Genomic DNA, 60,948 nt, shown 5'->3' with positions numbered 1-60,948 from the left:
TTTTTCATAAAAATCAATAATAAGCGAGATATTTCGATTTATTTAATTCGGGCCCCCTTATAACCCCCCTTTTAAATAATGTATTTTGAATGCCATATAGCCTAAAATCTAAGTCACAACGAACTCAATTTATATTCCAATTTTCATCGAAATCCGTTCAGCCATTATCGCGTGAAAAGGTAACAAACATACAGACAGACAGACAGACAGACAAACAAAAATTTCAAAAAAGCGATTTTCGGTTTCAGGGTGGTTAATTATATATGTTAGGACCAATTATTTTTGGAAAATCGAAAATTACCAGAAAAATTTCGGCTACAGATTTATTATTAGTATATATTTATTTATTTATTTATTATTCAAAGGGGGGAAAATATGAAAAAGTAATATTTTTCTCTTGACTTAAAGGGGGCACAAAAAAACAAATACCGGAGTTTATGGAGCTCATTATTGGATACAGTTCGACCATAAGGACATTGAAATATCTTACAAACTGAATGAATGCAACGGGTAGCAGTGCCGTATCAATTTTTTTTTTAATTTTATAGTCATGGGGAAAATTGGGATAACACTTATTTAAATGCTAGCAATGGAATTAACGTAGTGAAAAATTGGCTTGACTCTAATCTCCTGTCCTTAAATACTAATAAAACTATCTATATTCCATTTTCTTTAACAACGAAAGGTTTACCTTCACCTAGGAATCATTATCACTTAGTAATACATAATATTTCATATAATAAATTAACAAATAATTACTCGTATTGTAATTGCCCGCACTTCCACACAAGTAAAATATTTAGGAATTATTATAGGTCAGCATTTACGTTGGGTTAAACAAATTGATTTTATGTGTACAAGTATAAGAAAGACAATTTATAAATTCATACTTCGAATTTTTATCACTAAGGAGGCATTGAGAATAATATTTTTAGCTTTAGTACAATCATTAATACTGTACAATATACAGTAGTATAATAAATTGGGGTGGAGTAGCATCATCTGTACTTAATCCATTAATTTTATTGCACAGACCATTAATAAAAATTTGTCTAACCAGAAATATGGATTACCCAATAAATTTAATTTATACAGATTTTAAGGTATTAACTATTGAAGAAATTTATAAATATAGTTTACTAATTTACTACCACAGAAATCAAATAAAACATAAATCTAATCGACATGAATATCGTACTCGAAGATAAAAGTCTACTTTCCTATTAATTGAGCATAAATGTGATACAAGTGCAGCTCTTAAACATGGTACTAGTTTCGGCCCAAGACTTTATAATAAAATTACAAACCATTTTTCAAATTTTAAATATTTTAAAATTGAACCTTTTAAAAAAGAAATTTATAAAATTATTCATGATATATAATATTAACAAATGTGTGTATTTTTTACCTTTTATTTCTGCCGACTATATTCATCTTTTTATTGAATGTTACTGGCTTCTGTCTGATTGTCAATTTATATTAAATGTGTTTTTCTCCTTTTTTCTCTTTCTCTTTTTTGTGTTGACTTCCCTATCTTAAATAGACATGCTGGAATGTTTCAGCCTTTCATTTGCATATCACATTTGCAAATTTTTAATAAAATACAAGAAAATAAAATGTGTCATAAATTCTATAAAAACTCTTACATTTGTGTAATAAGTGTAACAAAATTGAAAATAAACGGCATTTCCAAAGAAATTAATTTACTTTCTTGTACATCTCTTATTCTTGAGCCCATTTTACATTGAAATACTTGTGTTGAGGATGAGTGACGTTTAAGATCCCGCTATCACACCATCTAGCACAGTGCTCCACAATCTTTTTTCCATCCTTGGCACACCAACTTAATCTCGGATTCATCCTAATACACCGACAAGATTTCTGATACTTTGTTATACATCAGTCGAGGCGATCTACGTAAAAGGAACACTTAGGCGCCAAAAATCATATTCTATTGTAGTTAATATGATATTTTTACTTAGAATATCTGTTTTATTAGTTTTTTATTTATATTTACTAATTTACTTTTTTATTATTAACTTATTTCCTTATTTATCTATCTGTCTTTTTACTTTCTTATATTTTTTATTATCCATCTATCTATCCATCCCTATCTATATCTATATCTCTATCTATATCTCTATCACTATCTCTATATATATATATATATATATATATATATATATATCTATATTTATCTGTATCTATATCTTTATATATATATATATGTATATATATATATACCTATTTATATCTCTACCTATCTAAATATCTACCTACCTATACATCTACCTACATACCTACCTATATATCTACCTACATATCTATCTCTCTATCTACTTATGTTCATATTTATTTATTTATTTATTTATTCTGTCTGAATTAAGACTATAAAACCTTTTATGCTCGACCATGCCGAAATGTAGTAATTACACATCTTGTAGCAGTCTTTTAATGCATGTCATTAAAGTACACCTACTCATTAAAGTACAGGTGTTCAGCCAATGACAAGTCAGCTTTGTACCGTTATAAAACCGCAAGTATCGATTATTCTCGGATATGCAATCGAAAGAGAATTAGCGAAAAGTCACGGAGGCTGGAAATCCAATACTGTCGCAGAAGGTTATGTTCTGTTACTATAATAATTAGCGTTAATTGTAAATAATATTCAAATAAATTCAATTTGTCATCTCGTTTTTTAATGTCGAATTCAATAATCAAGGTTATACCAAGTATAACGGGATTACAAAGGTCAATGACATTATTGTTCCTCGGATAAAATCAATACTTTCGCGTCTGCGCACATCTCACAATTCACGACCTAGAACAAGGTTACTTCCGATCTTGTCAGATACAAATAAAATGTATACATCTGAATAATTTCAAGTTAGAAATATGGTCGAGCATAAAAAGTCGTATGAAACTCGCCTATAATGATAATTAAGAAGCTCGTATGAAAATTATGAAACTCGCTTGCGCTCGTTTCATAAACATCCATACTCGCTTCTTAATATTATCATTATAGGCTCGTTGCATAATCTACTATTCTTACACTCCACTAAGTCACAAACACAATGTAAGGTAATCACGCAGTAAAATTATTAAACGAAAAATGAAAAATACTAACATATTACAAAATAATAACAAAAGTAAGATAATACTCGTATAAAACAAATATAATGCCACAATACAAGAAAGTAAAATAGAGATCCATAGACTGGAATGCAATGTAAGTAACTCGGTTAGTACAAATGGTTAAGAGGGGAAACATAATAAATAAAATGGAATGTAAAAAAAATACAAACATTATACAAAAACCTATGGTGATAAATTAATCTGGTGATCGAATGAGTGTAGTGATAGTGAAAACTTTTATTTATACTATTTATAAAGCTGTGGAAGAGACGAGGGCTTATAATTGAAGGGAATCCAAATAGAAGTTGTAATGTATTCTGAAACTTGGTAATGTAAACTCATTACATAAGCAGATCGTCGTTGTTCCTGCAATAACTCCTATCTGCAAAATATGAAATTTTTCAGTAGGAAGAGAAAATACATTTATTCTTCTATGGCAGTAGTGCATAGGAGATTGTGAATTCTTACATTTTCGAAAGAAAGAAAGAAATATAATTAAATATAGATTTTATTATTTACTGTATCACAATTTAAGTTATTTAATAGAGCAAAAAAGTGAAAATCGATAAATATGCCACATAGAAGTTATTGCAGGAACAACGACGAAATGCAGCTTCCTTGTTATTCCAATCACGTGTAGCTTCACATTCGCATGTGCTATCATTTTCTATTTTACCTGTAAGTATTAAGTTTATTATTCAAAAGTGACCGTTACAAAATACAATTTAGTATACAGGATGGAACTTGACTAAATGGGCTGCTTCTGAGAGATGAATCAGCATGAGTGATACAAAAACGTGTAATATTAGGTTTGTTTCAGCACGGTTCAGAATCGATTCTGAACTGTCTGCTCATGCGCAGTAGCTCAATCTGCGTTCCAACAGATTCCGAACCGATACTGAACTTCCAGTTCCCTGTTCCAACATGCTTTAGAACTCGTTGAGAACGAGTAAAATGGGTTCTCGATTAAGAATAGGAACTGGGAATTCTGAACTGCTGAGGCATGTGCAAATGGTTTAATCTGAAGTTATGGTTAAAATGCTTCGAGACTATGCAGGTTAGAATAAAAAAAAATAGTCCATCATGAGTGATTTGGAAGGTGATAGTTATACAGGATGTTTCCGAGGTGGTGTTACAAACTTTGAGGGATGATGGGGAAGGGCACAAGTATCAATTTGAGATAAAGAACCATGGTCCGGAAATGACTGAGTCGAAAGTTATAAGCAAAAATGTTGCGTGGAAATGGAATTGTAATTTGACACCACGTGCCCTCCTTCCGTTAACTTTTAGAACAGTCGTGGAAAAACGGTATGGGGCGGATGTCTCTTACGTGGGTACTTGTACCCATACAATCTGTGAGCTTGTCTACTGTTCCCATTGGCTCATCCGTATTCGAAAATCAGGTCTGCTTATTCGTGTACTCCATTTCACTAGGACTGATCGACTGGACACTGCAACTTGTACACATACACTGCTGTCTACAGACGTGCATATCAGGACCGACCATGTCCGTTACACACTACGCCATCTGCATTGCTTTAGTGTAGTTTCCTGTCCCCAACCCTCAGACAGCGCACTGAATGGAATACTGTAAGTAGACAACGTAAACAACTTCAGATGAATACAGTATATGTAAGATGTACAGATAAACACAAATAAATAAGGTGTACAGAGGAATAAAATTATTTTATTTTCACATAACTATTTTTGCTTGTAACTTTCGACTCGGTTATTTCCGGACCAGGGTTCATCTCAAATTGATACACGTGTCTTCGCCATCATTCCTGAAAGTTTGTAACACTACCTCGGAAATACCCTGTATATTTCAAGTTTAAGAATAATTAAGTTCGAAAGATGAATATAATTTTAGTATGAGAAGAAACTCCGAAGGACATGAAAAAACAGTAAAGAAACGTTTCAACAACATAAAATCTCGAACCAGATTTTGACACCATACACAACTGTCGCATCCGTCGAAAGAACTGTTCTAAATTGCTTACTGAAACAAACCTATTGTGGTATTTTGTGAGTGGGTTTTAAGGAAAGTATAATTTTCAGTTGAATTTTGGAATTCGTAATCCAGGAAAAGGGAGACGTTGGAGATTATGATGTGGAATTTTGTATTACACATACCGATAAATGTGTCCTTATTTTTTAGTAACATTGAGTAACTTTGACGGTTATGTCATACTTCCATTGAAGATTGGTAACAAAGGTTATGACAGGAACACGCGGCAACAGTGCATTCAATTACGGCAGAGGTAAGTCTGAAGCAAAACTGGAGGGGGAGGAGGAAATGCATAGTCACCAATGTCCTTCTGTGACGCTTAAGGTAACTGAACATTTTGTCTATTTACGTACATAATTATGATTTATGTTGCTACGACACAACCGCTACTGTTACATGAATACGTATTACAATGTTGTCATCTGTTTGCTTTTATTTGTATGGATATCTCAAAAAACATTCACAAATAGCAACAGTGATATTACATTTTTATGTTTATCTACCAGCTCTGATTCAACTCTCAATAGAACCCTATTTATTCCCCTTCCACTCTGCGTTTGCGGTTAATATACAAAAATAAGCAAGATAAATCTCAAAGATTTAACACATTATTGCATATGCAAAGTGTCAATAGGATATCTGTACCTGCTTTTTCATAGTTACGTGACACTAATTCGTGAAACTTATTCCATTAAGACCCAACAAGCCACCTTACCAGCGTTTCGGCAGCTATGTGAAGGATCTTTGTTTTAGGAATAAGTTCGCCAGTAATGTTTACTAGCTTCTTGCATTTTTTTCAGGAGACATACATTTTATAAACTCCTGTGATACCTCAGATAGGGGAAATAATCTACCTTCTTATCTGACACATGAGAATGAATGAATGAATGAATGAATGAATGAATGTTAGCTATGATGTCCCATGTTGGGTACAGGCCTCCTGTGATGGGTTAGAACCCCCTCGTTAGGGATGGCTCAAGTGTACTCGCTTGGTGAGCCAATCCAGGCGAGCTTGTCGTGTATACTACTTTTGTGACATGGTTAATAACCCTGTTAGACTTTAACTAGTCTCAACACTCTGTTCTATGTTCATTTTTTTTTCTTGCACTACACACATTATACTGACACTGGCACTTTGACAAACACTGATTGCTATTTACACTATTTACCTGACACTTTCTCAACACTGACTTTACTATTTACAAAACTTATCTTACACTTTCACTAATACTGACTTTACTATTTACAATATCTTAACACTGTTTACGTTATCTATTTACAATGACCTTCCCTAGTTCTTTCCACAAAACTCTGTTCTTTGCTGTCCTCGACCATTGTTTCCCCGCCTCTTTGGTAAACATGTCAGACCATCTGAGCCGACACATGATAATATTTGCTTGTGCTTGAAAATGTCGTTTCAATTTATTTGGTACTATGATTTGGTTCCGGAATGTATCCTTGCAAACGACACACACTTCAGGTGGTCATGCTTGTCGTGCGCCGGTCTCTGTTAACGTCCCACTGGCGTGTCGAGGTGGAGAGAGGGGAAACGGGAGTGACGAGACAAGAGGGCAAAAGCTTATAGGGGGATGATGTATTATGGTGAAGAAAAGCAAGACTATTTAAGCAATCTTTGTTTATTGAAAATAACAAGAAAAATATTATGTTTTTCCTCTGGTTCTGAAGTAGGAAAAATGGGAGAGTTGCGGTGGAAATTGGTAATTTAAAACTTCGTCCTGAGATGTCGATGCGTGAAGAGCTACAATAATGAAGTAGAATTTGAGTGTAAAGGAAACGGGCGTAACGGGAGTGCCTGAATAGGAGTATTAGGCTTGCCCGGAGGGTACGATATGGAAGTAGGAAAACAAGAGAGAGATGGAACTGGGATCAAGATTAGTTCCCGTAATCGAGGGCTCGAGGTAGCCTAGCTTCGCGACTTTTCGACACCAAGAATGGGGAAACGGGTAAACTCTTTTGTTCAAGAATCAACGAGACCAGTTTCGCGACTTTTCGACAGCAAAGGCGTTCTAAGGAGGAACTGGGGTCGAGCAAGCCGGGATGAAAATGGGGAATCAAAGTCAGGATTGCTACAAGGGTGAAAGGTAGGAAGTACAAGCTAACATCGGAAGGAGATATGAGCACTTCCAGACTCTGGAATACACAATCTCCGGGAGCTATATTTATAAACTTGGAACCCCCGCGTGACTAGTGACGTTACATCGGACAGCGAAAGGGGAAAGCGTAAGCGCCCCCTTATGTGTTGAAGCGGAAACAACCATCTGAGCAGGAGCGAATGCTAGTCACGAAAGTTAGGCTTGCTCTTTTATTCATAGGGGAAGATGGGAGGATATAATAATTCATAATTAATAAAAATAATCAGACCCACATAAATAATTTATTTTATAATTATGAAATCATTATGAGTCATGGACCATATTCGCTTATCAGATGTAGAAGTTCGATATAATATAACAAACATGGCCAACAAAACAGTTTATTTAGTTTTTTCGACCCTGCCAACCAATGCACATTGTTGTATTGAGCTGCAGTGAACGAGCGCACATATTCTCTATAATGTCTGTCTTCTCTTGAACAGTCCTTAGGGAAAATGGATTTAATAATAAGGTTTCAATAACACACAATTCCGAACTCATTGCAATACTTCAAATTAATGTTTAAGAATTAATAATACATGCAGCAGCTAATATATGCATTCCGCTCATACAATTACATTGCACTCGCAAATCACAGCACATTCCCGCTGTCAATACTGCTCCGTGTAACGTTAAATAGTCGTTGGTGTAGCTCTCGGACCAGAGCTTCAAACAACGCATAACAGAAGCATGTGCGCCTAGGACGGACCAAGGAGGAAGGTACTTGCGCGCGCATCATATTCTCGCTATTTCTACGTCTTTCCTGTAGCTTCGAGAAACGAGCAAGCGTTGCGATACGTGCAACCTGCGGATGGTTTTACGCCTATACAATGTTCCAAAAATCAAAATAAATTTTAATGTACGTAATCCCATTTTGAGAAATACATATTCTACGAAAATATTGGGCTTGCACAGCAAGCATAGCATGCACGGAGAAATCGCCCCTGCATCTAAGGGATGGCACTGCAGAATGATGCGATTTGGCAGGGAAAGTGTAGCTGGGTATTGCAAGACCAGATGGCAAGCAGCGTATTCCGAATCTCACCGGACCGGTGGACAACAAAGACGTCACGCTGCAGCGAATTAGGAACAAAACTGCTGGAAGGATCGATGGCTGTCATGGCGACTGTATAAGTTGTTGTCTGTGCTACGCTAGCAAAATGTTGCGAAATTTCCGTACTGCCATCTCGTTCAAAGAAAAGAGAGCATAAACAATTTATTTCTTGAACCGGTAGTAATAACTGATCCGTTAACATGTTCGCTCATAAGCCAATAACATATTGTTTCTACGTTGTGCTGATTACACACAGTACAGCAGAACACACCGCCATGACACAACAGTGCACGATGTCATTCGTCTGCTAATTCCCGTCCTATACAAGAACCAATCAGATTCACTGACGGCGGCTGATGGAGACTGCCACCACTTCTGCAAGCTGATGGCACCGGTGCGACACCGGTGGAGCATCAGTGACTCCATCGGTGAAATTCGGAACACCGTGATGGCATCAGATTGCTCAGCTCTGAGATTCGGAATACGCTCATAGGCTGCACAGCCACCCTCTAAAGTAAAGAGAGCGGGGGGGGGGGGGAGTAGGAGACGGCGGGCCTATCTTTACATGAACCAAATAAGGTTTACAAAAACTCGAGGTAGGTCTGCAAGGAGCATAAATAAAAGAAACACTACATGCTCCATTACCACATAAGTCAAACAAAGATAAAGATAAACAAGTTTGTTGTCGACGGCACACCAGTTTAGTTTTTCCTTCTATTTACTTTTCTTTGGTTTAGCATTTATTTCGCTTTTGTTTCCTTCTGGATAAATCACTATCCAACACTTTCGAATAAAACTACCCGTTTTTATGTTCATACTTAATGGATGAAATTATACTTTATATCCATATACCATGGAAAAAAAAAAAGATTTATTTAACGACGCTCGCAACTGCCGAGGTTATATCAGCGTCGCCGGTGTGCCGAAATTTTGTCCCGCAAGTGTTCTCTTAGGCCTAAATCTATGACATGAGGCAATCGCATTTAAGCACACTTAAAAGCCATCGACCTAGGCTGGGATCGAACCCACAACGTCGAGCACAGAAGCCCAGCGCTATACCGACTACACTATCCAGGCCGACTATTGCCATGGTTATTCATAGGTTTTGTTTTTGTTCCTCGATTGGCTTCTGTAAACTCTTATCCACTCGTTCCTAACAGCAGTAACGTGAATATAAAGGATAGCTGTATTATATTAATTAAATATCTAATCCTAGAGAGTTACCATCCTGTCAAGAACATTAAAACTAACGTATAGTCATTTCGAGGATTTTTGTTTCTTTGTGCATTATAAGAAGAGACTAGATATTTCCTAATGGCTAATAAAATACGTGGCAACACTGGTGGGATATGAGCGTACGTGAAATTCTCGAGGCTTCACCAGGTAAATGTTTCTACTCACAACACGAAATAATGTTTTTGTTTAACAGCTTCCCGACAGGAAAGAACGATACCTACGGCTTCGATGATACCTCTCTCAAGTTTTGGAGAAAACCTGTAGGGGTAGAAAATGGTACATTTCTGTTACTTTTATTTTTTTTATTACAATGTATTGCTTGCCTTTCGAATATACGTCTAGTAAGATTTAAGTTCGAGAGGTTGGTACTTCTGGCTGGTGATATCATCGTACGTACAAGCAACGGGGAAGAACAGGACTTGCTGCGTTACTCATTCGCTGGTGAAGTCGGCAGGTGTGTGGATTGCAGTATCAAACTCTCATAATCGCAGCAGTTTCAACTTTCAAATCAGAGGCTCCTTACAGGTAAGCACACTGAAGTGTTGAGAGTTACTTAGAATATGTATATCTTTAACGAGCATCTGTTCTATCCTATTCATATCAATCAGTAGGCCTACTGCATTAATCCGTCATAATGACACGCTTCGCTTCAATTTTATTAGTAGAGCTGGTTCCACGAAATATAATGAAGTCTCACATATCGAAGTGTCTGAGTGGTAAAAACAATGGACTTGCATTCTGAAGGTTCCTGATTCAAATCCCGAAGCCTTTCAATGTCATCGTTGTTTTTAGTAGTTTCTTCGGTCATTCAGGTATATAGGCCTATAGCTACGAATCTATAGTCCCGTCGCTCTAATTTCCGGCAGCCAATCGCGTTGAAGGTCTTTTACATTTAAACGTGTGCGTCTTGTGATTCGCTGAGGAAGACGTTATTCATTTCTTAAGGCTCGATAAATACTTAATATAATCGCCCGCCATTTTGGCTCTTTCATTGGCGTTCGCAGAAAGCACACGAAGACGTTATTTGCCGCTCAATTATTTGCTAAATTACAGTGCGTTTGATTTATTATCATAGGAGCTACGACATGATAATGTTTAACGGTATGGCATGTAGATTCCTCGTATGGTAGCTCGATAACGAAAGAACAAAAATGGCGAACGATACTACCTACCTAGACTTTATAGAGCCTTCACTTCCTAAGACGTAAGCAAAGAGGAGGGTCACGCCGGGAATAACAGCGTCGCGACTATAGTTACCTATCTTAGCCAAACAGACAGGTCGTACGATAATCATCGTTTTGTATAAAATTTTTATCCTAGAAACGATGTCACCGTTTTAATAATCCTCCTTAAAATACGATAATTCACCGCCAACTCTTCTGATATATATATATATATCTCAAGCGCGCACGCACAACCCCTCCTTGACCACCCAAAATAAATTTGTACGCAAGCACCAAATGAAAAATTGTTTCATACAAAAGGTGTGCACACAGAGGTGTGATGGTTATCACAACATCTCAGTTACGATCAGTGCGTTCATTTCCAGAAACACGAAGTCCGCTACGTAGCTGCCAAAATTCTGCTACTGTACTGAATAAATATGGAGGAATCAGTATTATTAAATATTATATTAATGGATCACAGAAAAAGGATTTATTGTGTTTTCTGACATAATTTATTTTGTTTGAAAATCAAAGCTGTGAATTATATTAATTTTATTTCGTATCTATTCACAAATGCTTCAACTTTAATAAAAATGGGTGAATCTTTCTTATGTCCCAGCCATTACAGGAGCTTGATAAATATCTTTAAAATGTCTTGGATTTATGATATTGATTAGTAGAAATTGATGTTATCACTGGGAGAGCTGTAAGCCCACCCAATCCAATCTAAATACGTACCTTACTTATGTAAGAAAGTCGTCGTGCGTGAACGAAGAATACCGCCATATTTCTTTACTGTAACAGCAGGTTTCAGTGTTGCCAACGTAGTACTACTACATAGTAATACTACACACCTAATCAAATCTAACCTAACCTGTCACATAATACACACCTAATCAAACCTAACCTAAACAACCTAAACTGTCACATAATATACTATAATTTTATATACTATAATTGCAAATTGTATTGTATAATTATCAATTATAATTGTATTGTATAATTATCAATTATAATTGTATTGTATAATTATTCATTTCAATTCAGGAATCCGCCCCTGAGCACGAGTTCTACTCTTTCAGGGGCGAGCTAAAGTTTCTTTGTATGTTTTATATTTTATGTTACAATTATTGCAAAATAATAAATCAATAAATAAATACCACTCACCTGTAGTAACATTCCTCACATTTAGTATCATTTCGTTTTCATGTATTTGCCAGCTCTGCCAATCGTGTCGGTTTCCATCTAGTGGAAATGGATCCTACTAATACTACTAATTCGAAGAAGACGCTAATGCGACTTTCATCGTAATTACATTTTACGTGTTTCGTGATTACTATATGTGTTACTGTAGTAATAATTCTATATGTATGGTACAATAAGATTTGAAATGTGTTGTGGTTGTGATAGAAGTATTGAAAATTGGTTTATAGAGCCACATTGGCAGCGATAAAAGTGCGCAATATTCGTTCAATGGCTGGTGGGTGCTCTAGATTAACCTAAAATGTATTTTGTAAGCAGAAATATAAGTAGGGCCTAGTGATATTATTTTATTGAAACATATTTCGGACAAGGTACAGTATCCACCGGTCACTGAACGAATATTGCACGCTTTTATCACTACCAACGTGTCGCTATAAATTAATTTTCAACACTTTTATCACAGCCACAACACATTTCAATTCTTATTTAATATTGAATTATCACTACATTAACACATTTAATATATCACAAAACATACACTGAACAAATTAAATGTAATTATTATGAAAGTCGCCATATTTTCCTCATGGCATTACGATCCACTTCCACTAGATGACTCCCGATACAAGTAGCAGGGTTCGCAATACATGCAAACGAAATGATACTAAACTTGAGGAATGTTACTACAGGTGTGTAGTATTATGAGACAGGTTAGGTTAGTTTAAATTAGGTGTGTATTATGTGACAGGTTAGGTTGGATTAGGCGTATAGTATTATGAGAGATTAGGTTAGGTGTGTAGTATCATTACTATGTTGGCGACACTGAAACCCACTGACACATTAACGAAATATGGCCGTATGTACTACCGGAGAAATTCTTAATGTTGTTCTGCATTTGTTGTTAGTGCAATAATGTTTTTATGTAGCTAATATAAAAGTTAATCACATTCCTTTATCCCCATGTGAATCCTGTGAAGCTGATGGGAGTACTCTTATCATGCGTTTGTTCGTTGAACCTTCTGATATGTTTATCAGTTTATCGCCTATTATCACAGCATACATTTTTATTTATCAGACCTAATTTTGTTCTCAGTGAAGCACTTACATGGCAGGTAAAAATCTTTCTTTCCTACAATTGAGAAACCAGTGTTATCTTAATTTCAAAATGTAATTAAAAGCATTATCGTCATCTCTTATGAATATTACAGTTACACAAAATCTTATAGGAAAACGAATAAAATTTAATTGGAAAGTTAAAAAAAAAAAAACAAAATAAAACGAAATAAATATAATCCTCTAACATGAAATTTTTTAAGTTCCGCTAGGCCTACATTTCCGGAGAATTTCGCATATCTCCGCTACGTCTTCCGAACCTCAAATTTCGCTACAGTTGGGCACATTGGTTCCGATTGTTCTCGCTGGCGAGACTAGCAGGCCGATAACACCAGTTCCGTGAATTGTATTATCGACACTGTCATTCTCGAGACTGGAGGTGGGAAAAATATTACGTATCTGTCAATTTGGAACCGTTCCTTGCTTGGAACTTTTCCAAAAAGCACCTTCGAATACTACGTTCCAAAATAACAGTGTTTTTCTGAGCTAGTACGTCGAAATACTTGCTGTTACAAAATTCTCGTTTCACTTTGGGACTACGAGTACATTATGACAACGCCTGTTCCACAGAACGGAACATGTCTGACAATATTGGAAGCAGTGGCGCCAACTTTTTGAAAATATTGGATGGGCTCAAACACTTGATCTATAAGTTAAGATAAATAAATCTCGTAAGTAACAATGATAAAACGACAAAGTATTCAGTGAGCCCCAGGAGCCCCTGTAAGTTGGCGTCACTGGTTGGAAGCAGAAGTGGGAATCCTTTCGTCACACAAAAATGGGAGGTATCGACATTACCGCAAACGAGATTTCTGTGTTCTCGTAGGTTCGTCATTTGTCCTTGATAGGTACAGTTGTCAAAAGAAAAAGTGGCCGCTCTCCTGAAACAAAGTTCCCTTCGAGTATCTTCGCTACAATTCGGAGACAGGCGATGTTACATGTTGCTGTAAGAAAAATATTAATAAAATAAACTAGCAGCATTAAGAAAAATATTAATAAAATAAACTAGCATCATTTGTCACAAAATAAATGCATAGAAACATGCAGCTACCTCATAAATACTTGCAGTAAAAATTTCATCCAGATTGATTAATATTTGGCATAAGGAAGTTTGTGTTGAATCAACAAAAATGAACACAGAAAAACTAGATTTGAAAATAAAATGAATATTTATGTAAATTAATATTCTCCTCCGCTACATTCATCCAGTAACTTCAGGGAGCCAACAAAAAGTTACTAGATTTGTAATCAGAAATTTTAAAAAAGAATTCTTCGATGAAAAACAATTTTGACAGCTCTTTAAATTCCACGCCCCCTTCCAGCCTTAATTTAAAAAGTATAAACATACGAGTATTTGAAATCAGAATTGAGCTGAATCCATTTGGGGAATGAAAATATAAATTCTGAATAAGTGAAATAGCTAAAAAAAAATTTGGAAAAATGTTCATGATTTTGATTGGAGTCTTCCCTTAAAGGAGACTCCTTTAAGCAACAACACGGTTCGAACAACTGAACCACATCGTCGTTGTAATTAGTCACTGAAGATGGAGAAGCATCTCCGAAACATGTCTAACATGTTCAGTAATCTTATTGTACTTATTAGTGTTCATACAACTGAAACATATTACCTTTAATGTATTTTATCAAATCAATGAACACTGTATTATTGACCTAACAGGTGTGTTTTATCTTTAAATATAATCTTGGTTAGTTTGGAAAAACTCCCGACGTTATTTTGTCCAGCGTCAGAGGGAATTGAAGAGCATTCCACATTAAGAGAAAAGCATTGGTTTTATGGGCCTTGTCTAGTAAGCTTACATTGTAGAAGCTACTTGTTAGGTAGGAGTTTCTATGGCAACTGGTCATTTTGATGGAACAGCCGCATATACTCAATGCTTTTTTCTTAACGTGAAATTATCTAAGAATGAAAATGTCATTTTGTTTGTAACTGAGGGTGCAGAGACATATTGGAGAGGTGACTGTGTTTGGTACGTGGACCAGATGTCAGCGATGGCTTTTCTAATTAATAGGGACGATTTTCATTAATTACTTGTAACAACTTTACTGAAGTATTAGTGTTTTTATATTTACACAAATTCGTGTTTTATTTTAAACTACACGCGTTTGGTTGTGTATGGACTTTTTAACTCGCCGTAACTCGGAAACCAGTGAAGATTTTGAGCAGCGATGATTTTTAAAAATAACGTCCATTGTTTGTCAATATTTCTCTCGCTTTGACCTCGCATATAACGTGAAAAACAAAAAATGTTTGCCGCTTACCAACTTTTGAAGGTGTAAATGTTGATCACTTCGAAGTGAATATTTTTTCTCATTTTTTTTTTAGTTATTTTGATTTCAAATTTGCTTCTATGCTCTCCTTAGACATAGACCTATCAATAAAAAATTACAGTGCGATTGGTTGACTATCATAGAAACTACGACGTGATAATATTTAACGGAGCGGGAAATACAGTTCTTGGCTAGTCGTACACCCACTATCAACTAGCAGCCTGTCAAGCAGTGTTGCCAATTTAGCCACATTGTGGCTAAATCTAGCCATTTCGAATACTAATCTAGCAACAAATTTTTCAAAATGCCACCTGTCGCATTTTAGCTACTTTCTGTGCTACATTTAGCTGTTTTTGGCCATTTTGAATTTTTTTAGATACATTCTAATTTTTATTACTTGTAGGCTACGTGCATACGTGGATCTAATTTCTCGACTTCGGATTTTTCAACGGTCACTACCGTTACACAAAATTGCACAATAGCATACAATTAGGGTACGCATTGCCTCATCGGTATTCGGTACTTCCCTCGGTTAAATGATGAATTTTCTCCTCTCTCTTTCCACTGAGCACGTGATGATGTATTTCACATCATTCAATGCTGCATTTATGTTGTGATGTGTGTCTGTAGACTGCAATGCATTCAATCTTAAAATAATAGTTGCTATGTGGTAGTTTAGTTCAGGTATCGTGCAGTGATTTGTTTGAAATTAGTGAGTGTGTTTTAATTAAATATCACGAGAGTAATAAAATATATTATTAATTATGCCGAAACCTAAATATACTCAAAAGTATCGAAAAGAATGGGAGAATTTGGGGGATTAAAAGACTGGATACAACCTGTTCCTACAGTCAATTCAAACGGTTTTTTTTTTTTTTTGTAAATTTTGTAAATCATACTTCTGCGTTAAATTTGCCCCATTCCAATGCTGAAGTAGAGAGTTTTCAGTTAGGTCAGTATCGTTAAAAACAAACTGAGGAACAGGATTAAAATAAAAACATTGTCGGCTATTTTGAACGTCAAGGTTGGATTACGCCGCACCGTATGCAGAAGTGTTCTTATTCATATGAAGTTCTTTCTGAAGTTTTTCGCCTTGTGGGAACAACCGCAACCTATACGTCGTCAGAGAATGATGCAAGCACTTCTGAAAGAGTGCTGGAAACAAGGGATGAGGAAGGTGGCAGCGTTGATGATGATGATGATGATGGTGTATTTCTATTATGTGAGTTATAATTAACAGTTGCCTATTTCTCTAATTCCTTCTCTCTCAGCTTATTATTACGATATAATAGTACACTTTTTTTTAATGTGTTTGTACCTGACATACTTAGGCCTATCGTTTTTAGCGATTTAAACTTTAGCCACTTTTGGCCATTTTCGGGATCAATTGTAGCCAATTTTTTTCCACTAGGTGTTGGCAACACTGCTGTCAAGCTCCTCCTCCTAGCGCTTGTGTAACTCGTGGCGGGAATTCTGTGTCAGTTTAGTTGTAATGTTTTAACACTGCATACAATGGATGTAGAAAAACTGCTATAGGCAGGAAAACTCAGTGCGCAGAAACCAGCGGGCGTGACTGTCTCGCGCAGATGACGTATTCTCCCGTTCCCAGCATGCTCTCAAGCCTACCGCAGGGGGGTGAGAGGGGTATAGCATGCGCGTCGCGAGGAGTTCGAGCTGAGTTTTGCTTGTACGATACCTATAGTGTGTTTGAAAGATCTGTCATATGGATTAAGTCTCAACCTGATCATCAAAATCGGTTTGTCTTAAGAAAATAATTATAAGATGAAGTTGCGGAAGAGATAAATTTAAGCAGTAACATTTTTTTGTTAGACAAGTAGTATTTTAATACTTTTCATTTTTATTTTTAGGTGCCACATTTTCTTTATTTATTAATTGCAAAAGATAATGTACAAAATAAGTGACAGTACATCTGGGATTATTTTAGAAATGAGAGCACTAAAATTAAACCCATTCGTTCAGAAACCAGAATGTTTTACCATGCTGGCCACATTACAAAGAACGCCTGTTTCTGAAAGCCCAAATAAAAAATCGAAACTCCAATTCGTCGTCACTACTTCAATCCATTGCGATATCAAATCCATACAGATTCCAAGAAGGTGACGTAATCAGCTGGTAGGTTTAAGCGGCCTGTAAACAAGCTCCACAAGTTTCCTTGTGTTTCATAACATTGATAGCGGAGACTGCAAGCTTTAAAGATAGGCGCCAATGTGGTCGTACCCGATCCACAAATTTACGAGGCTGCCTCAACCGTGTGCAAATTCCAGTCTTTCTTAGGATGTGATTAAAAATGTCTCGCAGTGATTAACTCGCTCTGCGGGGACTGTTCGTTGGTAAAGATGCCATCTCGCAACCCGATGTTATTGCCCAATTGCCGCGCACCAACTGGTGAAACACATGTATTTATTTTATTTTTTTTAAGATTTTTAGGAAACCATTTGGGGAAATTTACAGATTATAATTGCTGATTAAAAATATCGTACTCAAAACTCCACTTGTATTTTATTTATTTTATTTTTATTTTACTATCTTCTTTTTATCTACTACAGGTACAAAACGCTTTGTAGACATGTGCTGTCAAAAAAGCAACATACACAAAAGTAATGTCAATAATTTCAAGGGATTATTCTTTGAGATATTTCAAAGAAAACAAACTGAACACAATTTTGCTCGTTTTTGCTTTCTTTTCGAGAAAAAAATTGTTTTATATGAAGCATTTCATAGCGTATTTTTTGGAAAACCATTGATTGAATTCCCAATATGCTCAGCCAGTATTTTTTTAGTTGGTTATTTAACGACGCTGCATCAACTACTAGGTTATTTACCGTCGATGAGAGTGGTGATAGCGAGATGGTATTTGGCAAGATGAGGCCGAGGCCGAGGATTCGACATAGATTACCTGGTATTCACATTACGGTTGGGGAAAACCTCATAAAAACCCAACCAGGTAATCAGCCCAAGCGGGGATCGAACCCGCGCCCGCGCGCAACTTCAGACCGGCAGGCAAGCGCCATAACCAACTGAGCCACGCCGGTGGCTGCCAATATTTAAGGGGAGAAGATGGTATTTTTTTAAACTTTTATCCTATTTGGTGTAAAATATTGATTTTTTTTTTGTATGTAGAGAGCTCACAGCTGTAGGAACTCAACCAAATACAAATATTTTGAAAAAAAAAATTATTTGGGGCCCAAATTTGAAAAAATATACCCAATGCAGGATTGTACTATAACCGATATATCTAAACCATTTTTAAAGATAGATTCAAACTTTTCTTTTGCAATGTATTTGCAAAAGCATGTTCTACAAACTGTCTGTAACAGAATTTTGATATTAGTCCCTACGTTTGTAAAACAAACAATTAAAATTTAATAACAATTTTCTGATTTCCTTTCTTGCAAACAAACGGACGTATTTTTGAAATGAAATCAATTAACAAAATTCTGTTACAGAGAAACTTTTCCTAATAGTCTAAAGAATGTGTGTTCAAAAATTCATGCATGTATCTTTAATAGTTCAGAAATTATATCCAAAACCGATAAAAGTGGCCGTGTGATTTAAAAATCCATAGCGCAGGAAGTTTAAAAATGAGTCTCAACATCCGATAAGGGCACAAATACCCACAAAATGTTATGCTATGCATTCCACCCATATCACAGAGTATTTTAAAGATTTTTTTTTAATTTACTCATTTTTCACCAAAAAATACCATCCTCTCCCCTTAAGATAGCAGTGCATTATGATAATAAATCAGTGGTCGTCAGCACTCGCTGAAATGGGTAAAGGGTGAGCGGAGCCGTCCCGTGTGCCCCGTCGTGCAGCAGGAAGAGGTAGAGAGCATACCCGCTAGCAGCTACGAGTGCACCATAGTGCATTGTGTTCTACGCGGGTAAGAGACGCTAGCCCCAAGGTGTCTGTGCTGACGACCGCTGTAATAAATGATCGAAATAATTTTAGTTTTTTTCCTTTAAATGTGCAGAAATTTGATCCGAACAAATATACAAATATAACATTGAAAAATTCCTTTGGAGAACGAAAAGTTATAAATAATTGATTAAATGGCGATCTTACTCGTGTTAATTGTGTAAGCGTGTGCGGCTTACAGCTGTTTCGGTGCTGCTTCACACCATCCTCAGAGCCTACTAGATCTCGGCGTCATCTTGAACTTCGCTGCCTGTTGTGTGGGTGCGTTCGATTGTTGAAAAGTTAATCAATTATTTATATTCAAGTATTAAAAGTAGTGTACGATAGATTCAATATGGAAAAGTTATATTTCTTCGGATCAATTTCTGCACATTTAAAGGACAAAACTAAAATTATCTGAATTTAAGAATTAGGTAATTCAATTTTTACATTGAAGTGAAAAAAAAATCCAACTTTGGCTGGACTTTTCTATAGTTTCTGGTAAAAAAAATTGCACCTTCTCTCACTTAATATTGTTTTGTTTGATGAAAAACCTATAATACATATTATGGTGAACATATCATGGTTTATAACAATTTTCCTGTCTAACCGACGCACATTGCTCCTTTTACTCTGGATTATAACCATGGGGATACTGCTTTTAACTCAAGATTTCTGAAAACTACGGTCCTAATGCTCTACCTTTTCTCTTTCATTGGACATTGTTCTTTATTAAGAATTTACCATCCTTATCTACTCTCTTTTTAAGATCTTTGTCCAGTACTACATTTCTATATTCTTTACTACAATAGGCCTACTGCTCTCCTATATTTCCCTTTAAGTATCGCTACTGGTATTTTACTCGTTCAACTTCCTCGACTTCATTTCCGCACGTTTTCCCTTTCTCTATTTCCAAACTTTCAAATCCATTCTCTCTCCCTCTCCTCCCCCTCTCATATTGAAGTTTTGCCCTCTATCTCCCTAACTTCCCGTATTTGTTTCCTACTTTTCTACTGCGCCTTCAACTTAAGACGCAACTCTGGCCACGGCAGGCGGACGTGCGATAGACTGTTCTCTATAGCGGGAAAACTAAGCGGGGTTGTGCGGGGTTGCAGGCGGGCGGTTAGGCCGGTATTTCAAGCGGGGAAAACCCAGCGGTGTTGTGCGATCCGGCATGCAATTAGTGCTAGTTTGTCTTCTGTAAGGTGTGAACGTGTTATAGTTTTCATTTAACGTGTTTGGTGAACTGTGCTCTGTTTAAGTTTAAATTTATCATAGTCTTTACCACCATGTGACTTTTATCTTTGGGGTATATATTAAAACATAAAGTGTATGTGAACAATCCTCATACATTAGAGCAATAGTTCCCAACCTTTTTTGACTGACGACACACTTTACTGAATGCCCTCGATATCGCGACACACTTGTTTTTAATAATAATAATAATAATAATAATAATAATAATAATAATCATCATCATCATCATCATCATCATCATCATCAGTGCTTTTCTTCTGGAGAAACGGTAGTGGAACTCTGTGTAGAATGTTTTAAAACGGATGGGGAGATGTAATTTTAGTTTATTCGGCACCACCGACTAGAGTTGACAAAACATTTCGGCATATAGGACACTCGGGATTTTGTTCATATTCATCTCGACGCCATGTAAAACCATATTGCAAATATTCATCACTATATTTACCTGTCCCTTCAAAATTCTTAACCCATGTCTTAACTGCACGAACTGAAGGTAGGCCTGCAGGATTATTTCTTTGAACTCCAAACTGACGTCGAAATATCGTTGAGCTTCAGCAAAACTATTGTCGTACTTGTAATACGCCTTATTGTTATTGCACGTTGTTCTCCTGATCACCTCTCTATGATGATAAAATGTTAATTGCTATTGGATTGTGAACACAGTGTCGGTGATCTGACGTCCCCCACTACTACGCAGCTGGAACAGTGCGAAATTTAAAATCGCCTTATTCTTTGAAGGGCCCTGTAGGCCTATAATGCTGAAATATCAGTGATAGGTGAAATACAATTGCACAAATTCTTAATGAATAGTTTATTCACTGCTAGGCTGCAGGTGTCTGTAGGGAATCGAATTCATGTCCTTACAATAAAAAGTCATGAATAGACTTCGTGGAATTGCCACGAGAATCGTAAGGTTTACTACGCACGCGGTATAGACTGTATGAGAAGGGTACGTGCGACGGACGGAGTATGCCTCTGATGTAAACACTGAGCAGTATACTGCGGTTACAAGAAAACTTGTATTCTGCATTCAACAAATATAATGACTGATCACTGAAGTAGGAAATGTCTAAACATGTAAATACACAATTATTTTGTAGTGAGATATATTAACTCTTAAAATTTAATGTAATATACTCACATCATCCTTGAATATGTACAGTGAAGAGTTACGTACATTTTGAGCGACTGCCAAAGTGAACTTCCTCCGATGGTCACTCAAACAGTTTTTATTTTACATCACACGATGTAATAGGAGTATATTTGAATAACGGAAAGTCACTACTTTTTAGTACACCAATTTCAGACGTCTTGTCGTGACCTGATAATACATCATTTATAATATGAAGTTGTAAATAGGCAGAATTTTTAGCAATAATGTTCCTCAACTTACATTTCACTCTTTCTGAAATTAGTTAATTGTTATGTTGGATAACGGTTTGTGATACTTTATACACTATATTAAGGGCTTCTGAGAGTTGTAGTTTAGACGATTCTAATAGGATGATTTTTGGACACGATTTTAAAATTAGAATCAATGAACAGAATATCTTCCAATAGATGTTCAGAAGGCAATGATTTTACAGCTGCAACAGTGGAACTGTCTGTGCTATCCAATGCATCAATTACCTCCATTATTTTGTCGTAATATTCTGCATAATAATTAACAGCATCCAACCACGTTTTCCAACGGGTCAAGACTGGCTGCAGGGGTAAGGGTATTTCAGGAGAAAATATTATTTGGAACAGTAACACTCATTGTGGCATGTTTGATTGAATTTTTGTCTGCACTGAACAAATGTTAAGCTTTGACTGTTTCAACCACAGTAATGCAAAAACAAGTGCTTATATAGGTATACATTAGCTGTAGCTGCTCTATTCATTTGAACCGGTCTCAACTCTTAACATGAACTGCTTATACTACGAGACCGGGCGGTCGCTCATCTCTTCTATACTACCGTACATCGGCAACCTGATTGCATGCTGCGTGTGGCAATTCAACGAAGTCTAGTCATGACTATAATAATATGGTACGATTTTCACTTTCAATCATGTTTGTTTTGCAGAGAGGAACACACAAAGATATGAACACGATACGCGGCGACCTTCTCAAGGAACTTCCAGAGCAGGACACCAAAGATATGAACACGTTATACGCCGATATCATCAAAGAACTGGAGTGTCCTGTGTGTATGCATTATTTTGTCCCACCGATCTACTTGTGCTGTAATGGACACAGCATCTGCAGTTTCTGTAGAAATAAAGTGCAACAGTGTCCTACATGCAGAAATGACTTCACCAACAACAGAAGCGTAACACTTGAGACTATCGCGCGAGGTCTGCACTATCCTTGTCAAAATAAGAAAGAAGGCTGCTCAGAAATTTTGCCCCACGAGTTGATGGCTGAGCATGAGGAAATTTGTGCGTTCGGAAATCACGAATGTCCATTAAAAAAGAAATTAAGTGGCTATAAAGATTGCGGATGGATGGGAACTTGGGATGAACTTAAAACACATTTACAGGAAGACCATGGCCCTTCTTTTTTTATAGAAACTGGAAGGTATTCTGCGACCAATTCAGGCTTACGTGTAATTTTCGCTTTCGGAGAAATTTTCATAAAAAGCACATTGACAGAACCAGATAATTGGCACATCTCAACCATGATCATTGGTACAAGGAAACAGGCTTCGGAATTTAAAGTCACTTACACATTTTCTTCCGAAAATAAAGTAGAAGTCCTTACGAAAACTCATTCAGTCTGTAGCTACACTGAAAACTTCAATGACGCATACAAATCAGAAAAATCGTTCTCTCTTCATGCGGACGAATTAAATAAACTCAAAATCGGTGGGAAGCTTAACGTGATTACAGAGATTTCCACCGTGTGATGGTACTATCTTCCAGCTTTCACTTCAGATGTTGCTATAATATATGTGATTACTGGACCAAGGGATATGAGTGGAAAACAAATATTGAAATGTGGATGAAAATATGTAAAAGCTAGAATTAATAACAAAATAGGAATAGCAGTACCGGCCACAATATATATTTTCTTTTTACACTGAAACATACAATCACAAAAATTGCAATTAGCCTTTAAATAGTTATGTGGAGTGGCCACAATACCTCACCTATTAAATCGTCAGTGATTCTGAAAATAATGTTGTCTACACTGCTTAGGCTTGCCAACTTCCGTAAGTAAAAATTAGGAACGCAAACGTTACTGGAAATTTTATTGTACCGGTACTAATTATTTCCATCTATCAATAGAACCATCTCGATTCGTATGTAAAAAAAAATTACAAAAACTTAACCAAAACCACCAGAAAACAAGTTGAAAAACAATATAAACTCCTTATAAAATGATGTAATTACTAACCTAATATAAACTACCCTAACTTAACGTAACCTAAACTAACCCGAACTTAACCTAGGTACACGAAAGATTTCAATCAGTCTTCTCGGAAAACACAGGGACGTTTATGTATTTATCACCAGAGCTATAAGATCTTATCACACTTGAGGGCTATGGTATTTTACATGTCTTTGTTGTAGTTCTTGTTGATATCTATATCTATCGTAGAAGTAATCATTTTTTTTTTTCCACTTTTCCACCGAAACCAATGAATGACGCATCAAGTGGAACAAAGTGGACATAATACTGAATGGCTCCAAACTAAAGTCAAAGTGCATAAGATGAGCACAGAGAATAGATGATTCATTAAGTATCCTGTAGGCTGTGATCAAACCTGCCTTAACTTGTGTATTATGATCATTGCATCTGTCACTTTGTTGACACAATAACGAGAATTAAATTTCTGCCTCAAACATGCGTACTACAGTCATTTCTCCATTTCGTCGCATATTGGAAACATGTCTGTATGGGACTGTTCGGAAATATCTTCCGATCCAGACTAAATCCAACAATGTGATAGGAACGAAAATCAGCTGTAAGTGTCTAATATGCAATGAAATCGGAACATTTTGATGCGTGTGCAAATTATTTCGGGATCCGGGACGCAATGGTCGAGATCGGGACTGTCCTGGAAAATACGGGACGGTTGGCAAGTCTGACGCTGCTTCTTGAAAAGATCATTGTTGGTGCTGAAACCGTTAGGTCAATTTTATTGCCACTTGTTCATTCTCAGTGCGACTATTGAATGACTGGAGTTCTGTTAACACCCGACGTACCGTGTAGTATTATATTTGCTGAAGAGTTATTTTCACAAGCGGATGATATTTTTTTCCAAGACCTGTGATTTTATTGAGAACTTTATAATGTCCAATGAATAGCAAACAAAGATCAGAACACATCTGAATGAAGTAGGCCTATTATAAAATGAAGACTTAATTCCTTGTGAAGAACCAGACCATAATGAAGCAGAGAACTGTAAATTTTGTGAGCATATGACTGAAAGTGAACAATCTGACGATGATGGTAGTGGTGAAAATAATGGCAAGATTAGAAATGAGATATTATCAAATGATTACGTAATTATTTGTGGAGATTCAGATCATGGTGGAACAGAGAATTGTTGAGTTAGTGATCATGTGACTCAAAGTGAACAATCCGACGGTGGTGGTGCTGGTGGTAATGGTGGTTTTGAATATAACACAATAGTTTATTATAAAACAAATCTTGGTGAAAATAACTAATAAGAAGTTTACAGGTTTTTAAAAAGTGTTACGAAGTGATTTTTATTTTCAATTAAATTTTCTTATCGAATCCAAGACTTTCCTCTAACGAATTTAATAACATTTTCTCCTTAATGCATTAAGTAACAGCAGTGACTTTGTTCGAGACATTTGAATATTCGTATGTACCTAATAACTGTTTGAATTTGGGGTGCTCTGAACGGCCTACATACCTACCTATGTAACTTTTACCTGCCTACCTAATTAAAGGTTAAGAGGGCTGCACAGAAATAATATCCCATGAGTTGATAAAAATCATCAGGAAATCTGTGCGCCGGGAAAAACAGGAATATTCATTACAGAAAAAAAAACTGCGAATCGTTGGGAACTGGGAATGAACTCAAAGCACATAAAAAGGAAGATCATGGATCATTTTATTAGAGACAGGAAGTTATTCTGCGTTAAATTCAAGCATACACATAATTTTCGCATTCTCAGACATTTTCTTAAGAAAGATGAAAATAGCAACAGTTAATGGTGTCTTTCTACTATGTTCATTAGTAAGAGGAGACAGGTTTCGAAATTTAAAGTCACGGTTTTCGTCGGTCTGTAGCTACACTGGCAACTTCAAAGACTCATTAGAGTAAAATTTATTACCAGTCTTTCTTCATGAGAATGAATTAAATAAACACAAAATCAATGGTAAAATTAACGTCATAACAGAGATTTCCACCTTGATGTTATTATGTTCGAGGTCGCAGAAGTCAATTTAATATTTTATTGTATCAAATGAAAATTCCTACATCCTCCAAAGAAATTAAAGCCATAAATACTCTCAATGAACAGAATTAGCACTTAAGTGCATCAGTATGTCTGTGATTACTAGACCAGGGGATACGAGTGAAAAAAAATGTACTGATGAAAATATGCAAAAGTCGCAATTAATAACACAAAAAATCAATTTTAGCTGTACCAGTCATAAAATGTTATGTAGTTTTACACTTAATATATATTATCTTCTCTATATGCAGTCAAAAATACTCAGGAAATTGTTGGTTCCGATTGATGTAATGATCACACACTGTCTATATTACAAACTAGTTAGAACAATTAACAAATCAGTAGATTTTTTTGGTTTTATTACATGAAGGAAATATTTCAGGGGTACCGTATGTGGAATGTATTGAAGCCCTTGGTAGCGTAAGATCGTTGTGTTTCCCTTTTATTCATTAATTTAGACTGTGGTAATTTCCTTAATAAAACGAGCATGAAAAACTATGAAGCACATTTCTATGAATCCTATATTACCTGAATTTCTAAATGAGGGTACTAGCTTGAGGGATATCATTTTCTAACCTCCATTAATTTTATGTTTACGAAATAAGGTCTGAGGTGAGTCATTCTCAGTGACTTTCTACCATCACATTATGATGAACTCTCGTCCTATATCTCTAGAATTATAAAAGAATATCTTCATTCACTGATATTAAAATTAAATAATATTATCCTTTCTGTAATGACAAAAAAGTTGTATTCAAAATTCTTTTTTTTATGAAGAAATAAGTATTTGCAAGTCAAAAAAGGAGGAGCTGTTAAGAATTATTAGAATTATCTAGTGATCCGAGCTTAAAGATAGCATTTCCTACAACATCTCTCTTGAAATATCGGTTCCATACACCATCCATATATCCAGATGTTTTCCGAATTACAATTTAACATTTAATACGATATTCATCAGCATATTTGTGTGAAAGTATATATTTTTCGGATTTTCTTGAAGAACAAATATGGAAGTAAACTTAATGTTGAGGGAGACGAACGACTTGTAGTACCGTTCTACAATTGAGCCAGACTTCGCAAAGCAACATCAAACCATCCCACTGATGACCTTTGCAGTAAATCTTGAAAACGGGTTTAATTTTCTCAGAAAAGACATCAACACCTCTCTGTCTGATAACCTTGTGGTAAATTTAAAACCTTGTTTAATTTTTCTCAGCAAAAACATCAACAATCCCACTGATAACCTTGTGGTGAGTCTTAAAAACTGATTTCATGTTTCGAAGCAAAACCATGATAGGCTTGTAAACGTGAAATAACTTTGTATTTATGTATTTTCAGGTGGCTTTCAAAAGCTAAAACTGAATTTTAAAACGCTATGAATATACTAAAGATATTTAATTCACTACATCACGCAAATGTTTAACGAGTAGAACATGACTGCCAGCCTAAATTACGCAATAGTAATATGCGTTACAAGAGCGGTATGTTGACGTTTTCATGTTCGAGGAAAAGACTGAAAAAGCGTAACGTAGTTGAGCTTTTTTAATTTCCGACAACATGAAAACAAACATACCGCTCGTGTATCGTACATTATTTTGTGCGAAGATCGTTTATTAAATATCTGAAAGAGGAATTTCTAATTAGTTGCAATGAAATCTCCATCTTGGTTTCTGTTCAATGACGGCAAATTTGGAAAACAAATATATCTATCTTCAACATTGTTCCTATAAAATGTTTTCTGTGTTTACTATACTGCAGCAGGCCGTGATATACGTCTGTCTTCCCCCCCCCCCCAGTCTATGATGAGTCTGGAATCTTGTTGATTTTTTCACGGCTTCCTTAATGTTGCTTGCATTACAAATGCAGTAACTATTGTGGTGTTGTAGAGTTTACTTAATTTTTGCAAATATTTAAAAACAATAATTAACAGTGCAATTTAGGTGAAATTACAGTGGTAAGTTTTCAATTTATAATTATTACTATATTGAACGCCTTTAAAAAAATATGTTAAAAGCCTAAAGCAGTCAAATGAATATGACGCTTAAGCGGTAAAAATAGGGAAATTGTTATGTGTGTTACGTTGGGAATACTGAATGTGGTGTTTCACACTTACCGCGTATTGGTTGTGTGCGGAAAGCAAGCAAATACGCACGATAACGCACAAAATGTTTTGGGAGTCTACCAAAATGAAATATGAGCTTCAAGGGGTCCGTGATATTGAAAAGGTTGGGAGCTACTGGTCTAATCTATTATTATAGCTTCTAGCAAGTGGCTCTGTTTAACCTACAGTATTTACTCTTTACACAGGAGCGCTGGTGACCATGGGCTGTCATAGCAACGTAGTAGTCACGTGCGGCGGCAACTGTTCCATGTTTGGCTTAACAGCAGAAAAGAAACAATAGATGAGGAAGTTTTTAATCACTGTGTCAGTGTTTCAGTCCTGCAAAATTATTCACATAACATCGAACATCAATTTAAAATACATTGGACACATTTTTTATCTAACAAACACACCGTGGATCAGAACGCAAATCTAATAGCTGGACAAAATAATAACTTCTCTGCATTCTAACGGATTGTTATGAAACTTTGTACAGGCCTTACAGGTGACACATATTTTCTGTAGTGACTCTGATTACGTTTGCACAAGAAGAACTACTCTTTATAAGGGGTGCATTTAGACAAAATATCTTCTAACAGATTTTTAATACATTGTACGAAAGTCATAGGTAGGATATGCTTTATATACGAACTATATTTACGGTTCCATAAGAGGAACTACACCTTTACAGGGGGTGCATTTAAAAAATTAACTTCTAACAGATTTTTATGAAACTTTAAACGGAAGTTACAGATAGCATATATTTTTTGTGTACAAGTCTCATTATGTTTCTAAGAGGAACTACCCCTTCATAAAAAATTAAATTATGGTTTATTTAACGACGCTCGCAACTGCAGAGCTTATATCAGGGTCGCTGGTGTGCCGGAATTTTGTCACCGCAGGAGTTCTTTCACATGCTAATAAATCTACTGACATGAGTCTGTCGCATTTAAACACACTTAAATGCCATCGACTTAGGCCGCAACCTCTAGCATAGAAGGACAGCTCTATACCGACTGCGCTATCGAGGGCGACTCTACCCCTTCATAGTAGTGCATTTTAGACAAACTTAATAGCTATTCTATAAAATATATTTTTATGAAACTTATACATGAATTACAGGTAACATACAGATGTAATCAGAGTTTGTACACAAAAAGTGTATTCTACCTGTAACTCCTGAACAAAGTTTCATAAAAGTCTATTATGTGTGGTTCCTCTTACACAAACCTAATCGGTAATCAGAGCTTGTACACAAAAATAATGGTCTGTCTGTAAGGTCTGTACGGGCTATTCCATCTCAAATTGACCGAAATATAGAGAAAATTGACCTTGCAATTTTTAAATACAATTAAACTTTTTCTGTCCGTTGACAACTGTGATACAATGTTTTGTGCAAAGTTTGAGGCATCAGAACTTCATAGTGTTTAATTTAAAAATATTTAAATTTATCGTAGTTTTATAAAATTAGCAACTTTAAACTGTTGTGGCTCCGAAACCCTTTCACCCAATGATCAAAATCATGGTTTATTTTGATGCTGAGAAATTAAAGTTTATATTGACATGTAAACAGTTTTTCTTACTTTTTATGGAAATGGAGAAATTTAGATTTTTCTTCATTAAGACGCCTTTGCCCACGAAAAAAATATTTTTAAAATATATGGTTAGATTCCGCATTGAAAGTACAAATAAACACATATTTTTACTGGTGCACCGTTGATAAGAAAGTATTGAAAATATCAAATAAAGAAAATAAATAGTACGCGCGTGAAGTAACCAGCTGACTGTGAGACGGGAGCTAGCAGAGACAACCAAGGCCAGGAGACAAACACGTGATGTTTCGTCTAGTAGCGCATAGCTGGGCTAGCTTTATCACAAGTTTTCATAAACACAGGAGTAAAATGACGCCCAACGCTCGCTTATCTTCAGCTCTCGGCCAGTGCGTGCGGTACTGCGCCGTTCAAGTCCAGGCGTGTGAAAATAATTTATTTAATACCCTCGAAACTTATTGCCAAGCCACTAAGAAAACAATGCCGAATGCTCTTAATAATGCAAAGTTTTTTCTCAATATTTTTTTTTACATTTTTACAAATGGGCAAAAAGCCTAAAAGTAAGTAAAATCAGATTATCTGTCTCTCTGTATACTGTACAATAAAAATAAGGATTACTTCTTAACATAACCTACCAAATGTCAGCTTAAAAATGAGCTGTCGTTCAATGTTCTGCAGTAAATGGTTCCAGAGTTCTGAGCGCTGAAAGAGGCTTGTTTTTATAAAATACGCTAAATTTGTCGTTCAACAATACGAAAACCGTTTGACTTGCGATAGTGTATTTTTGCAAATGCACTCTCCTCAGCACCTTGTATAAATAGGGAAAAAATTAGAGTATTAAAAAAATGCGAGGTTTTTTACTGATCGATTTCATATGGAATAGCCCGTACAAAGTTTCATAACAATCGGAGAGAATGCAGAGAAGTTATTAATTTTGTCCAGCTGCACACTGCGTGTATCAGTTTGCAGGTGAGACGTAAAGAAGTAATGAACACTCTGACATATTAAAGTTGTCATCTTCTGTAAAAAGAAAAATAAAACACAATAGAATAATATGTTTATAAAGTGAATAATTTCCACAAAAAATGTTCTAGGACGCAATGTATTTCAAATATATGAGACGGGTACAATATTTTTAGTGTCTTATTTAAGAGGAGTTAGGACAGAAATTTTGATATTTTTTATTCAAAACAATTTTCTTCAACCATGCTTCTGAGACAAATGTCATAGTTTCTATCTTCACACCTTTGTAAGCTTTTTGCGGCCATATTTAAATGTCTGAGGTGCAGCATTTTAACGGCAAATACATGTATCTTTTCTGGCAGTTGTCCCGTAGGCCTACTATTTTTTCAGCATGTTTGCTTATAGACTACAAAAATTCAGTTCCTTACGATGCAATTTTTTCTAGATTTTAATTCAACACTCAGGACATGTTAGTCAAGTTGTAAAGATTTGAAATTGTCTGGGTTTTTATATACTTTTGATATTTGGTATACTACTCTTTTAATGTTGAATGTAGCGCCAAGATATTTTTCAACTTTTATACGAAACGTATAATGTGAAAAACATATAATTCAGATAAACTTCTGTTTGCCTATGCATAAGGAGACTACATTTCAAATATCGCATACTAAAACTTAAATGCTTGAAAAGGTAATTGGTTTACATATTGAAAATTGCCATAGTATGAGTACTGACAAACATGAATCTCTGGAAAAATATGGTGACTATAAAGTTGAATATTTCACTTCTAACTCACTTTAACAATGCAGCATCAACTACTATGTTATTTGACTTCGATGGAATTCATGATAGCGAGATAGCATTTGGCGAGACATAGGCGAGGAATTACCTGTTATTCGTTATACAATTAGGGGAAACTTCAGGAAAGAACCCAACCAGATAATGGGCTCAAGCAGGAATCGAACCTACGTCCTAGCGCGGCTTCGGATCAGCAGGCAAACGAGCCTGCCGCCTGAGCTACGCCGGTATTATAATAGACTATTCACAATAGAGAAAGTACTCGGTTTTAGAATAAGAAATTGGACACGGCATTAAGTTTTAATCTGCTTGTAAACGATCAAATTTCACTTCCAATTCAACGTTTTAGGCCTACATACATGAAAACGTGTCAAAGATTGATCAATATTGAAAAGATATGTCAAAAACTGTTCCACATTTCTTAAGATTTGAGAAATTTTAAAACTTGCTTCAAGATCATTGTGACAGAGGGTATGTAGGTCTACCTAAAAAATATTATAATATAAATAATATCGTATATCTTTTGGAGAAGGTAATCCTTGGTCTATTATTATCAGGTAGTGAGTAGGCTGATTTCGGTTTGATCATATGTATTAGAATTTAAAGTATTTGGATATTTGGTCTATTATCGGGTGGTGAGTAGGGTGACTTCGGTTACTTGATCGTTTCTGAATCTAATTTATTTTGCAGTGCACAAGACCCCAGATATGAGTGTACTACAGGATGATCTCCTCAAGGAACTGGAGTGTCCCGTGTGTTTACACTACCTGATGCCACCCATCGCCTTGTGCAAGAATGGACACAGCATCTGTAAGATATGCAGAAATAAAGTGCAAAAGTGTCCCACCTGTAAAGATAATTTCACGGACAACAGAAGCATATCACTGGAAAATATCGTGCGAGGTCTACACTACCCTTGTCACAACAAAACAAATGGCTGTGGAGTAGTGTTGCCCTACGAGTTGATGATGGAGCACGAGGAAATCTGTGGGCTGGGGATACACGAATGTCCTCTGAAGAAGAAATCCATAGGATTTGATCATTGCAAATGGATGGGAACTTGGGGTGACCTCAAGACACATATAGAAAGAGATCATGGAGAAGATTTTATTGTGGAATGTTCAAGTTATTCGCCCATCTATGAAGGTGTGACTATGTTGTTCGTTTTCAAGGAAGTTTTTTTGTACCAAATACATAGGGATGGAGATAAGTGGTATTTTACAGCAATGATTATTGGTACAAAGACTAATGCTTCGAGATTCAAAGTCTCACACACTTTCCGTATCGAAAATGAACTCGAAGTTCTGATGAAGTGTAATTCAATCTGTAGCTATACTGAAATATTCCCAGAAATATTCAAATCAAAAAGATGTCTGTGTCTTCACGACGAGGAATTAAATAAATTCAAAACTGATGGCAAGATAAACATGACAGCAGAAATTTCCACCACTTGAGAAGACATTCTTTCAATTCTAAAAATATCAATTAGCCTTTATTTCAATATAGCAATACAAAATTCTTAATATTTAAAAAAACTACAAAAACATAATGGAAGATCTGATAATTCCTGAAATAATTTTATTGACATTTGTTTAATTACCGGTATGTTGTATTAAAATGACAAGGTACTGATCACCTGCTTCTTTTGAGAAAAACTTCTTGAAAGTTTACGTTTGTTTATCCTTGTTACCTAGGCAGGTTTATATTTCTTTTACTCTACTTTGGTATTGGTCCTACATATTCCATTTTATTAATGTAAGTGCACTTACTGACTGTATTTTGTATGCACTGTTGGCTTATAAGATGAAGAATTCGCACTTATAACTTTGTCAGTTAGACCTTCTTTAAATACAAGATTCTAGGTATAATTTTAAGTAAGCAAGAATTATTATAATTCAATAAATGATTTAAATGGAAGACAAAGTTGTTCTGTTTGCTGCCTGATCGATTATTGATCATTATATTGTTGTTGATAAATAAAAATCTTATTATGTATATTTGTAAATTAAACAAAACTGTTCACATTTCTATAATTTCTATCTGTTATAGTTACTGAAAATCTTGCAACTAAAAATGGGATACGGTATTGCAGGCTAATATCTCCTGTCTGGCTGTGACACGTATTTCAACATTTCCTTCAATTTTTTATCTTTGGATATCACTGTGTATTTGTCGGTTTTGTTGTGATCTCCTAATGTCTTGAATCTGATGTCCTTTTTCGAAAAAGTAGTAATTAATTATAGTTGTTTTATTTATTTGGATTATGAGTCAACTTGAATGTCAGGTCTCTGCTTTTGTCACTACTCGTCCCATGCAATAAAAAGAATGATCTATTAAATTAATAAAGAAATAAAATAATGGATAAAAAATGTAACTATCGAAAATAACTAAATATACGAAATGGATAAATAATAAATAAATATATTACGTCTACGTATCACATTTAAATGGTTAGTTAAATAACCCCACCTTCCCCTTTCAAACATTTCTGGCACCTTCGGATAAAGGACTGCATTCCGCCCCTAAGACTTATGTTTAAACAGTCCTTTTTTTTAAATTAAACACAGGTTCTGTAGATCTCCACTTAAGGGAACCCGTATGTTAAAATTTTAGATTTTCATGCATTTACGTATTTGTAAGTAACTAGGCTGTTTTTACATATAATGAGATAAAATTTTGAACACTCGTTCTTCAAAGTAGGAGAAAACATAATTTAAAATTGCATATAAAACGACATAGTAGTTTTGGAATAATTTAGATCTAAATTATGCTAATTATTAATTATACATAATCAATTTGATAGGTACACTTTTCAAAGAAAGTATTAAGCCTAGAGACTTGAAACTTTGGAGGCTTAGTAATAACCAGGGAAAGGATTTATATGTAAATACATATTTACTTATAAAGCTAATATAATTTATATTTTGCATTATCTTTATGTTTCACAATGTGTAGGGTTGAAAAATCCTACTTTTATTTTCCATATTTTTCCATATTTTAGAGTTTAGTACATATTTTCGTTAATTTCCATATATTTTCCATATTTCATATAAAACAGTCCATATTATATTAGGTTTAACAATAAAACAAAACAAAATTCCATTAACTTTTAAAAATACATTTCAACAATAGAGATTTAAACACATGTTCAGTAATCCCTTTAACATCAGAGTTATTTGAAAATTAGCAGTCCTATCAACAATGGGAAAGTAAGTTACAAAACTGTATTAATTTAATTTAAAATTTTTAACAGACTTCAGTTGTGCAGCTCAACAGTTAAATGCCAGTCAGAGTACACATAGATTCAGTTTTGTAAATCATACTATAAAGACGGTAAATATGCCAAAAGTACGTCATTCAGTCAATTTAAAATCAAAACTAACAAGTTACATTTCAGAATTTAAAGAAGATGGTTTATCAACTGACAATAAAATATTATTTTGTAATTTGTGTCAGTGTGCAGTATCATCTACACAAAAGTTCCTGGTGCAACAACACATTACAACTAGTAAACATCAGGCCAACAAACAACTAAATTCCAAGCAGAGACAATTGTTTTTAACACAACCAACAACATCGAATGTAAGATCTGAGTTTAACATCGACCTGTGCCGTTCTCTCATCTCTGCTGATATTCCTCTCTACAAACTAAAGAATAAGGTCTTCAGGGAATTCCTTGAAAAATATACTCAACATACAATCCCGGATGAGTCAACACTTAGGAAGACGTATGCTCCATCCATCTACGATGAGACAATACAGAAGATAAGAGATGAAATTAAAGATAGTTCAATTTGGGTTTCCATTGATGAGACTCCCGACAAAGAAGGTAGACTTGTTGGTAATGTAGTTATCGGTTTGTTAAGTGAACAATATTCTGAACGAATTCTTTTACATTGTGATGTTCTAGAAAAGTGCAATAACAAAACTATAGTTAAACTGTTCAACGAAGCTATGGGTATCCTGTGGCCAAAGGGTATTATGTACGATAATGTGTTATTCTTTATTAGCGATGCTGCCCCTTATATGGTCAAAGCTGGACAAGCATTATCTGTTGTATATCCTAAATTGACTCATTTTACTTGTGTGGCGCATGCATTTCATCGTGTGGCAGAAGTGGTCAGAGACAATTTCCCTAAAGTAGATTTGTTGATTTCATCAGTGAAAAAAGTATTTCTCAAAGCTCCCAGTAGAGTTAACGTGTTGAAAGAAATGTACCCTGAAATTCCATTGCCACCAAAGCCAATTTTAACTAGATGGGGTACATGGCTAGAAGCAGTTGAATATTATGCCGAACATATAGACTCTATTAACAATGTTCTCCTTGCATTGGACTCTGAAGATGCAGTCTCAATTGATACTGCGAAAACAGTTACCTGTGACATAAGTGTGAAGAATGACTTAGCTCACATTCAGCATACATTTTCATGCATCATAAAAACGCTCAAAAGTCTCCAAAATAGGCACCTTTCACTATCTGAAAGTTTTGAAATTATAAATAGTACTGTGGAACAACTGAATCGTGGTAGAGGTAAAGTTGCAGATGCAGTAAGAGCTAAGGTGGACACTGTACTTTCAAAAAACCCTGGATATGAAGAACTACAAAAGGTTGTTGCTGTGATGAGTGGTGAATCAACAGTGAAGATTAACTTGGACTTATCCCCAGCAGACATTGTGAAATTGAATTATGTACCAGTTACTTCTTGTGACGTCGAACGCTCTTTTAGTCAGTATAAATCTATCCTCAGAGACAATAGAAGAAGATTCACTTTTCAGCACTTGAAAGAAATGTTTGTAACCTATTGTTATGGTAACAGACAATAAAAATTGTGTTTTGTTGAAACTACATTGGAAGATAAGGTACGTCCATTATATTTTTTGTTTAGTTTGATTAAAATGTACCAATATTTAACGTACATAGTCATTTTTTTATAATTTTAAGTCCATATTTAATTCCATATTTTGGTAAAAATCCATATTTAATTCCATATTTTGGTAAAAATAACTACATATATATTTACATATTTCATATATTTTTAGTCCATATAAATCCGTTCCCTGGTAATAACGCTTTGGGCTATAATTTGCCACCTCTGCTAGACTGCTGACTTATTTCTTACATTATTTAAATCAATTTCATTTTTATAATTAATTTACATAGAAAAACAATCAATCCTGTGTCACTGATAATGGAACTAACAATGTTAGAACAGTAATTTTATTGTGGTAGCAAACAATTACTAATACAATAATAAAGCACTGTTCCAAATTTCAGACTGATAGCTGCAATAGTTTTTAAGAAAAGTGTACCTAAATTATAATAAAATATAGTTTTGAGAAAACAGTGGATAAAGTTCAAACTTACAGTTACTGTAGTTTTAATGCATCCCTGGACTGTAATCATCTTCCTTTTCCTTTTCTTCTTCTTCTCGTCTTCTTTTCTGGTTCCTCTTTGCAGTCCTATGCTCTTTTGATTGGGTTTGCACCACTTTCTCACCTTCTTTTACTCTTCGGACTTCGATGGCATATAGCTCATGTTCCATATTGAATCCTGGTTTTATGTCCATCAACTCCAGAACTTTCTTTCTGCTGCTACTGCCATCATTGAAAGTGATAACAGCATCCAGGACACCAGTCTTGAGGACATTCAGGCCCACAAACACTGTCTTTGGCAATCTCTCCCATATAGAGTTGTTGAAACTTTCATTGGGGTTTTGGGTGCAGCTGGATGTACATTTCTCTACCAGCTTCTTGTCAGCAAGATCTCTGAATATTGGCTTTACCTTCAACATGACAGCTTCTGGTAGGGAATGTTTGTGATCATATACTACTTTTTGAGCTTGTGCCTTATTATAACCGCACCACGAATCCAGACCTTTGGGACAGAGTTGATGGTATGGTTTCTCGTTGGTTGAAATTTTATGGACGTATGTAACCCATACTCTCTTCCTCATTTCTTCCAAATTCCCTATGTTCCTTCTAATGGCTAAGCCATAGTAGGTCTGAAAGAGATCAATTTTTGTATTCGTCAAATGACCCGCTCCAGTGAGTGTCTTGCCATCATCCAGTTTTATCCACTTGAGTTCCTTCTTGAGTCTCCCCAGTCGTGCTCCCATTCTCTTGTGAACGTGGCCTATGCATTCAAGTTTTTCAATTTCTACCCCTTCCCCACAGGGCTTGTCTTCTTGTACCTTTTTGAAACCCTTGCTGTCACAATCACCAAGATATTGCACATACAGAATATTCAGAGAATCCTCAGACTGTCTAAAAATGCTCAATGCATCTTGCACCTCCAGTCTTCCACTATAAACTTTATAGTTTTTTGTACATTTATGTACAGTTCCCTTTCCCTGTCAACATGTCTGAGAATATTTTGTCAATATTTCCACTGCCAACACCTTGCCAGTCGGTAATGATGTTGCAGTGACAACACCATTGAGTGACATATGCTCTCACTTTTGCCAACTGCCATCGAAAGCCCCACATATGTCTCTGTTGTCACCATTCAACTCCACAGTTTCCATTGCAGCTTGTCTCATTGAGACTTCTGCAATTTCAGGGAGGAATTCTTTTATAAAGAAATCTTCTCTGTCAAACCTAGCAGGTGGAGGAGTAAGATGCTGACATTTTACTGACTGACCTTTCCAGCGACAACAAAATGAAACTTCAACGTGCTCATAATTTGTGTGTACGTTTTGTAAGCAATGTTCGTAAATATGATCATATTACCCCATCCCTGGAAGCAATAGGTTGGCTTAAACTAGATAAGAAAAGAAATTTACATTCACTTCTCTTTCTCTTCGAAATCTTGAACTCTTCTATTCCTTCGTACCTGTCGTCTCGCTTCACTTACCTTTCTTCCCACCACAATCTGAACACACGCTCTCGCCATGAAACAATACTAACAATACCATCCCATCGCACCTCTTCATACTCATCCTCTTTCACAATAGCCCTGCCAAGACTCTGGAACTCGCTACCTGCTAGCATCAGGGACTGTCGAAATAAAATTGAATTCAAACGCAAACTTACTAGGCACTTGGTCAGTAATTGAGACTCGTTCAGACATGGTTTCTTGTAAATAGTTCTTTTAATCTACCACAAAATATCTCAATATCCGGTAATTTCATCACTATAGAATTTTGTTATTGTAGGTTTAATTTGTAATTTAGTAAATACAAAAATATTCTTTGTTCTTAACTTCTATGATAAAATGTCTAGCTTTCATTAATCAGGTATTCTTGTCGTACTTTAATTTTTATTGTAATTGTAATTGTAAATTTAATATTAATTGTAATCTTATTGTTCATGTTATAGTTGTAATCCCCTGGTAGAGGGGCAGAGAAGGCCTGACGGCCTTATCTCTACCAGGTTAAATAAATAAATCTAATCTAATCTAATCTAAGATTCATAATAGCACAAAAAGTTTGTGCAGCCTGTCTGCCCTTACCAATGCTTCGCATACCATATACAAGTCTTGTACTTACATTGTACAGCCTATTTCTGTTCATTGCAGATGTCATTGTGTACTTTACACTTTCACAATTACTGCAATGTAAATTTATTTTTGTTGCCAACCCTCTCCTGGAACTAATGTTTTCAAACATTTCCATACAGTCTTCACTATCGCAGAACAGAGTAGCCAACACAATTTTCGTCTTGTACATGTTTTCTTCTTCTTCTTCTTACATGAATTCAAGGAGAAAATAATGATAGAAACAAACTGGAGTCGAACCTGTGGTCGAACGAACTACAGAAGTGGGGGCGTGACGCTAGCATGCATTTAAATACCCACGCACACTCAGCCATTTAGTCATAAAAAGTCATTGAAAAAGGTCCTACCGCTAATATTGTATATATCAATCTGTTCAGAATTGAATAAGGAATAATATTAAGTAAAAATCTAAAAATCGATATTTTGGTCAATTTTAACATACGGGTTCCCACTTAAGAACTTCATAGCTGTACGATTATGAAAGAACTCGTGTTTCCGAATACTACTGTCTAAAACGTCGCTTCTGTTTCTTGTAAACTTACTTTCTCAGTATTTGCCACAATAAAAATTCTCTCTGTTACAGAGAAAACTACTTCAAATTTTTATTTGTTACAATGAATACAATAAGCGACATACAAAAGCACACCACCGAACTGTGTTGTGGACTGCTGGTAAGATTCCCCGTCACACATTCCCACAGCATTCGTGACCTTGTTTGAAAAGCTGGGAAATCCACCACTTCGCTGGCTCAGAATGACAAGGTTCTAACTGACATTTTTAGCAAAACAGAGATTTTTGTTGCATTGAATTCTGCTACTTCACAGCTCTCTACCATATAAATTATATGTTGATATCTCAATTACTGTTCGTGATAAAGTTAGTTTAAAAAGGTTCTTATATGCATTGATTTTATTAACAACCAAACTTTTAAAATGCTCTCCTGTAAAATTGACTGAACACTACATATCTGCAGTGCTTGGGAAAAGTGGCATAAGTCAGTTTCCACAAACATTTTTTATTAATTTATTGACAACTTGCGGAACATCTGCTCGCTTGGGAAAAGAGACATAAGTATTTCTCGCATTGTAGCAATTCATACAGAAGAAAATTATCATTTTTGCCTTGTGCCACTTTTCCTGACCACTACAGATATAACCTTGTCATTCTGAACCCTCGACTTGTTACATCTCACGGTATAGAAATAATGTTATTGTACTTTCTAGACTTCGTCACATCTCACGGTATAGAAATAATGTTATTGTACTTTCTAGACTTCGGTGCAAAACAGACTGAGGTCGTGTTTGACATTGTCGATTATCGACTATTATTCGAATGGAATGAGTGGTAATGAATCAGTAGTGGTTCAAATAGTTGTTGCACCCACATATTACAGGAACGAATATCAGAGTTGTGAAATTTATATGTGTTAAATAGTGAAGGATTAGTTTTCTTCTCCCATGTAGGGATTACTCTGAAATAGAAAGCTTTTTGTTTACCTTAAGTGTGCGAAAAAGGCAAATAATTAAACTTTCTTGCAGAAGTGGAAGCACAAGGATGCTAAGTAAATTTATGTATGCTTAATTATTACATGTGTATAATCATATGAACAACCAAATAGATCAAGGCGATGCGCTAGCACAGTTACACTCAGATATGTTGGCAACGAAGTCCGCTAAACTTAGCGACGTATATATGCGTACTAAATTATTACCTGCTCTAGGTCAAGGCCCGCACCCTGCTCCCTCGCCTTATCTTAGTGCTGCCAACTTACGCGCTCCCACGCGCCTCTGAGTTCACTTCGGAGAGACTTTTGCCACGCAGTGTATATAATGCAAACACAGGTAACATGTCCACAATGTCGGTGGCCAAACACTGGGTTTTACAGGTAAGAAACCTGTGTAATCTTCGGCCCTATATGGACATGTTTCCATGAAATGAAAGTATTACTTCAAAAATATTTCGGTTATTCTCAGCTATACATCAAAAGGCAAATATTCAGAATCACTAAGATACGGACAGAAATAAATCATCTTTGATTTAACGATGCTCGCAACTGCCGAGGTTATATCAGCGCCACCGGTTTGCCGGAATTTTGTCCCGCAGGAGCTCTTTTACATGCCAGTACATCTACTGACATGAGCATGTCGCATTTAAGCACACTTAAATGCCATCGACATGGGCCGGGATGGAATGTGCAACATCGGGCACAGAAGACCAGAACTCTACCGACTGCACCACCCAAGTCAACAGACACTGCAAGAATTTTGCAGTTCTGAAATGAAAATTGGCGGGGAAAATTGAAGAATACTCAGAGTACATGCTCCACAGCCATAGTTTCCAGTTTTTGTAGTAAGACTTCGTCGGTTGGTGACTTTGAAGCAAAAGGAGAAGAAGAGAATATGAAGAAATGAAATAAGAAACAAATTTCACTCATGTTACTAAGAGTAGAGTACAGGGGAAAAGGGGGGATGTCCACTTTCAGGCAAAATTCAGATTTCCATTCGCTTATATACTTCATATGAAGTGAATTCATTCTACACTTAGAACAGGGGAAGAAAGTTCTTAGACACAGAATAACTGCTGGTTAAATTCTCAGTATTATATTCGGAATGATAGAGTTTCACATTTTAAAATTGTTTTCCTAAGAATTGTTTAAAAGTGGACATCACTCCTTTTTCCCCTGGACTCTTCAGTTGTCAGGTAATGTATATGCCAAAAAGTGCTTGAATCTGAGGCACTTCTTGAGTTTTCAACCATTACAGAGCACGACGGTGTTACACCGTTATAACTCACATTAATTACGCTTCATTTAAGCTTATAACAAAGTGAAAAAATTTAACAAAGTTTTTACTTTCAAAGGAATTTATCCCATTTACAAGTAATTTGTCTAATTAGCGAGTTGTAATTTTATTTCCTGTCCAAAACTACTGCAAAACAAAAGGCGTTCGCTCCCTTGACCCTGACTCCGCATTTATGAATTGACTGACAAGGAGGGGATGAAGAATCAGGTCTCAAGAATGGACAGTTCAAGATATTGAGCATCGACACGGATGGTGGGAAAATGCAGGTAGGTTAACTCTGTTACATGTGAAGCTTGCACGATTGAAGATCTTGGAGATCTACACGGATGGTAAGTAGATAATAAAAGCAAGGATTAAATAAGTTCAAACCTTGAATTTCGATATGGTTCGAAAATGTAATGCATGGTTGTGAAGACTCGACGATTACAACCCCTTTGGTGAGAATTGAGGTGACTGTAAGTTATGGAACTAAAATAATAATAATAATAATAATAATAATAATAATAATAATAATAATTTAATTTAGTGTAAGTCGGAGGAAAAAAATACAGATTAAATTCAGTACCTAAAATTTAGTACACAAAACAAAATTCATTTAAAATGGTATATATGAGATGATATTGTAGACATTAAAATTGGTACAGATTGTGTGTTCAGTACCGGTATTTAATTAATCTATAACTTACTATAGATTCTACAATATAAAATTTAGTTGCAGTTGCATACATGAGGAAGTAATGCAACACCGAAGCGAAGCTCTTGAGGCTTAGCCCATCTAAAAAATTTGAGTTATTATACCTAATATATATATATATATATCCCGGATAAAATAACTGAAATAAAAAGTAAAAGAAAGGAGTTATTAAATGATAATAAAGTTACGGAGTTAACAAGCAAATTCAAATTTGGCAGATATGCATTTTCACGACTTACTGATAACATTTTTGACTTGGTTAGAAACTACTCAGCTATCTTTTTCATTTCTAAATTTAATAGTTTTGAAGGAATGTCAAAGGAATACTGTAAAATTAAATTAAGAAATCAAGGCTTACCAACGAGAGAGAGATTATACGAACTGTATAAATATTTATGTTGCGAAAGAGGAATGGAAGATAGTACAGGGACATCATTTTATTTTTACTAACATTTTTAATATTAATCTTGCTATACCTTGTTCAGAACTGAAAACACCGTTTGCTACCCCCTTCCACGACTGAAGTTCGATGATACTGGTGTAAAATAGAAACAAATCACTTTACTAGGTATAAGAGGGAAGATAAGTAGTTCATCCATTTACGTAAACCAGGAAATATCACGATTTAGAGTTTGATAATTTTCATTAGGTTTTTGGTTAATCAAAATACAGTACTGTATTAACAATAAGTGTTTTTACTCACGAACTGAGCTATCCATTCGAACGTATTCATTATGCAGTGTAGGCTATATTACACTGTCTACAGCACATTAGCGTACAATTTAGAGAATGAAGTTAAATTGAAAAATAATCATAATATGGATATTTAAACACATTTTTTAAAATGGTGGCCGTTCATTTCGATACAGGCTTCAGTTCTTTTGTGCATATTATCGCACCATAGACTATTGTACCTAATTCCAATTACCAGTTTCGTCCTTCGTACTAGTAACTCATGTTGATATAATTCTGTACCTACTCTATAAAAGAGTATCTTACGTACTCTAAATTCAATCTTCACTTCTGCCCGATCCGAAAAGATAAAATTACTCAGACATGCTATCTACTGTCCGTCCAAGTAGTTACGTCGCAGGGTCGTAGAAAGGGAGAAAATCACGTGACAGTTAATTACTTAACGAGGCCCTTTGATTTAAACTATTTTAAACAGTTGTATAATATTACGTAAACGTCCAATTCCTAACAGAAATTCATGTTTTCAGAAAAGAGCTACGACAGCCCAGCCACTAGCCTTTACAGAGGGGCGAGCAGAAGCTGGTGGGGGAAACCGGGATGTGACGTAAGCAAACGGACGATAGTACCTTTGCGAAAATATCGTTCAATATTGAAAGCTCTTTCGTCACTGAAGAAGGCGAACATATTTCTGGAACGTACTATACTCACTAACTCGGTACTGTTTAGTATCACCGTAAGGTACTTGACTGCATACGCTGCCTTGGTTCTGTGTTGAGGACGATTGGAAGTTTACTAATAGGAGGGGTGAGGGTGATGTATATTCAAAAACTGAAGTACAATAAAAATTGAAGTAAAAATAAAATGATGTCCCTGTATAATAATTGAGGACCGTTTTAAAAAAACTCAACAAATGCCGTTTTTTTCCTAAATGTGGGTTTTGACGGATTCTGGTCAATTGTAATGAGAGGAAAATGATGCAGAGCTCATATCACAAAACTCAACTTTTTCCGTAGAAAAGAGTGTCTCAATGTAGAGAGTTTTCATAAAACTCAACATCTCCAGTTCTTGAATTTTCACAAAACTCAACATATCCTCTAACTAAACATTTCACACTTTTATCCTGTTTTACAAGCTGCAATATTTTACAACAATATAATACATTTGCATTTTGACAACAGTGACATATTTCGGATCTCAAATATATAATATGTTGTTGTTTCCTGCGTTAATTCAGTATAAATCTGGCTGCTGTTGTAAGTGTACGTATTGTGAGTACTGTTGAAAATTGGATAAGAACCTTGAGCATTCAAAATCCGTTCAAGCTACTGAAAGGGGCAGGAAGACTAAAAACAGCTTACGTTAATCTAAGAGTAAGAAATATACAGTTGCGCCTAAAAATAATTACATTCATCCAAAGTAGACTGTAATCATTGAGAACAGGGGAAAAAGGAAAACGTGCTGCAGGTTCGTTCTGCTTAAATGATCTAGTTAATTATAGAGACAATTTATACAAAAATAGCACAAAAGTTGAACAGGAAAATTTTTTGCTAAGACATATGGAAGTTGATCTACCTAAACGGCGTAGAAGGATTTCAAGAAGCTGGAAAAATTTGTGTCTATTTCATATTTCGTAAGAGGTGAAAATGGAGAAGATTTCCCAGTAGGCCTATGTGTTGCTACGTTTAGAAAAGTGGCCGGTATGTTAATTTAGAAAAATCCTGAAATTTAACTCATAGATTGTTTTCAGATTCTTGTGGGTCTCAAAATAAAAATTGCATAATGATTGGTATGCTTGTTGGTTATCTGGAAAGCTCTGAAGTTTTTAAAGAAATCAAACATTTCTTACCTATCCTTGGGAAGGTATATGCCTCCGGACCATGTGTTTCGATTGATAGAGAAAGAGCTGAGAATACATTAATACATCACATTGCCATTAGAGTATTGTGATTTTATACTAAACAACAATGTAGTTTTATTCTCACAACAATAACTCTTCACTTTCTACAATTTAATTCTACTCCCGTCAACAATGGGACTTGCTCATCACACAGCAACACAGTATTCGTTATTGCACTCCACAGACAATGACAATTTACTTGGATTATTGAGAATAATGAACTGTTAATTTTAACTAATGTTCACAAAGCACTATTTACAAATCAGAACTGTCAGTTCTCAGTTCACAGTTCTTCTAGCTCAGTCACTCGAGTTCACAGTATCTCGAACCCCAGACCTTAGCGACAGTCCACTGAACTTCGAACTCAGGTCCCTCCAACTGCGGTCCACTGCACTCGAACTCAGGTCTTCGGATGCTCACAAAGTTGCGGACACACACAAGTCGAACTCCGGTACACAAGACTGGCTGGCTTGCTGTCCACTGACTGTAACAACACTGACTTACTGACTGACTGAAGTTCACTTGCGTCTTCTCTTTTATAACCAAACCACAGTTTCTGGAGAGTTCGCGAACCCGAATAATCTGGATATCTCCCGTCTCTGCCGCGGTCGCTCTCTCTCTTCTCTCCGCCACAGCACATGCCCCAGGAAGCAGATGCGCGCACAACCTGCCCGTCACGGCCGACCTTGCACTTCCTTCTGCTGGTCGTGAGATCGAATCTCACGTGCCTGTCACAGTATTATGAAATTATGGCAATGTTTGGAGACGTAAAAGTTTTGGTTTATGATTTAAAATCGATGACAAAAATATTGTAAAAGCTAAATTGCCGTTTAAAATGTCAGAGCTGAAGGTACTTACATATCAAAAAACTTGTAAGAATCATGTAAAGTGTTATGTACAAAATATATTTTTCTGCACCAATAGAAGTTAAAGGGTTTAAACCGAAAAATACAAGTGCTTCTGTAATGTCTAGACATCGGATTTTTAGGCACTAAAAATTGCAGTTTTAGGCGCCTAAAATAAGCTCAAAATTTGTAAAATTAGGCTCTATTTTAATGAAAATAGGCATTTTAGGCACATCAAGGTATCATACTTATTTCTTTCACTGAAATTTTTAGTTATACACTAAAATACGCACAAAAAAGTATGTTTAAACATTAAAAAAGAATACTATATTATATTTATAAACAGAGCTGCACAAATTTAATATATTGAAACTAATGAAATAATGATTATTGATATTAAGATTACTCATTTTAAGTTATTGAAATTCAGTTCCATGCTCAGACTTTATTATAATTATCTGCACAGTACACCACCAGAATTTTTTCTAAATTCTCCACAGTTAACCTTTGCCTTTTGTCACTGAGAATCATTTTGAAAGCAGAAAAACTTCTTTCAACCGAAACTGATGTGAGAGGCGCAAATTTTAAATTAGGTACAATAGAAACATCAATACTTACTGGAATATTTACACTTTCCCCCGATATCACTCTTGATACTTTTTCCAACAATGAAAATCCTACATTCTTATTTAATACGTTGTCCCACTTATTTTTAACTTTTTTCCCAGTTTCGCCCAAAGCAGAATGTATGTTCACTTGAGCTTCCTTTACTATTGCTATTTGGCTACAAAGAGATTGTTTTTCACGTTCTAATTGTTCAATGCTTGCAGGTATGAAAGAAAAGTTTGATGTTATGTAGGCAATATCGTTTTTCACTCGTGAGTCATTCAGACAACCTTTCACTGCTTTCACACACGCTACACTATCAGTTTCAGGTAATTTATCAATAACTGTGACCACTTCTTTAAAATACTTAGAATAATACACCACTGACTGAATCCAGGTTCCCCATCGTGTAACAACCGGCTGAGGTGGGAGTGGGATATCTGGAAAGTTCTCTCTGAATATTGAAATCCTGGATGGGGCTTTACAAAAACATTTTTTTGTGTTAGAAATAAACGAATTGACAAGAGGAAATTCATTCCGGACTGTTTCAGAAACCCTGTGAAGGCCATGTGCTAGACAGGTCACATGCGTGAGGTTAGGATAAAATGTTTTAAGAAGTGGAGCTGCAGCAACCATGTATGAGGCAGCATCAGTACAAAACAACAGAACTTTAGAATCGTCTATATTACCTGAGTATAAAGACTGTAGGCCTTTATTTACAAAATAAGCAATGGCTTGGCTATTCACTTTCGAAAGTTCCTTAACACATACGAGGTGTGGAATCGAAGGTCCATCAGGACTAAGTTTTCCTACTACCATATTTGCTATATACCTATTCATAGGATCTGAGGTTTCATCCACAGAGACCCATATGTAAGAATCACCTATATCCTCCCGAATGGAAGCTAAAGTTTCATTGTATATTCTGTCTAAGTAATTTTTTCTTAGGGTCGACTCAGATGGGATATTTTGTTTGCAGTATTTTTGTAAAAACTGTCTTAAAACCGGATTTTCAATTGCATTCCAGGGAATGTTAGCAGCAACAAACGCTCTGGTTAAATCAGCATAGAAATTGCTGCTGAGATTGGATGAAGTAGGCTGTGTTAGTAAAGTTTGTTGCAGTTGATTTTTCTGCTGAGTTTTAGCCTTATGAGCCGCTCCTTGCACATGCTGCTTTAGGTGGCACTTCTTTTCTTGCGAAATTTAAAAATGTAAAGTAAACTGAATTAAAATAAAATCCTAATTGTTGTATTGCCGTATTTCTATCACAAAGTTAGTGGGTTCGAACAATCAAAATTTTAATGACCTGCAAATACTTTAACTATCGGAATTTAAAAGGTTAAACTGTAGTGGTCTTAAAAAGAATTATACCTCAGGATAGCTCAGTTAATGTATAAATATTATAGGCCTACTCATTAAAATTAATAGAATTTATATATTTCAACTACTGTTACGTACCTGTTTGCTACAAATTTTGCAGAATATTATTTTTCCATCATAAGTGAATTCTGAATATTCTGTTAGCTATTGCCGGATCAATGTAGATTTTGCACTTATATTTTTCGGCATTATCGCGTTAAACTTCACAGGAAAACGTCCTACCGCTCAAAACTTCTCAACACAAATAAGTTGAGGGAAAGAGCAACTGTTAACGAGCATTCAAATGAACCGTTGTTATTGAGATTCAATTGGACAAAAATACAAAGTTCCACTTATTGTTGCATTTCCTGGTAGTGTTAACACTAGGAGGGTCATTCTTTTAAATATTTTGTAACGGTTTACCCTACTAATTCGCAGTTTTACGACTTTTCATAAATACTTCAAAAACACTCTTTCTCCAAAAATTGTGATTTTATGACACTCTGAAGGGCAGTACAGCTAATCGGTTTCAGACCGAAAACAGTCATTTTTATAGTATAGTATATCTCTGAATCGGTAGCAGCGCATGTTGTGATTGTTGCCTGCTTCAAAACTAAGGTTGGTTCTTTGTCGGCATTTATGCCTCCAAACATGTTAAATTCGGTGAAATCTATTGCGAGTGTCGTGAGATTCAAAACATTTTGTTTCCTTTATCAATGGTTTCATGGCCGGTGTAAAGCAAACTTTCCACTTTTTAAATGCCTTAAATTTCGCAGTGAATGCATGTATAAATTATAAAAAGTAAGAGTAAAATGCGAAACTTTACAGTGAGTTAGGCATTTTTAGGCGAATATTAACAAATTAGGCTCTAATAACCGTTTTAGGGCATTTTAGGGCACTATAAAACTCTTTGAATACTTTTCAATTTCCATGAAACACAAATATTAATAATTATTTTTACTTTTCTCCTAAAGAAACAAAATAGGCATTTGCCCTAGAATTCGATATCTGGTAATGTCTAAAGCACCTGACCTTCCACTGGTGAACCATGCCAGCAAAAACAAAGCTAATGTTGTGAGGAAGTTAATGCGTTACTTCCATAATGATAATTCGGAAGAGAGCAAGGTATTTTATGACAAAGTTTTACAGGGATATGCCAAATATTCTGACAATAGAAAGGATTATAATGAATGAACTGAGATTATTCTGCACGATTTTGATTTTCAGTGATTTGTGTCATGTATTGCACAAATACAAATAGTTAATTCGTGCAAATAAAGAGTTCCTGTAAACCAATAACAAATTTTGAAATAAGAAAAAAAAAGGCTTGAAATTAGATTTCAGTGTGTTCAATTAACTGTTTTTTAATTCAGAAGTATTAAAGCATTACTTTAAAATATGTATTAATGATTTTGATGAGGATTTTGCCACCTGGGAATGAAAAGTAATTAAAAATTTTAACGTATGTCCATTTAAAAAAAGGATATGTTGAGTTTTGTGAAATTCTTAACTTTTGTCATATTTTTTTTCCAAATAAATAAGATAACAATAATAGTTGCACTTTATATCAATTAATGCATCTCTGAAAGAGGACCAATGTCTATTTTTTCAGAATTACAATATCAAAAGTCTGAGAATAAACTAAAAAAAAACGTTTCCTGTAAAATTTTTGAAGTGGCGTTTGTTCAGTTTTGTGAAAACAGTCCTCAATTAATGACGTATATATATTCGTAATTTCAAAAATAAAATATTTTCTCCAAAGCCAGTCTTTGAGGAAATGTCCCCATAACACTGGCAACATTCCCACGCTGGATAACAATAGCTATTCTTTGTCTCAAGAAGTCACTTGACCTGGAATCTCCATTGAGCGATTGCAATTTTTTTATTCAATTATGGACAAATTATCCACCTAGTACGTACACCATAGGAAAACCTGAAGTTAGCATCGATGCCTATATATTAGCTCATGGCTCAAAACAGGAAAGAGGTCTTAATCACTGTAATGATTTCTTCCAGGTCTTGTGTACTACACCTCACAAATGAATACGCTGTCGCGTGACCTCCTCAGAGAGTTGGAATGCCCCGTGTGTCTGCGGTACTTCATACCTCCAATTCCTCTCTGCAGCAACGGACATAGTGTTTGCAATTCCTGCAGAACTAAAGTTCGTGACTGTCCGACCTGCAGGTGTGCGTTCATAAACTACAGGAGTCTCATAGGGCAGTTGTTGTTGTTTATTTAACTGTCCCAAGACATGTCTTAAACATCGCAAGTGATACCAAGAAGGCACCACCTATGAGGCAGCTAGGCCTGGAGATAAGGGGTAGGGTGGCCAGTTCCTTTTCCCCCTTCATTGTATATATCGCCGATTAGCTACATATTACACTAGTCAGACTTCAGATGCATACAAACATTTCAGTCTTGGCGTACGAAAATTGGCATACAGACATTTGACATACTCAAAATTGTGAGACATATATTTGGAATACATTTATTTGGCACATTACGTTTTCATTCACAAAAATTTGGTAGGCCTATACAATAAATTTGGTATACGTTAACAAAGAGACATAGAATGATTTAATATGGTGCGAAATACAGGCACAGTAATAGTATATTTCTCATAGATTAAGGTTATGACTACATGGACTTAAATTTAATAATCTAGAGTTCTGTTATTTTGCTTGTATTGTTGGTAATTCAGTGAAATATTCTTTAGCCGCCTATTTACTCTGGTCTAATGCTTTCTCCGTGGATCCTTTATCCTTCTCCCTGCATCCAATGTGCGTCCGTTTTTATTGTTGGTTCTTTGTTTATAATACAGATTTCCTGCATAAGACAACTGGAAACGAATCTATTGACACTCCATTTTAGTGCAGATTAGTATAAAACAGCTAATATTGTGGAAAATTTTCCAAATTAAGGTAACTATGGCTTCATTGCAAAACTGAAAGTGAAGAATGTTATTATTAATATCCTATGGAAATTGTTCCCCAATGCCAATGGATATATGAGTACCTATCAGGAGACCTGGATTCGAGTCCTGGTACCGTATGAAAGTTTCTCTTAAAATTAATAATATGAAGAATGTTATTATTAATATCCTATGGAAATTGTTCCCCAATGCCAATGGATATATGAGTACCTATCAGGAGACCTGGATTCGAGTCCTGGTACCGTATGAAAGTTTCTCTTAAAATTAATAATATATCAATAATATAATACTAAAGTGTTTTCTTATGAAAACTGCAGTAGGCTAAATTGAGTATAATAAATGCCGTACAACAAATTTAGGTAGGCTAAACATGAGTAGGTAAAATAATATTTATTTTAACTTGTTTATTTAACGACGCTGTATCAACTACAGGTTATTTAGCATCGATGAAATTCGTGATAGTGAGATATTTGGCCAGATGAGGCCGAGGATTCGCCATAAATAACCTGACATTTGCCTTACGGTTGGAAAAAACCTCGGAAAAAACCCAACCAGGTAATCAGCCCAAGCGAGAATCGAACCCGCGTCCGAGCGCAACTCCAGATCGGCTGGCAAGCGCCTTAACCGACCGAACTACGCCGGTGTCTGGTAAAAAATAATATTAGGTGAAAATAAAGTATGCTGAAATTGAGTATTTCGAATGTCCATATGCCAATGTTTGTATACCAAGAGACATAGAATCGCATACGGGCTATTCCATATGAAATCGATCAGCAAAAAACCTTTTTTTTATACCCTAATTTTTTCCCTACTTATACAAGGCGCTGAGGGGAGTGCATTTTCAAAAATATATCGTCGAAAGTCAAACGGTTTTCGTATTATTAAGCGACAAATTTAGCGTATTTTATAAAAACAAGCCTCTTTCAGCGTTCAGAACTCTGGAACCATTTACTGCAGAACATTGAACGAGAGCTTATTTTGAAGCTGACATTTGGTAGGTTATGTTAAGAAGTAATCCTTATTTTTATTGTACACAGAGAGAGAGATAATCTGATTTTACTTGCTTTTAGGCTTTTTGGCCATTTGTAAAAATGTAAAAAAATATTGAGAAAAAACCTTGCATTATTAACAGGGATTCGGCATTGTTTGCTTAGTGGTTCTGAAATAAGTTTCGAGGGTATTAAATAGATTATTTTCACACGCCTAGGGTTGAACGGCGCAGTACCGCATGCACTGGCCGAGAGCTGAAGATAAGCGAGCGTTGGGCGTCATTTTACACCTGTGTTTATGAAAACCTATGATAAAGCTAGCACAGCCATGTCTGCTAGACGACACATCACGTGTTTGTCTCCTGGCCTTGCTTGTCTCGGCTAAGCTCCGTCTCACAGTCAGCTGGTTAGTTCACGCGCGTACTATTTATTTTCTTTATTAGATATTTTCAATACTTTCTTATCAACATACCATCAGTAAAAAAATATGTGTATATTTGTACTTTCAATGCGGAATCTAACCATATATTTTTAAAATATTTTTTCCTAGCCAAAGGCGTCTTAATGAGGAAAAATATAAATTTCTCCATTTCCGTAAAAAGTAAGAAAATCTGTTTATATGTCAATATAAACTTCAATTTCCCAGCATCAAAATAAACCGTGATTTTGATCATTGGGTGAAAGGATTTCGGAGCTACAACAGTTTAAATTTGCAAATTTTATGAAAATACGATAAATTTAAATATATTTAATTTAAACACGATGAAGTTCTGATGCCTCAAACTTTGCACAAAGCATTGTATCACAGTTTTCTACGTACAAAAAAAGTTTCGTTGTATTTAGAAAAATTAAGGTCAATTTTCTCCGTATTTCGGTCGATTTGACATGCAATAGCTCATACTGTTCTTCCTTTGACATATCGTCAAGTGTGATGTGCTGTCTGGTAATAGGTTATTATTATTATTATTATTATTATTATTATTATTATTATTATTATTATTATTATTTGTCAGTGTGAATATTTAGGTAGTTCTACCGAAATAAAGCAGTGCGAACAGAGCCGATAAATCTCCCAATCTATGGAAATTTTTATGGATTTTCACACGCAAAGGGTTGGTAACTCTGTCGCTCGGTCTAAAATGCAACCACAGATAAATACCATTATAGACTCAACAATCATTCGCGCTGTTCTTATCTTTCTCTCGTTTGCTCTGTTTATCTTTGCTAATGTGCTGACTAGCAGAAACGTAAACGCATTCTTAAAGAAAAGGTTAGTTACATAATTACTGATGTTATAACTATAAGTAAATAATTCTTGTGCATGTACCAATATGCTTTAAGGCGTTTCACATTAGTTTTAGATAGCCTATTGAGTTAATAGATATGCGGTATGTGGAACGTTTCAAATCTTCAATGTGAATTTTCGTATGTAATGAATTAATGATACAATATCAGAAGTTTTATCAGATACGTTATGTACTGCATATTACATTTAATTTTAGTTGTGCATATAAAATAGTACAACTTTTAAGTAAAGTAAAACTTCTTTCTCGAAATATGAACATAATTATATGGAATGAAGAAAATATTGGCGAAGATGATGACGATAAAATAATAGTTAGAGCCCGGCTGTTTGACAGAAAGCATTTTATTACAGGTTTCACATAATGTCCAGGTTAATTATATAGATTCAAATGTATTTCGATGTATTTGTCAGGGATAGAGACGATTTTTATTTTGCCTGAGGTCTGATGTAATACTTATTTCATTATGCAAACAGAATTATAAGTACGCTTAAAATTTCCTCCCGCGCACCCAAATGTCATTAATGAAAAGTACAGACTGCATTGTCTCCAAATACTGACTTATGAAATAAAGCAAATCTGCCAAATAATGGAAGTTAATAGCTAGGCTACTACAGTTTTGGTAGACAGAAATCCATCTACACTATTAGCTTGCTTTAAACAAGTTCTAATTACGTCAGTTGATGCAAAACGATTTTTTTCTGTAACGAAAACTGTTCTTTTAGAAGATAAAATTCAACATCAGCAAATCTGAATGTGTACCTTGTGCTAATGTGCAAAGGATACGTTGTGTTGCATAAATATAATACAAATCAAATGATAAAATATATTTTGCCTTTTCTTAAACTTAGAGTCTTTTTCGTACTTTTAATTGTTTTTTGTCCGTCTATTACGCCTTTTCTTGATTTACAGTGTCTTTTTTCATATTTTACTTGCTTAGTTGTCTGCCTATTTAAGTATTATAGTGCCTATACATCCAGGCTATAATAATAATAATAATAATAATAATATATAAATCCCACAAGGGTAGCTGCCCTTCAATAAGGGTTGCCAAGAGACACATCATACTAAACAAATAAAAATAAAATAAACATTTGTGTAATGATTGTTATTTTCAAACGGAAGCTACCCTTGGAAAAGTACGTTTATTCAATAACTATTAGTAATCAGATAGAATATAAAGAAATTTAGGTGTACAGGTGATTACGTAAAATCTGAACAGAATATTTCATTACCTTTACACCAATAATTTTCATAATTTTTAAAGAAATTCAAAAGACTTACAACATTCAACTGAGAATTTTGGAATTATACTCCTTGCTCCAAACAATAATCCAAATACTTCAATCTGTTGTTGTATATGATAATAATCCCTAAAGTATTCAATTGTAGAATCATAGATGGTCTTATTTTCTTCGTGTACTGCTATGGGTTGTTCAACTGCAGTTTCAAAGCGCACGGTGGGATCGTTGATTAATAATAATAATGACGGGGAAAGTAACTGTCCACCTTATACCATTATCTCCTGGCTTAGTTGTTTCATGATTGATACCTTATTGGCGTTACTTTATGAGGTTCCAACCTGTCTTTGGATAGCTAATCAAAACAACAATAATAATAATAATAATAATAATAATAATAATAATGTAGATGTGGCAGTAATACCCTATCGGTATACGTAAGAAGGCATTTACGGTATGCTATTATACTGGTATGTGAATTTGTGTACAATAATGAATGAATGAATGAATGAATGAATTTAGCCTATAACATCCCTTGAGGGCTAAGGCCTCCCACCGGTAGGTGGGGTAGCTTTACGAGCACTCACTTATGTAGCGGGTGCCGGCACTCACTAGGCTAGCTATTTCTAGAGAGTGTTTGTTGCCCTGGGGTATTTCACAGGTTTGTTGTTATTCCAACTACAGTGTATTCACTGAACATTTTGTGTGTGATTGGTACGTTTTCTTTTCACTTCACTTTTGCACTTGCACTTGCAACTATATTGCACTTTCACTGATCACTGTTGGTTCTGATGTTGCGTCTGTATTTGCAGCTCGCTTCGGTTCTGGCGCTTCCTCTGTATTTCTGCGTTTACATTTATGCTGTGCTTCACCTATCGCTGTCGTCCCGGTGCCTGTTTCCACTTTCCTCTGTTCCTGCTAGTCTCGTCCATTGGTGACCAGCTCGTTTGACGAATGAGTCCGCCCATCTCGTCTTCTGCCTCCCGACGCGCCTTTTGCCGGTCCTGGGGTCCCACATGGTTGCTCTGTATGTCCATTTGGTACTCTATATCTTCGCCACGTGGCCTCCCCATTGCCATTTGAGCCCTTCTGCTATGTCGATCGCGTCCTTCAAACCTGTGGTTCTACGTATGTCTTCTTTCCGGATCTTGTCCCTTAGAGATACTCGCAATATCATCCTCTCCATTTTTCTCTGGCATACTTGGATCATGTGCTTTGTCTTCCCGTTTAATGACCAGGTTTGGCTGCCGTATGTCAGTACCGGTAACACACATTTTTCTAACACTTCCGCTTTTGTACTTGTTTTCAGGGTTGCGTCTTTCAGAATGAAGTTGAGGCTCCAGAATTTCTTCCAGGCTTGTCCAATTCTTCTTTTCACCTCTTTCTCTATGTTGTAGTGGAATGCTAGGTTTTGTCCCAGGTAAACATATTCCGGTACATATTCTATTGGTGTCCCGTTGATGTTTATTGGTAATTCTGTGACGTTGGTCATTACTTGTGTCTTTTTGAGGTTCATTTGCAGGCCCGCTTCCGCGCTCATGAGTAGTTAAATATAGAAAACGGACATCTGTCGTCTCCATAGTTTTGATCTAGAGGCAATTTTTTTAATTCACAGTGTTCTTTGTAATATTTAACACAATATATTTTATAAATGTAGTGTTAGAGTTTGCATATGGTTTCACTATAACTGGAAAGAGCATGAAAAATTGTATAAAAAACCACAGCTATCTAAATTTCGATTGAGGTCAGATGTCCGTCTTTGATATTAAGCTAGTGCTGCTTATGATTAGGTTTTTCTCCGGAGCGGTTGTTTGTGAGCTTTCAATCGGAGACCTCCGGTTACCTCCGATTGATGCCGCGCGGGTTGCATATGTGCTGCGGCGCAGACATACTCTTTCCGCTGAGCATTCCTTTAATCGGATCAGGTAGTGATCCGAGTCCGCTGACGTCCGCGTATCTTTATATAATTTGTAATTTTTTGTTGTTTAGTTTCTCTTTTTTATTTACCCCCTTCTCTCTCTCTCTCTTTCTTCGGCTCTTCTTTTTTTCTTGTTTTGCTTGAAGTACTGAGTTAGCTGACAGATTTTTTTCTAGTTTAGAAATTCATAGTAGGCTCCATGTGGAAAAGCGTATTAGTTTAAGTCAATGATCAAATTAATAACATTACAATTAACTGAAAACTAACGCAGAAGTAAAGCTTTTCAGTAGATAATGTAAACATTTATAATTTTCCTGGAAATACTTGTTTATTCACAAACAGTTTTTGTCAATTATTATTCTAATCGGTTTAGTTTAACGTAAAATGTTAAGGGAGTTTCAGAATGGAACAAAAGAAACGTGTGGCATCAATGGATTAAAGTTTACTGTCCAAAATAATTTATTCGGATTCTTCACCGAACAGGATTGTGATCATTTGTTAAAGGGTGTCAGTATTTGAACTGTCTCTTCTAAAACGCGTCACTCTTCCTCTGTAATAAAAAATATAAGCTGATATCAACTTAAGGATAATCTTAATTATATTATTACCACACGTTTCTTTAGTTTCAGAATGAAACTCAATATTTTAATCTGAACATTAAAATATAATTCAAGTTGCCTTTTAAATATTCCATACAAGTTATGTATGTTTTTATTGCCTCGAAATTTACATTTTATAGAAATTTCAAGACTTTTTTCTAGACTGTGGACCTTTGCAACAATAGCACAATATGCTGGATCAATCTTAGTGGATCCTTTTTTGCTAAAATTCTTCTGTTTTTTTTTTTTTTTTTTTTTTTCAATTTTTCATTCGCAATGTTACTCTGTCTACACAACAAACCACGAAATTATTTATTAGAACTTTTATATATAAATCAAAGTAAACACGCTTTTTAAAAGAGTTTAAAAGTGTTTTGAACAGTTAAATTTACTTCCATATTTGGGGTATTGTCTGTAACAGTGGGAAAAACCCTGTTGTTTAGTCCCCATGAATTAATTACTTGAATTCAACCAGCAATTTTGTCGGCTGTATGACTTTCCTTGATGATAGATAAGTCCAAAGAACAGAAGTTAATTGGTCACCTGTCACGTAGTGGCCTGTTACTGTTACGTATCCATCTTACCTGTTGGAGGACCAACAGTTTTTTAAGTCCTTTAATTCCGTTCGCAGATTATTCTGAACGCTGTCGTATAAGTCGCCTAAAATAAGTTGAAATATTCACGTAAAAGTAGATACCAATTGAAAAAAGCAACTAAGAACCCAGGTTAGTTAAATTATAATGAATAGTTTTTTATGTTTTCTGCACACTATCACAATGTTTTATCACGTAAACCACGTGCTCTATTTACTTACATGAGAAAAAGTGTTACGACACTGCAATGAATATCTTGGGTTTAAACCCTTGACGATATATTTAAATCCGGCATCTTCAACGACGCTGAGTGGTTGCATATCATTGGATATAAACTGAATTAAAAGTTTATCCAATTTAACTTTTTCAGCACTGTTCGATAGTAGTGCTGAGTGTTCCGAGCTGCTGTCCAACATAATTGTCGGCGCTTTCTTCAAGTTCGCGATTGTGGGATCGCTTCAAATGATCTAACAAATTCGAAGTACCGCCACCCTTAGAGTAAATTCGCCCACAAACTTCATCTTCATCTAAATTAAAGAATTTCCATGCTACGGATATTCGATTTGGTGCCATTTTATTCCACTCCAACTACCGTCAGTCCGTACGCGCCGGTCGTCCTTGAGCTCTACGTCCTCCAACTTCGCTTCGCTCCGAACCACCGCATCCCTCCGTATGTCCCCTGTTCCACCTACGATAGTACCGGAGATCACCGGTGGAGAGCTTTATTCGTAATCTCCTATTCCTCCGCGGTAGTAGTCACTCCGATGAGCATCACTATATTAAGCTACTCATATTTACTTACACAGTACAATTTATGAACTTAATATTTGACTCATAAAGCACTTGTAGTTATGGTACCTCTGATTCAGGTTCTGACTGATACGTACATCTATTTTTTTTCGTTTATTTTACGACGCTTTTTAAACTGCTATGGTTAAGTATATAGCATCTGAATGAGATGAAGGTGATAATGCCAGCGAAATGATTTGAGGGCCCAACGACGAAAGTTTCACAGCATTTGTTCTTATTCGGTTGAGGGAAAACCCCGGGAAAAACGTTAATCAGGTAATCTGTCCCAACCAAAATTTGAACCCTGACCCGCTCGTTTCACGGTCAGGCGTGCTAACTGTTACTCTATAGCGTACACGTATTATCAGCAGGCTTCGAGACTTTGGACCCGATACAATAATTTTACTGTGCTTGTGCTATAGGTTGTTGACTCGCTGCAGGTAGTGAAAGATAGAGATGTGTTGAGGTAACAACGTTGCTATTTAGAATAGAGTACGGTAGTATGGGGAAACGCACACATATGGACATTTTGAAAATAAATATACATTACACAATGACAATGTCAAAAGAATGTGAAAAGCATTTATTCTCCTGTATTTTATAAGCATTTGTGTTTAATTATACACAATGTTAATGGTGGAAATAAACATGTAGCAATTTTAATTTCTTCATTTATCCTATTGGTCGTCTTTAGGAAGTGCAGTTACAGTACCGAATTGCAATGTACTACAAGATACATTTTCAGTGTCTCAAACGTAAATCTTTTTGAGTTGTCTACTAAACACAGTTTGTACTGTGAAAAGATGCGCTCTACGTCGCATGACATTACAGGGGCAAAACGAAAAAACGTAACATTATTGCAGTCTCTAAGAGACAGTCTTTTATTCTCGGGTGACTCTATGTCCTAATTTGCTGTTTATATTACACAATGCTCCATATCCGTTATTTTTACATAAAATTGATTTTCACTTCTGTTTTACACGTTCAGTAACCGGTGTACTTGGTGTCTCATTAATTCTCTGTGTCATTTCCTCAATTAATTTGAGGGCTTCCGGTATCTCTTCCTCTGACTTTTCTAACCGTGTAATAGTTTCAGACACCGTTTGAAAATAGGTTTGTATGAAAACCAAATTATTCATTAGAACCTTCAAATACAGAGCGTTTTTCTTTGCGTATTTGTTGGCATTCATTCTACAGTATCCCCACCCAATGTACGCTTTACCACTATACTCAGTACGCCGTTATGCAGATTTCCCACTGAACAGGTCTATCGGGTCCGAAGTCTCGAAGCCTAATTATCAGGCAGTATATACATCTCACTTGACGATATAGATTACATCTGAAGTCTATTTTAATATAGCTAGTCAGCGATGTATGCAATGGAAGGGGAAAGAAACTGGCCACCTTATCTCATTATCTCCTAGCCTAGTTATCTTATAAGTGGTGCCATGTTGGTATCACTTGTGGGGTTGAGACAATTTTGAAATGATAACTGCATGTGAAATACAACTGAAAAAATCCTAAATAACTTGGTTTCTTCAGTTTTAAACAGAAGGTGTTTGTGTATATAGACAATCGAACTCATGTCCCTACAATGAAACGTCAGTAGGGTTAGGTTGGTTTTTCACTTTTTCAATCATAACGAACACTCAAGAGATGAACACGGTGCACGGCGACCTTCTCAAGAAACTGGAGTGTCCTGTGTGTATGCACTATTTTGTTCTACCTATCTACTTGTGTTATAATGGACACAGCATCTGCAGTTCTTGTAGAAATAAAGTGTCCTACTTGCAGAAATAATTTCAGCAAAAACAGGAGCGTAACATTGGAGACTATTGTACTAGGTCTGTACTACCCTTGTCACAACAAGAAAGAAGGCTGTACAGAAATATTGCCCCATGACTTGATCATGGAGCACGAGGAACTCTGTGCACTGGTGAATCACGAATGTCCTTTTAGGAAGAAATTTGAAGCGTTTAAAGAATGCGGATGGGTTGTAACTTGGGATGAAGTTAAAACACACATACAGGAAGGCCATGGAAAGGGTTTCGTAAGAGAAAGTGAAAGTATTTCAATCACTCGCGTTGGCGGCGTATGTCTGTTATTCGCTTTTGGAGAATATTTCTTCCGTAAAAGCGACCGGTCCCCAAATATAATTTTCAACCAGTATTTTATCACCCCAACTTTCATATGAATTGCTTCGGTTTGAAGCCCAAACTCCTTTAGCACCCCGCAATTAGCTGTGTTTCTCCCAATTCCAAGTAATCGTTTCAGGAAGTCCGTTTGTACCTTATTTAATTTTCCCGCATTTTCCTAACCCCAAATTTCCGCACCATACAACATAGATGATCTGACCATAGCTCCGTATACTAGCTCCAATGTTGCTGCAGGAATATCTGGCACTTTAGTGATCAATTTCAATACCTCCGCACTCTTTCCCCCGCAATTGCGTTTCGTTATGTCAATATGTTTACTCCAGCTCCCGTTCATTGATTTTTTTTCTATTTTAGTATGTTATTTTCCGACGCTTATATTTTAGCGTCTGAATGAGATGAAGGTGATAATGCCGGTGAAATGAGTTCGGGTCCAGCACCGAAAGTTACACAGCATTTGCTCATATTGGGATGAGGGAAAACTCCGGAAAAAACCTCAACCAGGTAACTTGCCCAGACCGGGAATCGAACCCGGCCCACCTGGGTTCGCGGCCAGATGCGCTAGCCGTGTGTGGACCCGTTCATTGATAAAGTAACCCCTAAATATATGAAATGTTTCACATTTTCCAGTATGTGCCCATCGTAAGTTCATGTCTCATCCCTACGTATATACAGATCCA

At 35.7% G+C, this 60,948-nt stretch overlaps 1 long non-coding RNA gene across 1 annotated transcript; it reads left to right on the top strand.

Annotated features, from left to right (window-relative positions):
* The first annotated feature begins 8,964 nt into the window (after window positions 1–8,964).
* Window positions 8,965–31,757, top strand: LOC138698377 (uncharacterized). Its single transcript, XR_011331853.1, has 2 exons — window positions 8,965–10,111; window positions 22,599–31,757. It is a non-coding gene; the product is annotated as an uncharacterized lncRNA (long non-coding RNA).
* The last annotated feature ends 29,191 nt before the right edge of the window (window positions 31,758–60,948 follow it).

This window comes from Periplaneta americana, chromosome 4 (assembly GCF_040183065.1).
Source record: "Periplaneta americana isolate PAMFEO1 chromosome 4, P.americana_PAMFEO1_priV1, whole genome shotgun sequence".
Classification (NCBI taxonomy): Eukaryota; Metazoa; Arthropoda; class Insecta; order Blattodea; family Blattidae; genus Periplaneta; species Periplaneta americana.
Note: the sequence above shows the minus strand (reverse complement) of the source record. Positions and strands in the feature narration are given on the sequence as shown.